The sequence below is a fragment of the Bufo gargarizans genome, chromosome 5, assembly GCF_014858855.1.
Source record: "Bufo gargarizans isolate SCDJY-AF-19 chromosome 5, ASM1485885v1, whole genome shotgun sequence".
Lineage (NCBI taxonomy): Eukaryota > Metazoa > Chordata > Amphibia > Anura > Bufonidae > Bufo > Bufo gargarizans.
In genome coordinates this window covers 158704987-158777075 of record NC_058084.1, presented here as the reverse complement: position 1 = coordinate 158777075, position 72089 = coordinate 158704987, and positions in this window count along the sequence as shown.

The window sequence follows — 72089 nt, the reverse complement described above, 5'->3', positions numbered from 1 at the left end:
ATTTCTGGGGTTTCTTCTCTCCGCTTCTGGTTTTCGCATGGACCCCGAGAAGGTCCGCGCTGTGCTTGAGTGGGAGCTTCCTGAGAATCAGAAGGCACTGATGCGTTTTTTTGGCTTTGCCAATTATTACAGGAAGTTTATTTTGAATTATTCCTCTATTGTTAAACCACTCACTGATATGACCAGAAAGGGGGTAGATTTTTCTTCCTGGTCGGTAGAGGATTGTAAGGCCTTTTCTAATATCAAGGAGAGTTTTGCTTCCGCTCCCATCTTGGTACAACCTGATATTTCTCTACCCTTCATAGTTGAGGTTGATGTTTCTGAGGTGGGTGCGATCTTATCTCAGGGTCCCTCTCCTGCCAAATGGCGACCTTGTGCCTTTTTCTCGAAGAAACTCTCCTCCGCAGAGAGAAATTACGATGTGGGAGATAGGGAATTGTAGGCCATCAAGTTGGCTTTTGAGGAATGGCGCCATTGGCTAGAGGGAGCCAGACACCCTATTACCGTGTTTACTGACCATAAAAATCTGGCCTACTTGGAGTCAGCCAAGCGTCTGAACCCGAGACAGGCCAGATGGTCTTTGTTCTTTTCAAGGTTTAATTTTGTTGTCACGTTCCGCCCTGGGGTTAAGAATGTTAAGGCAGATGCCCTGTCACGTTGTTTTCCTGGAGGTGGGAATTTTGAAGACCCGGGTCCCATTTTGGCTGAAGGTGTGGTCGTTTCTGCTCTTTTTCCTGAATTGGAGGCAGAGGTGCAGGCAGCCCAGTCAGAGGCTCCTGATCTTTGTCCTCCTGGGAGGTTGTTTGTGCCTCTCGCTTTAAGACACAAGATTTTTAAGGAACACCACGATACGGTCCTTGCTGGGCACCCGGGCGCAAGAGCCACAGTGGATCTCATCGCTCAGAGATTCTGGTGGCCTGCGCTTCGTAAGTCGGTTGAGGGTTTTGTGGCAGCCTGCGAGACTTGCGCTCATGCCAAAGTCCCTCATTCACGGCCATCAGGTCCTCTTCTTCCCGTCCTTGGACACATCTGTCCATGGACTTCATTACGGACCTGCCTCGTTCCTCGGGGAAGACTGTGATTCTGGTGGTGGTAGACCGTTTTAGCAAAATGGTTCATTTCATCCCTTTTCCTGGTTTGCCCAATGCTAAGACGCTGGCGCAGGCATTTATTGATCACATTGTCAAATTGCATGGTATTCCTTCAGACATTGTCTCTGATAGGGGCACGCAGTTTGTTTCCAGATTCTGGAAGGCTTTCTGTTCTCGCTTGGGGGTTCGGTTGTCATTCTCTTCTGCTTTCCACCCGCAGTCGAATGGCCAGACGGAACGCGTCAATCAGAATCTGGAGACATATCTGCGCTGTTTTGTGGCGGAGAATCAGGAGGATTGGTGTTCTTTTTTGTCCCTTGCCGAGTTTGCTTTAAATAACCGTGGTCAGGAGTCCTCTGATAAGTCCCCATTTTTTGCTGCATATGGGTTTCATCCACAGTTTGGGACATTCTCGGGAGAGGGGTCTTCTGGTTTACCTGATGAGGACAGATTCTCCTCATCTTTGTCATCGATTTGGCAAAAGATTCAGGATAATCTAAAGAGCATGAGTGAGAGATATAAGCGTGTGGCGGATAAGAGACGTGTGCCTGGTCCGGACCTGAATGTTGGTGATCTGGTGTGGTTGTCTACCAAAAATATCAAATTGAAGGTTCCCTCCTGGAAGTTGGGTCCTAAGTTTATCGGGCCTTACAAAATCCTGTCTGTCATCAATCCTGTTGCCTACCGTCTTGATCTTCCTCAGACTTGGAAGATCCATAATGTTTTTCATAAGTCTTTATTAAAACCTTATGTTCAACCCATTGTACCCTCGCCTTTGTCTCCTCCTCCGATTATGGTTGATGGGAATCTTGAATTTCAGGTCTCTAGGATTGTGGATTCTCATGTTGTCCGCGGTTCTCTCCAGTACCTCGTTCATTGGGAGGGTTATGGTCCTGAGGAGAGGATGTGGGTCCCAGTGACGGACATTAAGGCCACTCGTCTCATCAGGGCTTCCCATAGGTCCCATCTTGAGAAGGTGGGCTCTGAGTGTCCGGAGTCCACTCGTAGAGGGAGGGGTTCTGTCACAACCAGACATCTGAGAAGCTCTGACAGATGCCTTTCAGAACCTCCTCCTTGAGCTTTCTTTGTTTTGGTTTTCAGTTCCTCATCTCGTTAGCCTCTCTCAGCTGTCTTGTAGTTGGACTGATTGCATCCCTTTAAATTCCTCCCCATAATGCATTAGTGTGCGGTTTATACAACTTCCTGGAGTGTGTGTGCATGCTGATCCTATTTCCTAGTCTTCTACAAGATAAGTGTTGTACATTCATTTGTGATTTTATGTTTGCTGGATCCCAGGTGACCCTGACTCCCTCTGTGTCTAGTGTAGGGAGCCGGTGGTCGTGTCCTCTCACTATTGTAGGGTGTTCAGGTGTTATATAGTCGAGGTACGAGGATATGCGATCATCCACCATTGGGGTGTTCGCATAGGCTGAGCAGAGTCAGGGAGAGTGCCAGGTCTTATGCAGGGGTCTCCCTTTTGTTCCTTAGTTTTGGATCCAGTGAGTCATATATTCACTTAGCATTGTCTTGTTTCCTGTACACCTTCCGTGACACCCCTGCTCTACCTAGTAGACAGGTAAAAAAAAAAAAAAAAATAATTTGTCCCTTACATTTTCGGGTGAAATTCACCAATTTTTGGCTGTGAGATACACCTGCTCTACCTAGTAGACAGGTAAACAAATTTCACTAATTTGTCTGTTACATTTTTGGGTGAAATTCACCTATTTGTGGCTGTGATATACCCCAGCTCTACCTAGTAGACAGGGAAATAAGTTTCATTTATTTTTATTTTTTTATCAAATATCTGTTTTATTGATTTGTTGACGAATACCCATCAAAACATATGTAAAGTATAGGCAAGAAAACAACGAATACATCTTCGTTCATTGGATTATCTTTGGCAATAGGCCCAACCTTGCTCCGCTAAGTCGTTATGTTGGGGTATGTTGGGGTGAATTTCTTCTTTAAGGAGGCCGTTCCCGAGATGGCTCTTTATTTATTTCTTATTTTTATTTATTTATTTTTAAAACAAGTGAGGTGCATTGAATGAGTAGTGAGAGATATAGTATGTTTAAGTTTCATTTAATTGTCTGTTACATTCTCGGGTTAAATTCACAAATTTTTGGCTGTAATATACCACTGCTCTTCCTCTTACATAGGGATATACATTTCACTAGTTTGTCTATTACATTGTCGGGTGAAAATCCCACATTTTTGGCTGTGATATATCCCTGCTCTACATAGTGGAAAGAGAAATACATTTCACTAATTTGTCTGTTACATTGTTGGGTGACATTCACCAATTTTTGGCTGAGATATTCTCATGCTCTACATAGTGGACAAGGAAATATATTTCACTAATTGGTCTGTTACATTGTTGGGTGACAAATGCTCATCTTTTGCGCTAGAAATTACATTTGTGGCCTACACTGCATTTAGGACAGTACGAATCAGGTGAGGCCAGAACAAGTGCAGACTATAGTATATTGGGGGGGGGGGGGGGGGCTGACAGTGCCTACAGTTCATTCGCATTGTTTACCACTCAGTCCCCTGCTGAAAGATCAGAGTTGGCACCTACAGCCCATGGCCATCTGTCTTTCAACTCACCCCCTTGCAAATCAGGCAAGCAGTCTGAGCCCCTAGTTATGCAGCAGTCTGTTATGCTTTTTGATAACTCTGCTGGCAGTGTTTCCATGGGCCATACACATAGCCCTGCACCAAATGTGGAAGAGATTGAGTGCACTAATGCCCAACCACTGTTTCAGAATGAGGACATTGAAAGACACAGCAGCACGTCTCTACTGATGACAAAACACAGAAGCCAACAGCTGAGGATTTATGCAGTATGCAGACCGACAAGGAGGGCAGAGGTAAAGAGTGGGTGGAAGATGATGTGGAGGATAATGAGAAACTAGACCCCACATGGATTCAAAGTCATGTGACCTGTGTAGTTTGGAGGAAGAGGCAGTGGTCGCACAGAGGCGCCAGCACAGCAAAAGAGGGAGCAGGGTGCAAAAGCGTATGTTACATTATTGGGTGACATTTTACCATTTTTGCATTTTTACATTTTACCACCTATGCTGTGCATAGGTGACAGGGACATCAATTTTTTTAAATCGTCAGTTACACTGTCAGGTGACATTTTATCAATTTTGCCCTATACAAACCCCTGCTCTGCATAGGTGACAGGGACCTAAAATTTGTAAAAATCGTCTGTTCAATTGGTGGGTGACATGAACACAGTTTTGCTGTGAATAAATAAAATAAAAAAAATAAAAAAATCGACTGTTCCATTGGTGTGTGACATTAACCCATTTTTGGCAAAGAAAAACCCCTGCTCTGCATAGGTGACAGGAAATTATATTTCAAAAATTCGTCTTTAATTCATGCGCACCACCTCCTTTCAATCGATGCTTCAATTTTAACAACTTGTCCCACATTTCCCGCTCGATCACATTGGAGCCATTGACCTCCCTTGGATGTTGTATCTCTTTCTCTTGCTCGCTCTCCGGCATGAAACCCTGATGTGCCTCTAACTATGAGCCACATGGTAGGCACAGAAAAGAACATTGGAAGTTGATAGAGAAGATATCAAAATGGATTGTGGACATCACAGGAACGTGCAATCAGGCAGAAGTTATCTAGATTCAAAAAAGCGTTTCAAAATCCAAAATACCCCAGTGACATTCCCTATATTTTTTTTATTAATAATTCTAATAACAGGGCATCATAAGAGTCCTGTATTGTTATTTATCGTCACTACCTCCCCGAGTCGGAGTAGGTATTTGCCACGTGCCCCCTCCTTAACTTGGAAGCTTCTGCTTCAATACTTTGTCCCACATTTCCACTCGATTACATTTAATTTCATCCATTGACCTCCCTTGGATGTGGTATCCCTTTCTCAGGCTCCCTCTCCTGCCTGGAATCCTTAATTCCTGCTACCCGTGTTCACCATGGTAGGCACATAAAAGAAAAATTTGATAGAGAAGATTTCCAATTGGATCATGGACATCACGGGGACGTGCAATGGTGGAGCAGTATGTGTGCACACGCCTACAACATACTGACTGATGGGTCTGCCCCCTTCAACATCTGGGTCTCCAAATTGGGCATATGGCCTGAGCTGCCCTGCAGCCAGTGTATTGTAACATAGTAACATAGTACATAAGGCCGAAAAAAGACATTTGTCCATCCAGTTCGGCCTGTCACTCTGCAAGTTGATCCAGAGGAAGGCAAAAAAAAACTGTGAGGTAGAAGCCAATTTTCCTCACTTATGGGGAATAAAAATTCCTTCCCGACTCCAATCAGGCAATCAGAATAACTCCCTGGATCAACGACCCCTGTCTAGTAGCTATAGTCTGTAATATTATTACGCTCCAGAAATACATCCAGGCCCCTCTTGAATTCTTTATTGTACTCACCATCACCACCTCCTCAGGCAGAGAGTTCCATAGTCTACCTGCTTTTACTGTAAAGAATCCTCTTCTATGTTTGTGTACAAACCTTCTTTCCTCCAGACGCAGAGGATGTCCCCTCGTCACAGTCACCGTCCTGGGAATGAATAGATGATGGGATAGATCTCTGTACTGACCCCTGATATATTTATACATATTAATTAGATCTCCTCTCAGTCGTCTTTTTTTCTGAAGTGAATAACCCTAATTTTGATAATCTTTCAGGGTACTGTAGTTGCCCCATTCCAGTTATTACTTTAGTTGCCCTCCTCTGGACCCTCTCCAGCTCTGCTATGTCTGCTTTGTTCACTGGAGCCCAGAACTGTACACAGTACTCCATGTGTGGTCTGACTAATGATTTGTAAAGTGGTAGGACTATGTTCTCATCACAGGCATCTATGCCCCTTTTGATGCAACCCATTATCTTATTGGCCTTGGCAGCAGCTGCCTGACACTGTTTTTTGCAGCTTAGTTTGCTGTTTATTAAAATTCCTAGATCTTTTTCCATGTCAGTGTTACCGAGTGTTTTACCATTAAATAAGTACGGGTGACTTGCATTATTCCTTCCCATGTGCATAACTTTACATTTGTCAGTGTTAAACCTCATCTGCCACTTATCTGCCCAAGCCTCCAATCTATCCAGATCGCTCTGTAGTAGTATACTGTCCTCTTCAGTGTTAATTACTTTACACAGTTTAGTGTCATCTGCGAAAAAGATATATTTTTCTATGCAAGCCTTCTACAAGATCATTAATAAATATATTGAAGAGAATATTGCCCAATACTGACGCCTGAGGTACTCCACTAGTGACAGTGACCCAATCTGAGTATTTACCATTAATAACCACCCTCTGTTTTCTATCACTGAGCCAGTTACTTACCCACTTACAGACGTTTTCTCCCAGTCCGAGCATTCTCATTTTATATACTAACCTTTTATGTGGTACAGTGTCAAATACTTTGGAGAAGTCCAGATACACGACATCCATTGATTCGCCGCTGTCAAGTCTAGAACTTACCTCCTTATAGAAACTGATTAAATTTGTTTGACATGACCGATCCCTCACAAGCCATGCTGATATGGCGTTATTTGCTTATTTCCGTTAAGATGCTCTAACATAGCATCTCTCAGAAAACCTTCAAACAGTTTACCCACAACAGATGTTAAACTTACCGGCCTATAGTTTCCAGGCTCTGTTTTTGGACCCTTTTTGAATATAGGCACCACATTTGCCATGCGCCAATCCTGTGGGACATTCCCTGTCAATATAGAATCTGCAAATATCAGAAATAAGGGTCTGGCTATGACATTACTTAATTCTCTTAGGATACGGGGGTGTATGCCATCCGGTCCTGGCGATTTGTCTATTTTAATCTTTTTAAGTCGCTATTGCACTTCTTCCTGGGTCAGACAGGACACTTTTAATGGGGAATTTATTGCAACATTCGCCATGTCATCTGACAGTTTATTTTCCTCAGTGAACACATTGGAGAAAAAAATATTTAACAGCTTTGCTTTCTCCTCGTCGCTCTCTGCGACTCCACCCTCATTACTCTTTAACGGGCCGAAACCTTCAGATTTTTACTTTTTAACATTTATATAATTGAAGAACATTTTAGGGTTAGATTTACTCTCTTTGGCAATTAATCTCTCAGTCTCTAGTTTGGCCGCTTTTATTTGTTTTTTACATGTTCTCTTTTTTTCCTAATAGTTTTTCAGTGCTTCCGTGCTACCTTCCTGTTTTAGTGTTTTATATGCTTTCTTTTTGTCATTTATTGCTTTCTTTACAATTCTGTTTATCCACATTGGTTTCTTTTTGTTCCTTAACCTTTTATTCCCATACGGTATGTACCTCTCACAATGAGATTTTAGAATGCTTTTAAAGATATCCCATTTTGTGGCTGTATTTTTATTTGTGAGGACTTTATCCCATTTAGTTAGGCCTATGGCCTCTCTTAGTTGGCTAAATTTAGCTTTTTTGAAGTTTGGTATTTTTGTTCCTCCCTGTAGAAACGCTCTTTTGAATGATAATTGGAAGGTTATTACTTTGTGGTCACTATTTCCCAGGTGTCCCCCAATCTGCACGTCTGTTGTTCTGTCAGGCCTATTGGTTAATACTAAGTCCAGTATGGCCGTCCCTCTAGTCGGTTCCTGAACCTGTTGGGAGAGGTAATTGTCTTTGATTATTGCCAAGAACCTGTTTCCTTTATGAGATATACAAGTTTCAGTTTCCCAGTCTATATCTGGGTAGTTGAAGTCCCCCATAATAACCACCTCATTATGATTTGCCGCCTTGTCAATCTCATTTTCTGTGGATTCTGGTATATTAGGTGGTTTATAGCAAACTCCTATTAGTAATTTATTATTGTTTTTCGCGCCTTGTATCTCTACCCACAGTGACTCCACATGTTCATGTCCCTCACTTATATCTTCACGGAGTGTGGGCTTTAGACCGGACTTTACATAAAGGCAGACCCCTCCCCCTCTCCGGTTTTGACGATCCTTTCCAAACAGACTGTAACCCTGTACATTAACTGCCCAGTCATAGCTATCATCCAGCCATGTCTCAGTTATTCCCACTATGTCATAGTCCTCCTCACACATCACTAATTCCAGTTCACCAGTTTTATTAGTCAGGCTTCTGGCATTAGTATACATACATTTGAGCGGTTTATGTATATTTTTTACCCTATACCTTTCCTTCTGAACTGTTCTAGTCCCTCCTTCCATTCCTCCCCCAGTCCCATTACCTTGCCCCCGGTCTCTATCTGCACTATCTTCCCATCCTATAACATAATTACCCTCCCCCTAGTCCCTAGTTTAAACACTCCTCCAACCTTCTAGCCATTCTAGCCTTCTTCCCCAACTTCCTTCTGCCCCTTCCCCATTGAGGTGCAGCCCGTCCCTACGATAGAGCCTGTAGCCGATAGAGAAGTCGGCCCAGTTCTCCAGGAACCCAAACCCCTCCTTCCTACACCAGTTCTTGAGCCACTTGTTAATCTCCCTAATCTCCCGCTGCCTTTCTTGTGTGGCCCGTGGTACAGGTAGTATTTTGGAAAATACTACCTTTGAGGCCCTAAGCTTTTGACCTAAATCCCTGAAATAATTTTTAAGAACTCTCCACCTACCCCTAACTTTGTCATTGGTTCCGATATGGACCATGACCGCTGGATCTTCTCCAGCCCCTCCCAGTAATCTGTCAACCCGATCCGCAATGTGTCGAACTCTAGCGCCAGGAATACAGCACACTGTTCGGCGATCATGGTCTTTGTGACAGATTTCCCTATCTGTTCCCCTAATAATTGAGTCTCCCACTACCAGCACCTGTCTGGCCTGCCCTGCTCTTCTGGTCCCCTGCTTACCGGAGCTGACATTCCCCTGACTGGCAGAGGAAGTGTCTGGCTGCGGCAGTGCCATCCCTGGACTGACATCCCCCTCATCTGCCAAACGTGCAAACTTGTTGGGGTGTGTCAGATCAGGGCTAGCGTCCCTGGCACTCTTCCCTCTACCCCGCTTTCTAACTGTTACCCAGCTAGCTACCTCACTTTCCTCAGCCTCCTCTCTGTCACCCTCCCCCTCATCTACCCCAAAGAGTGCTTGCTCGGTGAGAAGCAAACTCTTTTGCAAATTGTCAATGCCTCTCAGTGTTGCAACTTGCCCATTTAGAGACTCGATTTGCGATTCCAAGCGGGTAATTTGCTCACATCTTAAACAAAGATATGCACCCTTGAACTCCTGTTCCAGGACTGCATACATCATGCAAGATGTGCACTGGAATGCGTTGTCAATTGTGCAACACATACTAAATGGGGATTACACCAGCAAAGCAAAAAATACAATATAATGTAGTACTAAGAAACTGGCTAATTACTGTCCCCCACTGAAGTCCCTGAATCTAAAGTCACTTAGTCTTAAGTCACACACTTACGCAACCACGCGTCGTGGTCAAACTCGCGTTATATATCTCCTTATATGAATAAATATAAATGCAGCTCACTACACCAGCCTGGTTTGTTTTCCCTCTGGATTCAAAAAGGCTGTGCTGCTCACACTGCTGAGTTTTTATAGTCTCCTAATTAGACAACCACACCCAAATTAGACAGTCACACCCTAATTACTCACCTGTGCAACCCCTGGAGAAGGAAAAAAAAGTGTTATCACAGCATACAATACAGTCAAATACAGCCACTCAATGTCTACAAATAATTTAGCTCTCAGATACACCCTCACTTAATCTTAAGTCACACACTTACGCAACCACACTTAATCAACCACGTGTCGCGGTCAAACTCGCGTTATATATCTCCTTACATAAATAAATTTAAATGCAGCTCACTACACCAGCCTGGTTTGTTTTCCCTCTGGATTCAAAAAGGTATGAACGTTTGTTTAGCATGGCTGGAGGGGGTTATCACAGGTTATATTTCCCAATGTTTTGGGGTGTACCCCAATTTAAAAAAAAAAAGTAAAACCAAAAAGCAGTGTAAGCTAACTCCTCCACCGCCGCTTCCACCTACACCACCACATCCACGGCTTCCTCAACCTCCTATTCCATATGGACCTCATCCTCCAAGATCAAGATTATTATTTTTTATTTTTACATATTTTATGTTATTTTAAGTCATTTTTATATCCAGTTTGTATCCCTATTGATTTCAATGGGTTTGTGCTCGGGGTCAAGCTTGGGTCACGAACCCGGATTTTTTGTGAAGTTCGGCCGAACCCGTCGAACCTGAACATCCAGGTGTCCACTCAACTCTAGTTAATGCTAAACAGGATGCTGATATTTAAATACAGTTCACAGTATAACAGATTTTAATCTGTAGCTTCTCCTGCTTTATAATTCTGTTCTCATGTAATCAATGTTATTTTCTTAAAACAATGTTATTGCATGTGTTTTTAATACTTTCCAGAAATATGAAAGAAATGCATTAAGCCTACCTGAAAAAATATGTATTTTTGCAATAATCCATCAAACAGACATAATTACTCTACTGTACTGATTTCTCTAAAACGGTCCTACAGTCCAATAAATTCTGTAGAATACTGAAGGTTGTGCAACACCACTTAAGCAATATATGTATGGTTCATTATTTCGAATTGAGTCCAGCAATATAACTTTATATTAAATTGTGTTAAAAATCAATCACATATGCTTATGAAAAAATCCTAAAGGGGATTAAATCAAAACATTGTATTGATCAAGTATATTTGAGAAAACAGAATATAGAGGATTAGAGAAAACTGTAAATGAAGCAATTCTTTCTGCCAGTGCTACAATTGTTATTGCATTAGTTATTTCAGAAGTATTATTTGATTGTATTATTGCATTTTTATTACAAAAAGTATTATGCATTGTACAAATTGTTTATCAGTACTTGAAGATACTAAAGGAACCTAAGTCTATGGGCGACTTGTCACCAATGAACACATGATTTCAGATGCAAAGTTGCTTAACCGAAACATTAGCTTGTGGTCATTTAGCTAGCTTGTTTGTAAGGCAACTTGAGTCTGAATTCTCGATTTTTTTCACTGCACAGTTCACATAGGTGGTATTGCACATCTAGGTAGTATCACCCTTTCTACTATATGCCACTTTGATGAGCAGGAGGAATATTGCAATCCGCAAGGAATAAAGGTGCAATTTTTTTTTTTGCAATTTCCCTCCCCAGGTTTGTTTTATGGTGGTAACCACATAGTTCCAGCACTTCACAGTGGTAGTCTGTGTTGGGCAGGCTTTCCTTTTCCCAGTAGGTCATTAAGTGTGATCTTGTGTCTGATTAGCTTGTTGTCCAAGATAAGTCCTCTTTCACAGTACCGTTTTCTTTCCGTTTTGCGGGCCGTTTTTTGCGTTCCGTATGTGGTCCGTATACGGAACCTTTCGTTTCAATGGTTCCGCATAAAAAACTGAATGTACTCCGTATGCATTCCGTTTTTCTGTTCCGTTGAAAGATAGAACATGTCCTATTATTGCCCGCAAATCACATTCCGTGGCTCCATTACAAGTCAATGGGTCCGCAAAAAAAAAAACGGAACACATACGGAAATGCATCTGTATGTCTTCAATATCCGTTCCGTTTTTGTTATGCCCAGTCCAATTTTTTCTATGTAATTACTGTATACTGTATATGCCATATATACCATATTCATGAAACAGATGGTCATGATGGATGCCATAAAGTGGCATCCATCACTATAGAGTTCTGTTGTAAAAAATATTATGTATACATTCATATATGGTTTTTACTGGACTCTGTATTATGGAAAAGCACAATGTACTATGCTTTTGCATATCCCCCCCAATCGTCGTATATATTAAATGTGGAGCAGAAATGTGATGTAAACCCAGCCTTAAATACACTAATCAGTTATTATTCAATCAAAAAGCTGCTCAGATAATCATGTCACTATAATGGCCCCCCTTCCCTTCTGGATCCCTGTGAAGAAGAACAGGATTCATGTACAGCAGATGTCCAGTCTTTAAAATAACGGGTGCTGAGCGGGTTCCATAAGCTCTGGGTGCCTGCTGTTTTACATAGCAGACACCCGGAGGTAAGGTCTGTGATCAACAATAATGTGGTTAACAGACTTTTAAAGGTGGCTTTACATGCTATGGATTTTGTTGCAACTGAAAATCACTTCCATTCACCTGAATGGGGCTTGCGGAAATCCATGTGCTTGCCAAATGAATGGAACTGATTTTCAGCGAACAAAATCCACAGAGTGTGAAGTCATCCTAATGCCTCAGATGTTGAAGTCAGTTGAAACCAAGGTATCTGAGAGGTTTTTTTGCATCATAAAAAAATATAGGCATTTACATGTCCCAAAATGCCTGTACAATCTCAGGTTATGTCAAGCTAAGAGAAAAAGGTAAGGAAAAACACACCTTTACATGCAAGATGCCATGAATGCTTTTATTGTACACTTGGATGGGAATGAGTTACAATACCTGATACAGTCCACAATTGAGGGCATATTAGTAGAGCAGATTTACAAATAATGTCTAATACTTTTAAAAATGTAAAATAATGGTGCTTCTATGTGGACAAATGTTATAGGCAATTATTGGGAATGAACTAAACATTCCTGAAAATCGCATGATCATCAGAAAAGGTGAGAGCTGCATTTATATGCAGAAATTATCTCCTCTGCATAGGGACTAGTAATTGCGAATGCAATAACTCGCCCCTATAAAGAGTGTTTGGCAGTCTGGGCAGGAAGATGTGCTACACAGAAATGATTTCTGGTACCAATGTAATACCCCAGAGTGATATCACCATTCTTACACCTTGCTACTATCTCTAATGGGCTAACCATAATGTCATCTGTGTACTTATTCCAGGTCCTCTTATGCTGTGCTTTTATTGTTTTGCTAGGTAAATGTTATTTGTTGTATTACATGTTATATGCCTGGTTCACCATAAGGTGGCAGTGTATATGGCAGAGAGATCTTTAGATAGAATGGAACTTACCATTCCATTCTCCCACTTTTGGGTAGAAGTGTGCCAGTCCCGTTTCCTACCAAGGCAGGGGCTGCAGGCAGTTTTCAGTCAGCATTAGTCTAGGCTGGAGTTGGAAGGAGATGAGAATCACCCTGACTCCTTGCAGATTAACTGACAGAGTGTTGCGAGGGGGTCAACAGCCAAAGGCACCACACTCCAAAGGTACCAGAACAGCCCTAAAGTCCAGCGACCAGACTTAAGCTGCGTTTATCACAGCAGAGAGATAAAGCAAAATATTTACGTTTGCCTGCCAGTTTATGCCAAAACCTGCTGAAACCAAGAGAAACGCCACTTCTTGTATGGATGCAAGCTAATTTAAGCAAAGCTCCGCCATTACTCTCCCCTTTATTGCTTCGGAGCCTAACCCTGGGGAGCTACGATATCAAGGTAGTAGCCCCGTGACACACACAGAAAACTATTGAGGCTGCACCACACCACTCGGCTGTAATGCTGCAGAACCCCAAGCAACCAGGCAAATATCTGAACAAACGTGGATTTATTGAAAACACAGCAGTAAAGTCCAAGCCAGAAATCATACAGAAATAACGTAGTCCAAATAATAGCCTCTGTGGGAAAACGTCAGAGAAAAGCCGGACCAGGCTAAAGTTCATACAGAATAGTCTGTGAAACCAAATACCTAAGGATGAGATGGTGAAGTATCCAAGGTTCGATCCGAGGCCACACACGGTGCAACTGTAGAGCAGAGACAAGGTTTCCAGAGGCATTCACTAAATGGAGGCACACAGAGTTCATGCATGGAACAAACTTAGTGAATCTGAACCAGCATACTCCCAGGTTGTAGAGACAACAGTGAGCACTGATCAGCCAGGGAGATCACCTTTTAAACACCTGCTGGCCAATCACAGAGTGCTGCTTGTCAGAACCTCATAGGTCATGCGATGATCCTACTCATTAGTACCTGTGCAGCAAATCCCTTTGAATTTGTGCACATATGCTTTACCTGCCAGTGGCCGACGTAGCGCATAAGATGCACACACACTCGGCCGTGCATTCCTTTGCGAATAACCCCTCGGGCGTGCATGCGGGCGCCCAACAGTCTCGGCACGGGATTGCGCCAGCATGGACGCCGGAACGGAGGCTGCAGGAGACACCGGAGGCAGGACTGACCGCGACGTATTGCCATCAACCCGGCAATTCTGCTTCATAGATCCCCGCGGCCCTCCCCTCCAGCGCCCATGCGGACGCCCCACCGTATATATGCCCGCAAGGGAACCAAAATCGCAGAGTCCCTTACATCGTCACTCCAATAAGGCCTCATGCACACGACTGTTGTGTGCATCCGTGGCCGTTGTTCTGTTTTCCGTGATTTTCTGCGGAACCATTGACTTTCAATGGGTCAGTTGAAAACTCGGAAAATGCACCGTTGTTCATCAGCGGCCGTGATCCGTGTTTCCTGTCCGTCAAAAAATAGGACCTGTCCGATTTTTTGGACAAACAACGGTTCACGGACCCATTCAAGTCAATGGGTCCGTGAAAGAACACGGATGCACACAAGATTGGCATCCGCGTCCGTGATCCGTGGCCGTAGGTTACTTTCATACAGACGGATCCGAAGATGGGGACGCTTCTAGTTAGAAGATACTATGAACTGTGTACATGACTGCCCCCCAATTAACCCCTCAGATACCGCACCTAAGGGGTTAATTATGCGTATCATAGCCCCCTGTAAGAGATCAGGGGCTGCCAGGCAGCAGGGGGCAGATCCCCCTCCCTCCCCAGTTGTAATTTAATTGGTGGCCAGTGCGGCCCCCCCTCCCTCTATTGTATTAACTCATCGGTGGCCAGTGTGCAGCCTCCCCCCGGCCCCCCTCCCTCTATTGTATTAACTCATTGGTGGCCAGTGTGCGGCCTCCCCCCGGACCCCCTCCCTCCCTATATTGTATTAACTCATTTGTGGCCAGTGTGCGCCCTCCCCCCGGCCCCCCTCCCTCCCTCTATTGTATTAACTCATTGGTGGCCAGTGCGGCCCCCCTCCCTCTATTGTATTAACTCATCTGTGGCCAGTGTGCAGCCTCCCCCCGGCCCCCCTCTCTCTATTGTATTAACTCATTGGTGGCCAGTGTGCGGCCTCCCCCCGGACCCCCTCCCTCCCTCTATTGTATTAACTCATTGGTGGCCAGTGTGCGGCCTCCCCCCACCCCCCCCCGATCATTGGTGGCAGCAGAGAGTTCCGATCGGAGTCCCAGTTTAATCGCTGGGGCTTCGATCGGTAACCATGGCAACCAGGACGCTACTGCAGTCCTGGTTGCCATGGTTACGTAGCAATATAAGAATGATCATCATACCTGCTGCGCTGTTTGTGACCGGCCGGGAGCTCCTCCTACTGGTAAGTGACAGATCATTAAGGAATGCACCGCACAGACCTGTCACTTACCAGTAGGAGGAGCTCCCGGACGGTCACAGACAGACTCCGATCGGAACTCTCCTCTGCCACCAATGATCGGGGGGGCCGGGGGGAGGCCGCACACTGGCCACCAATGAGTTAATACAATAGAGGGGGGCCGCACACTGGCCACCAATGAGTTAATACAATAGAGGGAGGGGGGCCGCATACTGGCCACCAATGAGTTAATACAATAGAGGGAGGGGGGGGCGGGGTGGGCCGCACACTGGCCACCAATGAGTTAATACAATAGAGGGAGGGAGGGGGCAGTCCCTGATCTCTTACAGGGGGCTATGACGCGCACAATTAACCCCTCAGGTGCGGCACCTGAGGGGTTAATTGTGCGGATCACAGCCCCCCGTAAGAGATTGGGTGCTGCCAGGCAGCAGGGGGCAGTCATGTACACAGTTCGTAGTATATTCTAACTTGAAGCGTCCCCATCACTATGGGAACGCCTCTGTGTTAGAATATACTGTCGGATATGAGTTTTCACGATGTAACTCAAATACAATGGTATATTCTAACATAGAGGCGTTTCCATGGTGATGGGGACGCTTCAAGTTAAAATATACCATCGGATTGGAGAAAACCTCGATCCGATGGTATAATAGGGACTCCTGACTTTACATTGAAAGTCAATGGGGGACGGATCAGTTTGCAATTGCACCATATTGTGTCAACGTCAAACGGATCCGTCCCCATTGACTTGTACGGCCAGGCGGACACCCACATTTTTTTTCTTTGTAGTATATATTGGAGGCGTGGCGATCTCCAAGCAGTCATGCACACCTGACCAGTTAGTATGCCCTAGAGGCTGGTTTTAAAGTCAGTATAAAACTGAGTCTGCTTATATAGCACCTACCAGTAGCCATTAGGCTCCAGGAGAAGTATATAGTGGGCTCAGCATGCATGTTGGTACTTGCATCCCTGGATCCGATGAAAGCTGTAATGGCATCGGACGGGGTTGAAAGCAGCGTGTGCTTGGCGTGCATGCTGTACCTGCGCTCCCTGGACTTTGTGTGGCTGTCATGGCCCATAAAAGGTAGTAACTAGTGTTAGGGACCACTCATTAAGGCGACCTTGACGTGGTGAGTGGCTTATTACGCCTTGGCCAAAATGTACACCAATGCCTTATTCAACATCCAGCATAAAGGCAGGGCAGAGTGCTGGTTGCAGTGTGTGAATGGATTTTGTATTTTTGCGTTTGTATCTGTATTTCACCATAGCAATCTGCACCTGCTAGGGGTTGTGCGGGCTGAATCCCCCAAATTTTTTCTTCATGTCCGTGGATCCTCCAAAAATCAAGGAAGACCCACGGAAGAAAATACAGACACGGATCACGGACCTACGGACCCTGGTTTTGCGGACCTTAAAAAAAAAAGGTCGTGTGCATGAGGCCTAAACCTGGGACCTGACCTGCCCTGGGGGGTGGCACATTGCACCAACAGTTAGCTCATTCATCAGTTAATTGGTGACACCTTTTCATGGACCAATAATTGGGAACAAGCATTTCTACAAATGTTCATCCCTAATTATAGACATAGGCCTATGTAAAAGAATAGACAGTCTAAAAATAGCCAGCTTGATGATAAATAGCACACATTTACACTACTTAATCTAACTCTATACCACTATAGCTAACTTACTTTACACCAGAATTGTGCATATCTTAAGCCATGCCCCTTTTATGACAGGCCACACTCATTTCCTTGCAGTCATGAGTTTTATATATATATATATATATATATATTTTTTTATAATACCCCCTAGGGTACTTGAACCTGTGGTCATTTGATCACTTTTACAATACACTGTAATACTTCTGTATTGCAGTGTCATTTTGGCAGACCTGGGGGTGCTCATAAAGCCTCTGACATAGGGAGCTCCATTTCTCTGCCTAAATACTCAGATGCTATGGTCACTATTGGTTAAATGTCCAGGATTTGAGTTATTTTTAATCCACCACATGGGTGCATTAGCTTTGTAACAGATACAGCACTCCGTGCACACTTACAATATATGTCATTGGGTGCAAAGGGGTGACATCTGCTGTACACGTATGGTGATGCTGACTGATGTTTTGATATGTCAGTTTTAATGCACAGAGAACAGTGTAAAAAAACAAAACAAAAGAAAAACAATGGTGGCATTACATTTATTTTGTCAGTTTCACCACAGAAAGATTTATTTCCCGTTTTCTTATACATAATTTGGTAATTTGAATGGTGCCATTAAAAATATAGCTCACAAAAAACAATCCACCATATGGCTATGTAAACGAAAAATAAACGTTTTAATTTTGGAAGACAAAGAGGGGAAAACAAAATGAAAAAAATGATATTTGTCTATGGCAGCAAGTGGTTAAAGGCAGACCTTCCAACAGTTTCTACAATGAGTGGAAGCTCTACCCTCAACTGCTACTGCCACGGTCCTTTTTATAGTATGATAACATGCTGTTTACCTGATGGTCAATGCTAGAGATCAGCAAAGTTCTCAAAAATTTAATTTGCCTGCTTTGCTTAATTTCACAAAATACTTTTATTTTGTAGTGAATTATTTCATCATAAAGCACATTTCTTTGTAAATAGAGGCTACAAAGACAGGGAACGGTGTTTGCACCGCCCCTCATCATTGAACCCCTCAGTGTTCATCTGGGCATCTGAGATTAATATTAAAGTATTTCATGGATTGATCAACAACAAAAAAAATTAAATTGTACTTGCCTCATCCATTGGAGTATGAAGAGGCAGCACGGCCATCTTGCTTGAAGATCCATAGTGAAATCTTGCGCTGCGCATGATGACGTCATCACATCGGCCGGCCCAGTGACGTCATGTGTCTCGTGGGATCTTCAAGCAAGATTGCCGCCACGGCCTCTTTGCACTCAAATGGATGAGATAAGTATGAGGTTTTTTAATTTTTACTGTCATTTTAGAAAAAAATAAATAGATTTGTCACCACGAAGCACAAGGACATTCGACTTTGCAGCTATTCAAATTTTTCCTGAAATTTGGTTCAAAGTCCACTTCGTTAGCTTTGAGCCGTTCAGCGCTAGTCACTGTGTATAGATTTATACAGAGTCCAATTATTTCAATAGAAATGATATTGATCTACATAGAGTGAGTTTTGTACAGTGCTAGCAGATTTCCAATATTTTACCATTTAACTTTAAAGTAATTTTTTTGCTGGTCAAAATTTAAATGTATCTAGCAATGTATTATGAGGTCTATAATGAAGTCTATCTATCTATCTATCTATCTATCTATCTATCTATCTATCTGCCTCTCTATCTAATTTCATTTTCTACAACTGTGTCTAATATCATAACATAGGCTTAGGAAACCCATAAACATTTGACAAATGAAGAAGCTAGAGCTTTGGTTAGAGACTTTCTAAAAAGCCTGTCAGCATCAATGATCAATTGAAATTGTAGGTAAGAGAGAAAATGTTGTAGCATAAGCACAACTCTATTAGTTTTATAAAGCAAAGGTATATATTTTGCTTTTATTGCTTTATGTTTGAAGGGTGGGTAAGTGGATACCACAAGTGGTTTGAGTCATTGTCATAGAAGTTATAGAAAGGTAGAGAGAGAATATATGAAACATTTCATATATTATTGATGGATGGCCATTCTCTTTCTCTGCCTTTTTTTATTTTAATGCAAGTGTACCTCTTCTGTTATCCAAGAGGAAAAAATAAACTATGGTACAAACTAAAAGGTCATATCAAGGTTATCAAAGAAGAGAGTGTATTGTGAGAAAATGCATTCATAGAAACATAATTATATATTTAAATAATACAGTATCTTCCTTTTGAAAAATGAATGAAATAAGAAAACTAAATGACTTCTTTTAAAGAATTATAAACTATATCTGCCATATATATAGAGGTGAGTAAATTAATTATAAACAAATCAAATTTGTTATGGAGTTCCCAAAAATTGAATGAAGCCGAAGTCAGTCAAAACATAGCTCACCGTTTTACACATCAAATTAAGTAAAGGGAAACAGGAAGGGGAGGATGAACGATCACTTGACCATGGGAGAGGTCCTGGCCAGCAGGCCAGACAGACACGGGATGAACTGGAATTCAGTAACACAAATAGGATTAGCAAATGCCTGTTCCCCATGTGGAGTTAGTCCATGCATGAACAGACAGACAGGTGTCTGTACCCCATGTGGAACAACACATGGCGGTTAACATACCCGGACAAGGTGACCTTGGTGTCTCACTAGGTGACCACACAGACATGGCAGATGGAATATCCCCAGGTCAGGTGCATAGCTCCTGCACCCAGCAAAGTTGGAGACAGACTGGCCCAAACACACAACACACATGATATTCCAGAAGGGTAATGAGGTAATCTGACCACCTAGCTAACACACTCAGAAAGTACAGGGAAAGTTAACCCCACCAGAACCGACACAACAGGTAGGGGAGCATGCAAGCACAAGGAACAGTTCACACATAGGTTTCCCCAACTACATGTAGATCATAGCAACCAGCCTACACAGAATCCACTGAAGCCAGTAGGCTAGAGAGCAACTAAAGCGAGTATGGCAACCCATGACACAGTGAACTACACTGTGACACTTATACGTAGAGATGAAATAATTTCTTGAAATTCTTTTCTGGTCTGATTTTAACGGCATATCGGATTCAGGTATAAATAAATTACATCCAAATTTAAAGTGCTCAGATTTAGCTGAATAGTCGTGTAGGACATTGAGATCAGCGAGGACTGTATCCAACCCCTTTCAAGCTATTTAACACTAATTAAAAAATAATACACTAACAGTAATACAGCATTTGTAGGGTCTAAGTCAGTGTTTCCCAACCAGTGTGCCTCCAGCTGTTGCAAAACTACAACTCCCAGCATGCCCACACAGCCAAAGGCTGTCCAGGAATGCTGGGAGTTGTAGTTTTGCAACAGCTGGAGGCACATTGTTTGGGAAACACTGGTCTAAGTGACAATAACATATATGGCTAAGGGTAAACATATGGTAGCTGCGGGTAAAAAAACAAAAAAGAAACAAAACAGCCTGTTTAAAACCACACTGCGCTGTCGGATTTTTCTTTTAAATTAAAACATGGTCCACAAATTTACCCGTTTGGTAGCAGATGATTTCTTCTCTGTCTTCTGACCATTAAAATTGTGGTTGCCATTTTAAGAGGTTCATCCAAATTGAATCAGAAAATATTCTGATTCATCTGGAATCAGAATTTTCTGAAAATTAAAGACAAACTCACTGTAAGGTTAAAGGGGCTGTGCTAAGTTAATAATGTTAGAAAATTGGGAAGAGCTTTAAACTTACACAGTAATTTTGCAATTACATATAGTTTCCAAAGCAGTTCCATTTTATTTCTTTGTCCCCCTGCACAAATTCTCTCCCCTTGCTGTTGCCTTACCATTTTCAATGCAAATGGACTCCTGTAGTTTTATGCCAGCATCAGGTTGAACATGTTTGCCTCTTCATGTCCTGGCTGTCCCCCCCTCCTCTGTGATCACATCAACCTGATAAGTATTCACTTCAGTGCAGTGAATACTAATGAAGCTGCTTGGCTTCTCAGGTCAATAATAGGTTGGGGGGAGGGTCCTTACATTTACCAAACAAATAGTTTTACAAGTTACAACAGAAACATTTAACTGTTACCATAAAATAAAAGATGGAAAGTGAAAGTACAATTTTTTTTTTAAGTATCCTTTAAAAATTGAACCCCAGACCTTCTGCTTGACAGACAGCAAATTTATCACAACACTATAGAATCTATAATAACAGGATTTTCAGGGCCTAAAACACTATTAAACAGTAATACTATTTAGTAGCTTTATAGGCACATGACACATTCATTTCATATCGTAAAGTGGTAAATTTGCTACTTGCTATGGAGGGCTGTGGTTGAATTGCCTACAGAGACTTATACAATATTTATTTTTAGGGCAATGGCTAGTGTGAAGTGAATCAAAACTTTTAAAGTGGAATTTGATCCAAAGTTTAGGAAAAAGTTGATTTGCAATGAATCCAAACTTAATTTCGCTTTGTTGTAACAAATATTATTATTTTTTCCTAAAAGGGCGGCTACGTGTGCTACATACAGTCAATCAGCAGCTAACCAGTCCCTGTGACGTCACAGCCCTTTAAAATCCTCATGATAAGTGTTCTCTGCCATTTGACTGTGAACTGAGCATAGGCACAGATATAAGAAGCGCTATGGACAGTGTTGGTAAAAGATTTTAAAGTAATTGTGGCATATTGTATAGGGAGAGTGCAGGGACAGGGCTAGGACAGTGTAGGGAGATCATAGGGAGAGTTCTTACACACTGTAGGGACAAAATAGGGAGAGCATATAGAGTCTGCAGGGACAGTGCAGGGACTGTAATCTGAAGCTGAAGGGATCCATGGGAGACAGCACAGTTTGCATCAATCCCTATGTAGGGCACAGATGTCACAACCAGACATCTGAGAAGCTCTGACAGATGCCTTTCAGAACCTCCTCCTTGAGCTTTCTTTGTGTTGGTTTTCAGTTCCTCATCTCGTTAGCCTCTCTCAGCTGTCTTGTAGTTGGACTGATTGCATCCCTTTAAATTCCTCCCCATAATGCATTATTATGAATATAAATAGTTTTATTTATATATTTTTCTAATTTCACTTCACCAACTTAGACTTTTGAGTTCTTATACAGCACATAAAATTCAGATTAACAAAACATTGAACTTAAGGCTGTAATGTAACAAAATACAAAAAAAGTCAAGGGGGTAAATACTTTTGCAAGGCACTGTATGGTGTAATGCTATAATCAGGAGCAAATGGGCAATACATTAGGGGATGTATTTTCTCCAGTTCCCCCTTGTGAAAGTGAAAAATTTAGGCCTAAAGTCAATTTTTCAGGAAAATAATTTTTCATAGCCAATTCCATGAATCACCTTTGAAGACAAAGTTTTCACTACACATCTTGAAATATTCCTTGAGGGCTGTAATTTTGGGGGGTGTCCACTCTAGGGGTATCTTGGGGTGTCTTCATATGCGACATAGCTCCCAATTACTATTCCAGCTAAATCCGCTCCCCAAAAGCCATATGGTGCTCCTTCCACTCTGAAACATGTGCCCATACATAAGTTTTTGAGAACTCATGGGGTGTTTCTGTAATTCAGATTCAGGGTAATAGATTTTGAGTTGTGTTTGGCTGTTAACCCTTGATGTGTGCAGAAAAATGGATTGAAATTTAAAATCTGCAAAAAAAAAGTGCAATTTTGAAATTTCATTCCCATTTTCCTTTTATTCTCATGAGGTACCTAAAGGGTTAACAATGTTTGTAAAATCTGTTTTGAATAGCTTGAGAGGTGTAGTTTCTAAAATGGGGTGATTTATGGATGCTTTCTAATATGTAAGCGCCAGAAAGTGACTTCATAACTGAACTGGTCCTGAAAAAATTGGGTTTTGGAAATGTTCTTAAAAATTTTAAGATTTTCTTCTAAACTTCTAAGCCTTCTAACGTCCCAAAAAAATAAAATGTAATTTTCAAAATTATCCAAACATGAAGTAGACAGATGGGGAATGCAAAGTAATAACTATTTTTGGAGGTATTACTATCTGTTATAAAAGTAGAGAAATTTAAATTTGCTAATTTTTCAAAATTTTGGGTAAATTTGGTATTTTTTTATAAATAAAAATGAATTTTTTTGACTCAATTTTATTATTGTCATGAAGTACAATATGTGATGAGAAAGCAATCTCAGAATGGCCTGGATAAGTAAAAAAAATGTTTAAAGTTATTACCACATAAAGTACCAGATTTTTGTCCCTATAGGGCCACCTGACCAAAAAACTCCTTTTGGGGATACTACTGTATGTAAGGCGGTGTGCGATTCAATTCATTGGTGGAGAGTAGCAGCACTCGGCTGATGTCACTCCTCCCGCCCACCTGCCAATCCTGGTGAAGCCCACAGGACGGGCTATACACGTCAATCGCAGTAACACAACTCGATTGGTGGAACCCATAGTTTTGGAGGGAATAGATAGTTTATTTAGGCAGGCAAAACAGAGCGTGTCACGCTATTACCCCAACTTTCCTGATGTAGCTGCATCGTGGCGAAACATGTCGGGTGGGGTAGTGACATTCTATAATTTTTAGACAGGTTGCAGTATAGGGCAAGATCCACAACCTGTAGGGTCGCAATCATTGTCCAGCTCAATAGATATAGTGCAAATTTTCGGAGCCAAACTGCCTGATCTCCCAGCGTGTGAGATGTGTGAATGAATTATGGATGTCTGTCGCATAGGGATATAGGAATACATCTCATCTATTTCCAATAGAAACTCCTATACTTAGGACCTATAGGGACACCAAACAATTCACCATTGAAAACACACCTGCTAACCTGCGGTGATACATGGCCACACAGTATCCATGAGGTTAACAACCTGTTAATTAGAATGTAGAGAGAGTGACAGATGCCCAAAAAAACACATAAATTAACTGAATTAGCCTGTAACTGCAACATGATATTTTTAAATTACTTTGTAGTATTGGTTTCTCTGAGTATTTTTGTTTTAACAGTAAATAATAAAGGTTAAGGGAGTTTTTGGTCAGGTGACCGTGGTTTGATTTTTACCACATAAAGTGACACATGTCAGATTTGCAAAAAATGGCCCAGGCAGGAAGGTGAAAACTGAACCGGGATTGAAAGGGTTAATAGATAAGCAATCCTATAACTCCTTGATTCTCAAATTGGGGCAAAAAGCTGTTTAATTTTACTGTTATTGGGGTGCCCCCTTGTTTAATAGATGAGCAATTCTACTAGGTCTTGATTCTAAAATTGGGGTAAATAAGCTGTCTAGTTCCACTGTTATTTGGGTGTCCACCTGCCTGTCACAGTAACTGTTTCACTACCAGAAAAGACTAGCTATGCATGTTGTTGCAATGCACTGTGATGTTCACTGAGAAACACTCTACTTGCAGGCCGTGGTATAGCTGTATTTTTGCTCTTCATGAAGAATTCATTCAGAATGAAGAGAATTTCTTGAAAAGATTCGGTGAAGCATCCTTATGGAATTTTCAAAAACGTCGCTCATCTCTAGTTATGGCAGTAAAATAGAATTTCTATCATAAAATAAAAGCTAGAAAGTGTTTCTCAATTTTTTTTTACTATAACCTTAAAAATATATAATTCACAGGTCTCTTTTGGGATTCAAACCACAGACCTTCTGCCTAGCAGATTGCAATTTTATCAACACTGTCATGTCAGTAGAATAGTACGGAGAAGGACAGTGAGGCCCTGGATGAAACCCCTTCACTACTTGCAGTACAAGCCATAGATGGTCTTACTTGAAATAAACTCTTTAATTTAGAACTTAGATAAATCTGTATCTTGGTTAAAAAAAGCCTTTAACCATCAAGCAAGTGTTGCAGTACAATAAGTTTAGGCGTAGTCCCAGCCTAAGACATACAGACTTCATAGAGGAGGTTCTCTGCTTGTCCTCCTCAATTAGGCAAAATTGAGAGCAGCTATATGAGCATTAGGTTAGGCAGGAAACATCAATGTGGCCTGCAGACAATGGTTGCGGTAATTGATTTGGAGACACTTTAAATTCCTTGTTCTGGCTTTCCAATCATTCAAATAAATGGAGCAACAAAGAAGGATTTGGGACCAGGGAACTGTTTAAAAACTGGGGAGTGGAGAGACTAGGAAGTTATTCATTAATTACATTTATTTCAAAGGGTTCTGTGTTTTCTTATTGTTAACACTATCTAGTTTATTTTCTATTGGATTCAACATCTAAATATCAATTCTATTCCTAACACGATGGTGATGGCTGAATTTTTAAAACTTGTAACTTTGGTACTGTATAAATCATTGTGAGACGGGACCACTCAAACAGTCTCTTTTCAGGGTTTATTAGGCACACAGCACAGTACAGGCTTGCTTTCTTCAAATAACAGAACAGTCCAAATGAAATAACAACACACAGTGATACAGGCTTCTCACCAGCTGCAGTTTTTCTCCCAGCAAATCCTCACTGCCAAGAGGTTTGGGTTCAGTAGTCTTCCTCTCAGACCACCATCCACACACTGCTCTCTGGCAGAGTGTCCTTTTTAAAATCACCATCACACCTGTGTGTGTGGCGGTAACACCCGAGATGGAGTATGGGAGTGACCTTCCCACCCAAGCTCTTCAGTCACTCCTAAATCCCGGACCCAAATTCCAGCTACCACCAACTCAGTGATCTACCATCACTGGTCACTACTTACCTCCGGGATTTACATCACTGAGTGTAGCAGCCTCAGTGACACATACCTACCATCTATGATGTCACCCACTGCATGCTTACATATCCCCCCCCTCTGCCTAAAGCCGGGGGGCTTGGCACCTTCCATAACCAAACAATGGACTCTTGACAGGGCATCTGCATTGATGTGCAATTTGCCTGGCCTGTGTTCCACCACATAGTCAAAATCCTGTAATGCCAGGAACCACCTTGTTACCCTAGCATTATTTCCCTTGTTTTGACTCATCCACTTCAGTGGGGCATGGTCTGAGACGAGTCTGAACTTTCTGCCTAGCAGGTAATACCTTAGGGACTCTAGGGCCCATTTTATTGCCAGACATTCCCGTTCCACAATCGAGTAATTCCTCTCACAGGGGTTCAGTTTCCTACTTAGATACATGACAGGATGCTCTTCTCTGTTAACCTCCTGGGACATAACAGCCCCTAGTCCCACCTGTGATGCATCTGTCTGTACTATAAATTCCTTGGCGAAATCTGGCGCTATTAGCACTGGTTGCCTACAAAGAACGGACTTTAGTTCTACAAACGCCTTTTCTGCCTCCGGGGACCACTGAACCATAACTGACTTTTTCCCTTTCGTGAGGTCAGACAAAGGAGCAGCAATACTGGCAAAGTTGGGGACAAATCGCCGGTAATACCCGACTATCCCTAAGAAGGCCTGCACTTGTTTTTTTGTAAGAGGCCGGGGCCAACTCTGTATGGCTTCTACCTTGTTGGCCTGGGGTTTAATCATGCCTCTTCCCACAACATAACCCAAGTATTTGGCCTGCTCCATACCTATTGCACACTTCTCTGGGTTGGCTGTAAACCCTGCTTCTCTGAGTGAGTCTAGAACGGCCTGGACTTTACTTAAATGGCTTTTCCAATCCAGGCTGTAGATAACAATGTCATCTAAGTAGGCTGCTGCATATTCCCTGTGGGGAAGCAAAATGTCATCCATTGCCCTTTGAAATGTAGCAGGGGCCCCTTTCAACCCAAATGGCATCCTCACATAGTGGAAACATCCCTCTGACGTAGAAAAGGCTGTTTTCTCTCGGGCCTCTTTTGCTAATGGTATTTGCCAATACCCTTTGGTGAGGTCTAACGTGGTTATATACCTGGCGGGACCCAACCTTTCAACTAGTTCATCCACCCTAGGCATAGGGTAAGCATCCATCTTGGAAACTTCATTAAGTTTCCGAAAGTCATTACAAAAGCGCCAGCTTCCATTTGGTTTTGGGACCAACACAATTGGGCTAGACCATTCACTTTTGGACCTTTCAATTACCCCTAATTGTAACATTCTCTGAACCTCCTCTGAGACTGCTTGTCTACGGGCTTCTGGGATGCGATACGGTTTTACTTTAACCCTTATGTGGGGTTCAGTGATGACATCATGTTCCACCACATTAATGCAACCTGGTAAGCTAGAGAATATGTCCGTATTACGTTGCAACAACTCTTTAGTTTCCTGTCTTTGGGGACGTGATAAGGAACTAGCAATTGTCACCTTTCCAAACTCAGGACCGGAAACAGTGGGAGATAAGAGCGTAGCTGACAAGGACTCCCGTTCTCTCCAGGGTTTCATTAAGTTTACATGATAGACCTGCACTGGTTTCCTTTTCCCTGGCTGATGGACTCTATAATTTACTTCCCCAACTTTTTCTATCACCTCAAAAGGTCCCTGCCATCTAGCCAATAACTTGCTCTCAACCGTAGGTACGAGAATTAATACCCGATCCCCTGGCTTGAACTCTCTAATTCTGGCAGAACGATTGTACACACTTCTCTGAGCTTCTTGGGCCCTTTGGAGATGTTCCTTCACTATGGGCATCACCTTGGCAATTCTCTCTTGCATTTGTACCACATGATCAATGACACTCCTGTATGGAGTAACTTCAGTCTCCCATGTCTCCTTAGCTACATCAAGCAAACCCCGAGGGTGTCTACCATAAAGCAACTCAAAAGGTGAGAACCCTGTAGAAGCTTGAGGAACTTCCCGGATTGAAAACAACAGATATGGCAACAAACAATCCCAATCCTTACCATCTTTCTCAATGGCCTTTTTCAACATGGCTTTCAAGGTTTTATTGAACCTTTCTACGAGGCCATCAGTTTGGGGATGGTACACTGAAGTTTTTAACTGTTTAATTTTCAGTAGTTTACACAGCTCGAGCATGACCCTGGACATAAATGGGGTCCCTTGGTCAGTCAAGATTTCTTTGGGGAGTCCCACTCTCGTGCATATATGAAACAACTCCCGAGCAATAGTTTTAGCGGAGGAGTTTCGTAACGGCACGGCCTCTGGATACCGGGTAGCATAATCCAGCACTACTAGAATATACTGGTGTCCCCTAGCTGATTTGTCTAACGGTCCCACTAAGTCCATGGCGATCCTTTCAAATGGTATCTCAATAATAGGAAGTGGCACCAACGGACTTTTAAAATGAGACCGCGGGGCCTTTAATTGGCATGTAGGGCAGGATTTGCAGTATTCGTCTATTTCTTTATAACACCCCGGCCAATAGAACCTCTGAAATATTCGTTCGCGGGTTTTATCTGTACCTAGGTGACCCCCTAACACATGAGTATGAGCCATTTCTAGGACCATTTTTCTATAGGGCCCGGGAACCACTAACTGTTCTATCACCTCATCGTGAGCTTTGGTAACCCGATATAAGAGGTCATTGTGCATTTCAAAATACGGATACCTGTGGTCAGCACCCGGCTCTTGGGGAACACCATTTAGAACAGTCACATTTGCTAAAGCCCCTTTTAGAGTGGTGTCTTGCGCCTGGGCCGTCCCAAAATTCCCTTGCGGGATATCCAGAACGGGTACGGACTGCTCGGATTCTACGGTCTCACTCTCGTCTCCCACTAAGACAGATAGCGGAAATCCCTCAACTACCTCAGCTGGTTCACTAGGCATAGCCTGGTTTGTGATTTCCTCAACATGAGACACATCATAAGCAGGTGCAAATTTTACTTGTTTGGGTGACATTTTACCCCACAGTTCCCAAAACAACGGAAGATCCCGCCCTATTATCATGGCATGCAATAAGTTCTTCACCATGCCCACCGTATGCAATACAGTCCCACATTCAGTGGCTATGGTGACCTGAGCAACTGGATAGTTCTTAACATCCCCATGCACACACATCACCCCCATGCCCTGTCCAGGTGCCGGCAATATGGGAACAAGATTTTCTCTAACAAGTGTAACCAGGCTTCCTGAGTCTAGTAGTGCAGTCACAGGGCTAGCATTGACAGTCACCTGGCACATATGAGGCCCGGTTGCCTGGTACTGGATGGCACTGCAGGCGGGATGGGCAAACAGGGAGCACCGTCGTGCCATGTCACAATCCATACGTTCATTTGTCATGGGACAGTGAGCTGCAATGTGCCCCAGGTTATGACACCTCCAACAAACAAGACGGCGGGGTGGAGGTCTAGAACCAGTTTCTGGTGATTCTTTTTTCGTTTCCACGGGCACTTGTCCCCGCTCTCCCCTGGGTTTAAACCCCCTCCTACTGGGTTCCGCATAAACCTTGGGGTTGCCGGGAATTATTTTTATTTTCTCAGCTCCTGCAAGGAGGTTCTCCGCTGCAGTGTACCTCTCAACCAGGTTTATCAGCTGGTCAGCATTCTGGGGATCTCCCTGGGCAACCCAGCGTTGTACTGGCGCAGGAAGGGAGTGCAGGTAACGATCCATTACCACTTTTTCCACCATCTGCTCTGGGGACGATGACTCTGGTTGCAACCACTTCCGTACCAAGTGGAACAGATCAAACATCTGTGACCTCGGTGGTTTGTCCTGGCAAAAGATCCACTGTTGTACCCGCTGGGCCTGGAGTGCAGGACTGACTCCCATGCGAGCCAGTATTTCCGCTTTTAACTTGCGGTAGTCTCTCGAATCCTGTAAGGTCAGGTCATAGTATGCTTTCTGCGGCTCCCCTGTCAAATATGGAGCCAGCACCTCAGCCCACTGATCTACAGGCAGTTTCTCTCTGTCTGCAATACGTTCAAAGACAGTTAAATAAGCCTCCACGTCGTCCTCATTTGTCATTCTCTGTAAAGCAGACTGCACAGTTTTCCGCACACCACCTGAAGCTTGCCCAGCCATATGCACCACTTGTGGTGCTGTCACAGCGTCTCTGAGGGCCGCAATTTGCTCAGTCAATAGACGGTTAGTCTCGTGTTGCTGTGCATTAGCCTGCCGTTGAGCCTGTAAAGCCTCTGCATGGGCTCTTTGCTGCTGCTCCAGTGCCTGCCGCTGCTGCAGATTGCTCTGCACCATCTGCTTGAGGAGCTCCTCCATTTCAACAGATTCTTGTTGCAAACCTGCTGCTGCCTTAACCCACGACATTCACCACTGACAGGTTTTCATGTCGTTGCTCCTAGCAACCAGTTGCCCGCATCCTCCACCATATGTGAGACGGGACCACTCAAACAGTCTCTTTTCAGGGTTTATTAGGCACACAGCACAGTACAGGCTTGCTTTCTTCAAATAACAGAACAGTCCAAATGAAATAACAACACACAGTGATACAGGCTTCTCACCAGCTGCAGTTTTTCTCCCAGCAAATCCTCACTGCCAAGAGGTTTGGGTTCAGTAGTCTTCCTCTCAGACCACCATCCACACACTGCTCTCTGGCAGAGTGTCCTTTTTAAAATCACCATCACACCTGTGTGTGTGGCGGTAACACCCGAGATGGAGTATGGGAGTGACCTTCCCACCCAAGCTCTTCAGTCACTCCTAAATCCCGGACCCAAATTCCAGCTACCACCAACTCAGTGATCTACCATCACTGGTCACTACTTACCTCCGGGATTTACATCACTGAGTGTAGCAGCCTCAGTGACACATACCTACCATCTATGATGTCACCCACTGCATGCTTACATCATGTAATTGCATAAATTATTCTTCCTTTATAAATGGAGGCAAACTAAATTGATGGGATGAGTCGATATATCTATAGGTTTTTCCTTGTAGAAGCCAGTGATTATTTTTCACTTAAACTCAAGCCATATAAAATATGTTACACGTATACATCCAAGAACATGTAGCCATTTCACTTTAAATGGTTTCTTGACTCTTAGACGGGTATAAATAATGTATTGTAGCTAATTCTGACAAATGGGTTTACTTGTAGGCTATATCCTAGATATTGATCAAAGTGACCTAAACCACAACATATCACTGCTAAAGTCAACTCACATGGGGAACTATAGAAAAATTTGTTTCCTAATAGCTGGATGTTTTACTAATGATCTATCAGTATCAATTTTAAGCAGTAGCTTTGGCAAGTCTTAAGATAGAAGGACAAGGGAATTTACATACATTAGGAAAAATAGATTAAATCATGGCTGATGATTAATGGCTCATTATGGAATCTATTGCCACATGACCTGTTCTAAAAGAATGTGTCCTCAGCATTATTCACAACTCTAACTTTTCACACCTCACATAGAGTCCATTGGAAGATATATTAGGAGAGGTTTGAATACCTGGCACTAATAGTTTCTAGTTTTACAGCAAAGTTTCTTACTCTCCCTGTTATTCCAAGCATTCGCTCAGCTGTGTTTGCAAATTACTTGATATAGGCTTTTTAGATTATTCACATATACTGTATGCTTCTAATGTGTAGGATCTGCTGTCTCTGGGTATGTATTTAATGAATACATGGGGATCATCAGTCCTCCATCAAAACATACCATTGTACACCTATGTATGCCTTCAGAGGCAATTTTTTTAATTATTGTATGTTACTCATTTTGGGCTAAAAATATTTTTTAGAATTGGTCTTATTAAAAATATTGAGCCGTTCTGCCACAAAAGATTAACTGTTTGTCTAGCTATGTGGATAGTACTTTGTACTTTCACTTTGTGCCGGTCATCTAATAACCTTTATCTCTAATTTACTAAGAGGTCATAAACACTTATTTAAGCCACATTCTTATCAGCAAGATAAGGATTGAGATATAAGGAGTGCATATAATGTCAAAGAGCAGAGATAAGGAACCCATCAGATAGCTGGCTGACGCCCTATATACACACGCTTCAGCATCTATCATTATCAACGATACCTTGTCCCCCTCCTTCGGCATCAGGAATGCCACCAGGCAGGGATGCCCATTGTCACCCTTATTATTTGTCTTGGTAATGGAGACACTCTTACAAGCTATTAGGCTGGAGAAGAGAATAGTAGGCATCAAGATAGACCAAAGAGAACACAAAGTAGCGGCCTTTGCTGATGATCTACTAATTATGATTACCAACCCAGCCAAAGCCCTTCCGGTAATTTATGAGATACTAGAGCAATTTAGCATATACTCTAATTTCAAAATTAAGGCTACTTTCACACTAGCGTTCGGGGCTCCGCTTGTGAGTTCCGTTTGAAGGCTCTCACAAGCGGCCCCGAACGGATCCGTACAGCCCCAATGCATTCTGAGTGGATGCGGATCCGCTCAGAATGCATCAGTTTGGCACCGTTTGGCCTCCGCTCCGCTCAGCAGGCGGACACCTGAACGCAGCTTGCAGCGTTTTCGTGTCCACCTGGCCGTGCGGAGCCAAACGGATCCGTCCAGACTTACAATGCAAGTCAATGGGGACGGATCCGTTTGACGTTGACACAATATGGTGCAATTTCAAACGGATCCGTCCCCCATTGACTTTCAATGCAAAGTCAGGAGTCCCCATCAGATCGGAGTTTTCTCCGATCCGATGGTATATTTTAACTTGAAGCGTCCCCATCACCATGGGAACGCCTCTATGTTAGAATATACCATCGGATTTGAGTTACATCGTAAACCTCAGATCCGACAGTATATTCTAACACAGAGGCGTTCCCATGGTGATGGGGACGCTTCATGTTAGAATATACTGAGAACTGTGTACATGACTGCCCCCTGCTGCCTGGCAGATGCTGCCAGGCAGCAGGGGGCAGACCCCCCCCCCCCCTCCTCCTGTAATTAACTTATTGGTGGCCAGTGCGGGCCCCCCTCACTCCCCAGTATTAAATATTACCAGTGCGGCGGCCTCCCCCTCCCTCCCTCCCCAGTATTAAATATGACCAGTGCGGCCTCCCCCTCCCTCCCCAGTATTAAATATTACCAGTGCGGCGGCCTCCCCCTCCCTCCCCAGTATTAAATATGACCAGTGCGGCCTCCCCCTCCCTCCCCAGTATTAAATATTACCAGTGCGGCGGCCTCCCCCTCCCTCCCCAGTATTAAATATGACCAGTGCGGCCCCCTCCCTCTATATTTATTGGTGGCCGGGCCAGTGCGGATTCCAAGTATTGTGAGCAGTGCGGCCTCCCCTCTCCCCCCCTAATTAAAATCACCCCCCCCCCATCATTGGTGGCAGCGGAGAGTACCGATCGGAGTCCCAGTTTAAATCGCTGGGGCTCCGATCGGTTACCATGGCAACCAAGACGCTATTGCAGTCTTGGCTGCCATGGTTACTTGGCAATAAATACAAGCATTATACTTACCTGAAGAGCTGTGATGTCTGACCGGCCGGGCGCTCCTCCTACTGGTAAGTGACAGGTCTTTAGCAATGCGCCGCACAGACCTTTCACTTACCAGTAGGAGGAGCTCCCGGCCGGTCAGACATCGCAGCTCTTCAGGTAAGTATAATGCTTGTATTTATTGCCAAGTAACCATGGCAGCCGAGACTGCAATAGCGTCTTGGTTGCCATGGTAACCGATCGGAGCCCCAGCGATTTAAACTGGGACTCCGATCGGTACTCTCCGCTGCCACCAATGATGGGGGGGGGGGTGATTTTAATTAGGGGGGGAGAGGGGAGGCCGCACTGCTCACAATACTTGGAATCCGCACTGGCCCGGCCACCAATAAATATAGAGGGAGGGGGCCGCACTGGTCATATTTAATACTGGGGAGGGAGGGAGGGGGAGGCCGCCGCACTGGTCATATTTAATACTGGGGAGGGAGGGAGGGGGAGGCCGCCGCACTGGTTATATTTAATACTGGGGAGGGAGGGGGGGCCGCACTGGCCACCAATAAGTTAAATACAGGAGGGGAGGGGGGGGGGTCTGCCCCCTGCTGCCTGGCAGCATCTGCCAGGCAGCCGGGGGCAGTCGTGTACACAGTTCTCAGTATATTCTAACATAAAGCGTCCCCATCACCATGGGAACGCTTCTGTGTTTAGAATATACTGTCGGATCTGAGTTTTCCGAAGTGAAAAATCAGATCTGAAATAAACAGTTATGCAAACGGATCCGTTCTGAACGGATGCAAGCGTTTGCATTATAGGAGCGGATCCGTCTGTGCAGACACCAGACGGATCCGCTCCTAACGCAAGTGTGAAAGTAGCCTAACATGGGCAAATCCCATATTATCAGCATTGACCTCCCTTCCTCGACTAGGAATACACTGAAAGCAAACTCCCCCTTTAATTGGGATACCCCATATATTACATACTTGGGAGTTAAAATTGGCCCTGATCCATCCTCACTGTTTAGACTTAATTATATCCCGCTTCTTCAATCGATTTCTGATCAGCTCGTTGGACTAAAATATCCGATGTTATCATGGTTCGGCAGAAAGAATATAGCTACCTCACTAGTTCTTCCGAGACTAACCTACCTACAACAAGTATTACCGATCCCAGTCCCAAAGACGTTTTATGCTAAAGTGAAAAGTCAAATTAGCTCATTTATTTGGGCCGGGAAAAGAGCTCGGTTAGCTCGCTCTATGCTATGTAGAACAAAGATGAATGGAGGTATAGGGTTGCCTGACCCAGAGTTATATGGGAGAGCAGTTTTGATGTCAAGATTGATAGACTGGTTCAAGCGCCCTAACCGGAAGCCCTGGATCTCCATGGAACAGAGTGAATTTGGTTCTTTTCCCTCAGGTCTACTGGTAGGGGTGAAGAATTTCCCATCCCAAGACAGGCCCATTAACCCGGTTGTTAAATCAACATTGGAAACATGGAAATGGTTCCAACAATCTCAACACGCAATCCCATTACCCTCGCCATTAATACAAGTGAAAGATGTCCTATCCTACGCCCCGCATAACCTCAGAGAGTGTCTCCCAAACCCGGTCAGGAACTCCGCATTGCTTATCAAATCCCTTTTCGATGAGAAGGGTGAGGTCTTGAAACAGGATTCTCTGTTAGAATTATTTCCAGACAGTAAGAAAATCCCTCATTTGCTGTCCTTTTTACACACTTTCATAGGAAAACATATCAGGCTGAAGGACTTGTCTCGACCTCTGACCTGGTTCGAGACCTTGTTATCAGACCAAACCAAACATACTAAACTAGTCTCGCAAATTTATAAGAAAATAATATCACCAGTCCCTTTGATCAAACCCGCATTCATAAGGTTGTGGGAGAGAGATATGGGAATTACCTTTTCACAGGAGGACCTACCAAAACTTCTACTTACCCCGCATAAGATTTCAAGATGCGTCCGCATACAAGAAAATGGGTACAAAATAATGACAAGGTGGTATAGGACCCCAGATGTGACCTGCCTCTATAATGCAGATAATTTAGATACATGCTGGCGGTGCAAAAATGACAGGGGTTCATACTTTCATATTTGGTGGGAATGCCCCCCTCTTCAGAAATGGTGGAAGGATATTTTCACCCACGCTAATAAGATTTGTGGAACAAATCTACCGACTTCTCCCCAGTCTGCTCTACTCAGTTTCGGCCCCGCTGTGACAAACAAATCTTCAACTAGGCTATTCCATATATTGCTAAGTGCTGCTCGCCTTTTAATACCCAAATTTTGGCTTTCCGAAGATTTACCCTCTATTTCTCAATGGCTAGGGAAAATAGATCAGCTATGCAGGTTTGAGGAGTTAGCAGCGTGGGAAAGTCGTAGGATACTCTCATATAGGACTCAATGGAAAGAATGGTTTTCGTATAGAAACATTAACGTCATATGCAATGATTTCCCAACTACATCTGAGAATAATAGTGGTGAATGAACTCTTACTGATATGTAAATTTCTAATATGATCTGTAGTTTCTGATGTATGGTACAACTCGGAATTTGCGTAAGATGGAACCTGTTCTACTGTTTGAGCATTGTTAATATACATATGTATTTAAATGGACATTAGTAGGCATTTCGTCATACTCTGTCATATGTAATACCTTTTATTTTCAATAAAGTCTATTGAAAAAAAAAAAAAAAAAAGATAGCTGGCTGACGGAAGAGAGTGAAAATTCAGATTCCTCTATTAAAGCATCTCAGCCCTGTACAGAAAAATGGATTCCATATATGTAATAAAGACCCATTTAAAGCATGTTTTTAAAAAATGACCCCAAAAGGTGTACATAGCGTTTAGCTTATTTAACATATATATTTTTTTATCTTATGAGCAAAAAAAATATTGCTTGTAAATTATATTTTACATTAAAAAACATCACACAATTACATGCATTACATCCGACTGTATTCTGGATGCAGACATTTTGAAGTTTAATTTCTGCTGTTACAGTTTTTTGGAACTTCTGTGTCAACCAACAGGCTACTCATAAGTAGTGATGGGCGTGAATATTCAAATTGCGAATTTTAATCGCGAATATCGCCACTTCAAGAATTTGCGAAGATTTAGAATATAGTGCTATATTTGCAAATATTCTAGTTTTTTTTCATTGGTAACCTCCCTTCTTGCTTGTGGGCCAATGAGAAGGCTGCAATATCTTTCTCAGAGCTTAGCAACATCCCTAGCAACCAATAGGAAGGTTGCCTACCCTTTACTATATAAGAACCTCCCCAGCCAGGGCCGTTTGTAGGAATTTGGGGGCCCCAAGCAAAATAGACATAGAGGCCCCCCCTCCACGCCCTCCCCACCCTCCCCACCTTACGCATGCAAAGCCTACAGGAACCACAGTATAGCCATACAGTTTAGATTCACCCACACTTTATATAAATACAAATGGAGGTTTACAGTGCAAATACTGCTGTTGCATTTAATGTGCATGAAATTTGAACATTTTCAACAAATTAACATTTGCAAAAAACACCACTGTACAATACAATCCAATATACATTAAAAAAGTGCACAATAACTAAATCCAACATACTTAAAACACACACATTAACATTTTTCAGTTCTTACAAACATGTGCAAATGATCTAAAACTGCTGTATGCGAACCTTGTTTTCTGCAAAGGCAATCACAATGTCCTCCATGTCCAAAGACTGGCGAACATCACGCTCAATTGATGTAAGTGCCAGTCCTGTGAGCCTTTCTTGGCCCATGGTGGACCTCATGTAATTTTTTATCAGCTTCAAAGCTGAAATGCTCCTCTCACTAGAGGCCACTGACACAGGGAGAGTCAGGAGTAGACACAAAACAATGCTTAAATTACTGTACAAATCCAGTAGCTTCTCACTGTATATGTAATTAAGCATGTCAAATGAGGAAGTGGCTACATGGTCTGGAAAAGTGTACAGAGATGAATTGATCTCAAGTGCCAAGTCATCAGCATCAATGTCATGGAGGGTTTGTCCTTCTTACTCCCTCTCCCCCTCTCTGTGTCCTTCTTATTCCCCTCCCCGTGTGCTTCTTACTCCCCCCTCCCTTCTTATTCCACTACCCCATGTCCTTCTTAGTCCCCCCTCCCCCCTCACTGTGTCCTTCTCTACCGAGCTCTCCTCCTCTACCTCCTGGCTGTCACTCAGTCCGGCTGGGAACCGCGTGGTACAGGTCAGGAGATTCAGTTTCCTGTTCCCGGCCGCGGCCGGACTAAAAGAAAGTGAGCACTCACTCAGTGTACACTTCCTGTCAGTCCGGCCGGGAACAGGAAACTGAATCCCCTGTTCCTGTACCGCGCGGTAACCGGCCGGACTGAGTGGCAGCCAGGAGGTAGGGGAGGAGAGCTCAGCCACGCTACAGAGCAGCAGTCAGCACAGCAGAGGAGGAACTCGGGAGGTAACCAGGAGTGCTGCAGCCGCCTGAGGCTCTCTATAGAGCGCTCAGGCTGCTGCAGCCTTAAATGAAGCAAAACAAGCATCGGCTCTGCTTGGGGCCCCGGGCCAGCTCGGGGCCCCAAGCAATTGCTTGTTTTGCCTGTCTGTTAGCGACGGGCCTGTCCCCAGCAGCCATTTGTTTGTAGTTTTGTGGAGTTCTGAGAGAGACAGCAGTGTCATTGCTGTGCTTTGTGCTTTACTGTTTAATTACATTAGCTAATTAGTTAGTTAGCATATATATATATATATATATATATATAATACAGATAGTTAGTTGGAGATAGTCAGTGTAGGCTATATCCTGATATAGTGTAGCTGATAGGTTCGGCTGTCCATACATACATGCTACAGACATAGTGCTGTGATGTCACAAGTTCACAACAATACTTAGTGCACCAATCAGTAATATGTTGTCAGACCTGCTAAAATGTGAAGTTGTGAAGTTGCACGTATTGCACAAAAATATATGCATCATTAATTGCTGATTTGCACAATTGCAAATATATTAGCACTTTATCTGCAGATACAACTATTGTAATGTTCTGCCATGCCAACCCTTTTCTCCAGTCTCAGGAAATTTCTAGCAGCTTGAAAAATGTGGCTATAGTGGCCCACGCCTGCATTGCACAAGCAATATGCACGTATTACATTGCTGATTTTCACAATCAAGAAAATAATCGCAAATTCTCGAAAATATGACAAATATTCGCCCAAATATTTGCGATATACCGCAAATTTGAATATTGACCCTGCCGCTCATCACTACTCCTAAGGGAATTATCCTAGAAGTCATCAGGTTTTCACCCCTTGTATATGCTTTATAGGCTGCTCTAGCAGCAACGTACCTTTAACTACTACCTGTATGAACTCTGCGACAGGACATGTTCTGGGGATTATTATTATTTTTTTTTTTCAATGTGCCAGTGGCTGCTCATGCCCGATGCATGAAGACTTCTGCGGCCATTTGATGAGATCACCAAACTGGTCAGTTGCAGCCAGGGCACCATCAGTGACATCATACCTTATGCATTCTTTCTGGAGCGTGCATTGTGTTGTGTCACTAATCAAGCCGTCGAGGAGCAGGAGCATGAAGATGAGGAAATCGCAATGCTGAATGAATTCCCTGGGGGGGGGGGGGGGGGCTACTCCATATGAGACAAGTCAGCAGGAGTCTGAAGAGTAGTCAGAGGAGGACGGTGCCTGGGAGGAGGAGGAGGAGGAGGAGCAAGAAGAGCAGGATTTAAACTTTTCTGGGATCCCTGGTAATCTCCGTGGATGGGGGGAGTAGATCGAGGACAACATTCTCCTGGGCGATGAGCAGGAGCCAGGCTACTCAAATTCTTCCAATTTAGTGCAAATTGGGGCCTTCATGCTCCAGTGTTTGAAGAGGGACCCCCATATAAAAAGCATAAAGGGCAAGGACCAGTACTGGGTGGCAAAGTACTTAGACCCCCGGTACAAACACAAAATGGCGGCCATGTTACCAGAATCACAGAGGGCTGTCAGAATGCAGCATTTCCAGGCTTTGCTTCGAGAGATGCTGCATTCTACTGTTGCGGGCGCTGGAGGAATTTCCACCCACAGAGAAACAGTTGCAAGCCCTACAGCACATTCAAGAAGAGGGTGGTTTGAAGATGTGTTGGTCACTTTGGATATGAGATCATTCTTGCAGCCAACCCATCGACAGCTGTCCTCCGGATCCAGCCTCAGAGAATGCCTAGACCTATAGGTGTCCGACTACATCGGGTTAATGGCCGATGTGGATGCTCTGAGAAGTGAGGAACCCCTACTGGGTGTACAGGCTTGACCTGTGGCCAGAGTTGGCACAATTTGCCATGGAACTCTTGGCTTGCCCCTCGTTGAGTGTCCTGTCCAAAAGGACATTCAGCGCAGCAGGAATGATTGTGACCGATAGGCGCACTCGCCTAGCTCACGACAGTGTGGAATACCTCACAATTCTAAAAATGAATCAGGCATTGTCACCACCAGACATCTGAGAAGCTCTGACAGATGCCTTTCAGAACCTCCTCCTTGAGCTTCCTTTTGTTTTGCTTTCATTTTCTCATCTCGTTAGCCTCTCTCAGCTGTCATGTAGTTGCACTGGTTGCATCCCTTTAAATCCCTTCCCAGACTGCTTCACTTTGCGGTTTATATTCCCTCCTGGAGTGTGTGCATGCTGATCCTACTTCTGAGTCTTCTACAGATAAGTTTTGTTCATTCATTTTTGTTTGCTGGATCCCAGGTGACCCTGACTCCCTCCGTCTCAAGTGTAGGGAGCCGGTGGCCGTGTCCCCTCACTATTATAGGGTGTTCAGGTGTTATACAGTCGAGGTACGAGGATATGCGATCATCTACCATTGGGATTTTTGCATAGGCTGAGCAGTCAGGGAGAGAGCCAGGTTCCTTAGTTTTGGATCCAGTGAGTCGGATATTAATTTTGTGTCTTCTAGTTTCCTGTACACCTTCCGTGACATTATAAACCGCTAAAACGGTCTCAAGCATGGATCCGGTTTCACTTTTGACTGAACGCATGCAGGGTCTTTCATTGGAGGTAGTAGATCTCCGTAAGACTCTTTCTCAGTTTCAGGTGACCGGTTCAGCTTGCGTTCATGGAGTTTGTTCTGAGCCTAAGATCTCGCTCCCGGATACGTTCTCCGGGGGTAGTGAGAATTTTGTTCGTTTTAGAGAGGCTTGCAAACTCCATTTTCGCCTACTTCCCCATTCCTCTGGTGATGAGGAATGGAGGGTGGGGATCATCATCTCACTGCTCAGGGATAACGCTCAGTCCTGGGTCTTTTCGCTGCCGGTGGGGGCACGGCCCCTCCGTTCAGTGGTTGAATTCTTTTTAGCCCTGGGTCAGATATATTATGATCTGGATCGTATTGCTCTGGCTGAGTCTAGACTACGTCTTTTATGTCAGGGTAAACAATCCACAGAGATATACTGCTCAGAATTTCGGAGATGGGCAGCTGATACTGTTTGGAATGATGCTGCACTCCGAAGTCAATTTTGCCATGGTCTTTCAGAGGGATTGAAAGATGCATTTGCCTTTCATGAGAGACCTACCTCCTTGGACTCTGCCATGTCTCGGGCCGTTCGTATTGACAGGTGTCTTAGAGAGAGAGGAGAGATCACTCCTTCCTGTCATGCTCAGTCCCAGGACAGTGCGGCGGTCTCATTCAGTGCACAGGGGTCTCAGTCGCTCTCAATCCCTTCTGAGCAGGAGCCCATGCAGCTCGGTTTGATTGCCTCTGACAGTGGAAGATTCAGTCCTCATAGGAAGGTTTGTTTCTGTTGTGGGGGTATAAATCATTTGGCAAATGTTTGTCCCTCTAGGAGATTCAGACAGTCTTTTGAGAGTAATAAAGAGACTAAAAGAAAAAAATCCTTTAATAATGTTCCATCTGTTACCATTGGCAAGGTTGATGCGGAAATTAAAGGTTTTCCGTTTGCTTGTAATTCCTGTTTTGTCCTGCCTGCCAGGGTGGTGCTAGAGAGCAATAACATGTTTTGTGAGATTTTTGTAGATAGTGGAGCAGCTGTCAATCTTATTGATAATCAATTTGCTCATGGTTTCCAGGTATGCACTTTGGGAAAGGATATACCTGTTTTTGCTATTGATTCCGCTCCACTTTCTCAGGAATCGTTAAAGGGCATAGTTCACAATATCCGTTTGATTGTGAGTGATGCTCATGTTGAGGATGTGTCATGTTTCGTCCTTAGCGGGTTGCCTACTCCTCTTGTGTTGGGGCTACCCTGGCTCACTAAACATAACCCCACCATTGATTGGCAAGCGAGGCAAATAAATGGTTGGAGTGACTTTTGCAGAGAGAATTGTCTCACAACATCTGTTTCTGAGGTTTCTACTAAGACTGTACCATCTTTTCTCTCAGAATTTCTGGTTGTTTTCTCTGAGAGTGGTGTTCAGGACTTGCCCCCGCACAGGGAGTACGATTGCCCTATTAATCTCACCCCAGGCACCAAGCTGCCTAAATCTCATTTATACAATCTCTCCCAACCAGAAAGGGTCGCTATGCATGCTTATATCTCTGAGAGTCTGAGAAAGGGACACATACGATCCTCGAAGTCACCTGTTGCCGCTGTTTTTTTCTTTGTTAAGAAAAAAGATGGTTCTTTAAGACCATGTCTGGATTTCAAGGAGCTGAACAGTATCACAATTCGTAACCCTTATCTGCTTCCTCTGATCCCGGACCTGTTTAACCAGATTGTTGGGGCTTAAGTTTTTTCCAAGTTGGATCTAAGAGGGGCATACAACCTGGTCAGGGTCAGAGAAGGAGACGAATGGAAGACGGCCTTCAATACCCCTGAGGGCCATTTTGAGAATTTGGTTATGCCTTTTGGTTTGATGAATGCTCCAGCCGTCTTTCAGCATTTTGTGAACAGCATTTTTTATCATTTAATGGGGAAATTTGTATTAGTGTATCTAGATGACATTTTGATTTTTTCTCCTGATTTCAAAACTCATAAGGAACACTTACGTCAGGTCTTGCTCATCCTGCGGGAGAATAAATTGTATGCTAAACTGGAAAAATGTGTGTTTGCGGTTCCAGAAATTCAATTTCTGGGGTTTCTTCTCTCCGCTTCTGGTTTTCGCATGGACCCCGAGAAGGTCCGCGCTGTGATTGAGTGGGAGCTTCCTGAGAATCAGAAGGCGCTGACGCGTTTTTTGGGCTTTGCCAATTACAGGAAGTTTATTTTGAATTATTCCTCTATTGTTAAACCACTCACTGATTGAACTAGAAAGGGGGTAGATTTTTCCTCCTGGTCGTAAGGCATTTTCTAATATCAAGGAGAGTTTTGCTTCCGCTCCCATCTTGGTACAACCTGATATTTCTCTGTCCTTAATAGTTGAGGTGGACGCTTCTGAGGTGGGTGTGGGTGTGGTCTTGTCTCAGGGTCCCTCTCCTGCCAAATGGCGACCGTGTGCCTTTTTCTCGAAGAAACTCTCCTCCGCAGAGAGAAATTACGATGTGGGAGATAGGGAGTTGTTAGCTTTTGAGGAATGGCGCCATTGGCTAGAGGGAGCCAGACACCCTATTACCGTGTTTACTGACCATAAGAATCTGGCCTACTTGGAGTCAGCCAAGCGTCTGAACCCGAGACAGGCCCGATGGTCTTTGTTCTTTTCCAGGTTTAATTTTGTTGTCACGTTCCGCCCTGGGGTTAAGAATGTGAAGGCGGATGCCCTGTCACGTTGTTTTCCGGGAGGTGGGAATTTTGAAGACCCGGGTCCCATTTTGGCTGAAGGTGTGGTGGTCTCTGCTCTTTATCCTGAATTGGAGGCAGAGGTTCAGGTAGCCCAGTCAGAGGCTCCTGATCTTTGTCCTCCTGGGAGGTTGTTTGTGCCTCTCGCTTTAAGACACAAGATTTTTAAGGAACACCACGATACTGTCCTTGCTGGGCACCCGGGGGCAAGAGCCACAGTGGATCTCATTGCTCGGAGATTCTGGTGGCCGGCGCTTTGAGGGTTTTGTGGCAGCCTGCGAGACCTGCGCTCGTGCCAAAGTTCCTCATTCACGGCCATCAGGTCCTCTCCTCCCCTTACCCATTCCTTCCCGTCCTTGGACACATCTGTCCATGGACTTCATTACGGACCTGCCTCGTTCCTCGGGGAAGACTGTGATTCTGGTGGTGGTGGACCGTTTTAGCAAAATGGTGCATTTCATCCCTTTTCCTGGCTTGCCCAATGCTAAGACGCTGGCGCAGGCATTTATTGATCACATTGTCAAATTGCATGGTATTCCTTCAGACATAGTCTCTGATAGGGGCACGCAGTTTGTTTCCAGATTCTGGAAGGCTTTCTGTTCTTGCTTGGGGGTTCGGTTGTCATTCTCTTCTGCTTTCCACCCGCAGTCGAATGGCCAGACAGAGCGCGTCAATCAGAATCTGGAGACATATCTGCGCTGTTTTGTGGCGGAGAATCAGGAGGATTGGTGATCTTTTTTGTCCCTTGCTGAGTTTTCTTTAAATAACCGTCGTCAGGAGTCCTCTGATAAGTCACCATTTTTTGGTGCATATGGGTTTCATCCGCAGTTTGGGACATTCTCTGGAGAGGGGTCTTTTGGTTTACCTGATGAGGACAGATTCTCTTTGTCGTTGTCATCTATTTGGCAAAAGATTCAGGATAATCTAAAGAGCATGAGTGAGAGATATAAGCGATTGGCGGATAAGAGACGTGTGCCTGGTCCGGACCTGAATGTTGGTGATCTGGTGTGGTTGTCTACTAAGAATATCAAATTAAAAGTTCCCTCCTGGAAGTTGGGTCCTAAGTTTATTGGTCCTTACAAAATCTTGTCCGTCATCAATCTTGTTGCCTACCGTCTTGATCTTCCTCAGACTTGGAAGATCCATAATGTTTTTCATAAGTCCTTATTAAAACCTTATGTCCAACCCATTGTACCCTCATCTTTCCCTCCTCCTCTGATTGTGGTTGATGGTAATCTTGAATTTCAGGTCTCTAGGATTGTGGATTCTCGTGTTGTCCGCGGTTCTCTCCAGTACCTCGTTCATTGGGAGGGTTATGGTCCTGAGGAGAGGATGTGGGTCCCAGTGACGGATATTAAGGCCACTCGTCTCATCAGGGCTTTCCATAGGTCCCATCCTTAGAAGGTGGGCTCTGAGTGTCCGGAGTCCACTCGTAGAAGGAGGGGTACTGTCACCACCAGACATCTGAGAAGCTCTGACAGATGCCTTTCAGAACCTCCTTCTTGAGCTTCCTTTTTGTTTTGCTTTCATTTTCTCATCTCGTTAGCCTCTCTCAGCTGTCATGTAGTTGCACTGATTGCATCCCTTTAAATCCCTTCCCAGACTGCTTCACTTTGCGGTTTATATTCCTTCCTGGAGTGTGTGCATGCTGATCCTACTTCTGAGTCTTCTACAGATAAGTTTTGTTCATTCATTTGTGTTTTTCTGTTTGCTGGATCCCAGGTGACCCTGACTCCCTCCGTATCAAGTGTAGGGAGCCGGTGGCCGTGTCCCCTCATTATTATAGGGTGTTCAGGTGTTATACAGTCGAGGTACGAGGATATGCGATCATCTACCATTGGGATTTTCGCATAGGCTGAGCACTCAGGGAGAGAGCCAGGTCTGATGCAGGGCTCTCCCTTTTGTTCCTTAGTTTTGGATCCAGTGAGTCGGATATTCATTTTGTGTCTTCTAGTTTCCTGTACACCTTCCGTGACAGGCATGGATCTCAGAGGAATTCAACACCTGTAACGACCACATTTAATTGAATTTCCTCATGCCAGCCCACACATATCCGCCACCACACAGAACAAATAATGGTCCCTTGATCTTTTATGTACGGTGAATGCATAATTTTTGGGGCCTGTAATCGAACTGTCCAACAGTAAAATTGTTATACGGTGGCCGACTAATGTACCTCCAGCCACATTATCAATTGTTCTTTTCTGTACGGTAAATAAATAATTTTTTATTGCCTGTAGTCCACTGGCCTGCAGTAAAATTGATATCCATTGACCACATAATCACTTGATCTTTTATGTATGGTGAATGCATAATTTTTGGGGCCTGTAATCTAACTTGCCAACAGTAAAATTGTTATACAGTGACCCCCTAATGTACCTCCAGCCACGTTATCAATTGTTCTATTCTGTCCGGTGAATGCCTAATGTTTGGGGCCTGTAGTCCACTGACCTGCAGTAAAATTGGTATCCAATTACCGTCTTATATACCTCCAGCCATATAATCACTTGATCTATTCTGTCCGGTGAATGCCTAATGTTTGTGGCCTGTACTCCCGTGGCCTAAAATAAAATTTTCAAAGCTTCATCAGGGCACATTTTTGAGAGTTTTCAAATATAACCTGAAGGTTATTTGGCTGCAAATATAACCTGAAGGTTTTTCAGGTTCACCTGCCATTAAAGTGAATGGGGTCCGCCGCAAACTCTCGGCTCACGAACATTTGATCATGTTCACGCGATCACGTTCGTGAACCATCCCAGCCGATGCTTATCCATCACTAATACTCGAGAGAAGATCAAGCAAAGGAGCCACCTGAGGAATCAGTAGTTTTGTCTAAGCTTCTATTTAAAAGTATAGCACAGACCTAATATTTTTATCAGTTTGAGATTTACCTGTGACATAACTAAGAATGTACTCCCATTTGTGGATATTTAGATAGCAAAGGGCCCGCTGGGTGAGATCAAGACCAAAACTTTCAGGAAACCAACCGCTACAAATTCTTTACTTAATTGGGAGAGCCATCATCCCTTGCCCTTGAAAAGGGCTATGCCGGTGGGGCAGTACCAAAGGATGAGAAGTAACTGTTCTACTTTTAGGGATTTAAAGCAACAGGTGGGGGATCTTCGAAAAAGTTCCCATGAGAAAGGTTACCCTGATTCCACTCTTAAGAAGGCATACCAGAGAGCTCGTCAGCGCAATCATACTGAACTCCTACACCCAAAAAAGATCGGGTTGGGTCAAATCAAATATGCCTAATAGCCACCTTTGATGGAGAAGTGAAGGAGGTGAGAGAGATGCTGTCTAAGCATTGGGGAATCCTTTAACTGGATCCAGACATTAAAAGTGTGGTTTCTGAGACCCCTCAAATAACCTTTTGCAGAGGTCGCAGTCTGCGGGACCGATTGGTCCACAGCCACTTCAACGAGGCCCCTGATAGGGTAAAATCGTTGCTTTGGCCAGTCGCGGGGTGCTTCCGCTGGAGCCGCTGTATAGCATGCGCATTTGTCACCCAGGGAGTTGAATTTAAGAGCAATGTCACCGGCAAAAATTATATCATCAAATATTTCATTAATTGCCATAAAAAAGGTGTTATCTACAAGGCTACATGTATGTGCGGTCTTGAATATGGCAAAATGACCCGAGAATTCAGGTGATGGACTGGTAAACACCTAGGTGACATGCAACATGAAAGGGACACCCCCGTGGCTAAGCATATTGAAATGAATCACGGTGGAGACTATTCTAAATTGAGGTTCCTGGGGATAGAAGCAGTTCTCCCATTAAAGAGAGGAGGAAATTTTGATAGGAAAATACTGCAGAGAGAGACCTGGTGAATATTTGAATTAAAAACGGTTCAACCAAGAGGTTTAAATGAGCAGTTGCTATAGTTAACCGGCTTATCCACCAGTTCTCTCTCTTACATATGTGTCTACTTTCACACTCGCGCTTTGGCTTTCTGTTTGTGAGATCCGTTTAGGGCTCTCACAAGCAGTCCAAAACGGATCAGTTTGCATTCTAATGCATTCTGAATGGAAAAAGATCCACTCAGAACGCATTCAGTTTGCATCAGTTCAGTGTCCATTCCGCTTTGGAGACGGACACCAAAACTTGAGCCAAACGGATCCGTCCTGACACACAATGTAAGTCAATGGGGACGGATCCGTCATAGAAAACGGTTTTCTATGACACAATCTGGCACAATAGGAAACGAATCCGTCCTCCATTGAATTTCAATGGTGTTCAAGACGGATTTGTCTTTGCTATGTTAAAGATAATACAAACGGATCCATTCTTAATGGATGCAGACGTCTCTATTATCTGTCCATGACGGATCCGCACAAAACGCAAGTGTGAAAGTAGCCCGTCCTACATATTTACGGGTGATGAGTGGCAGTGGCTATATTCAAATTTGCGATATTTCACAAATATTTGGGTGAAAATTTGTGACATATTCGCGAATTCGCAAATTCAAAATTATTTTCTTGATTTAAAAAATGTAATATTTGCACAATGTGCGTGAAATACACTTTTGCTACATTTTCCAAGTTGCTAGAAGTTTCCTGAGACTGGAGAAAATGCTTGGCACGGCAGAACATTAAAAATAGCTTTAAAAAGTGCTCCAATATATTTGCAATTGCGCTAATCGGCACTAATGATGCAAATATTTTAGCGCAATATGTTAAACCACAATTTAGCAGGTCTGCATATATGTATGGACAGCAGAACCTATCACACTACAGCCTACACTGACTATCTCCAACTAACTATCTGTATTATATATACATATATATATATATATATATATATATATATATATATATAAGCTAACTAACTAACTAACTAATTATCTAATGTAATTAAACAGAAGAGCACAGCAATGACACTGCTGTCTCTCTCAGAACTTTAAACAACTGTACAAAATAGCTGCTGGGGGTAGGCAACTTTCCTATTGGTTGCTAGGGATGTTGCTAAGCTCAGACAAAGATATTGCAGCCTTCTCACTGGCCCACAAGCAAGAAAGGAAAGGATCATGGGTAGAGTTGAGCGAACACCTGGATGTTCGGGTTCGAGAAGTTCGGCCGAACATCCCGGAAATGTTCGGGTTCGGGATCCGAACCCGAACCCCATTGAAGTCAATGGGGACCCGAACTTTTCGGCACTAAAAAGGCTGTAAAACAGCCCAGGAAAGAGCTAGAGGGCTGCAAAAGGCAGCAACATGTAGGTAAATCCCCTGCAAACAAATGTGGATAGGGAAATGAATTAAAATAAAAATTAAATAAATAAAAATTAACCAAAATCAATTGGAGAGAGGTTCCATAGCAGAGAATCTGGCTTCCCGTCACCCACCACTGGAACAATTCTAGTAAGAAGCAGGGCGGCAATACCAGAGGGTTAGACGGATCGTTAGTGATAGGGATATGTGTCAAACAAGATTAGACGATATGACCAATAAATTTAGAGAGCGAGGCTACCCCCCTGATCTATTGAAAATACAGCGTAATAAAGCTGAGATTACACCACCAGATAGAACTAAGAAAGAAACAAGGATCCCCTTAGTGATTAAATACCATCCCTGGTCCCAGCGCCTTAGGACTATTGTTAATCAACATTGGCACATATTATCTAAGTCCTATCCACGGATAGGAGAGTTCCAGAGGCCACCCATGATATGCTATAAACGGGCAGAAAATATTAGGGATAAAATAGTCCGGGCGGATGTGGGAAGTAATAAAATAGAAAGAGGACAGAGTACTTTATCTACACCTAGACGGGGCACTTTTCCTTGTTTAAACTGTGTCAATTGTTCCAGCGTTATAAAGGGTTCATGTTTCTCCCACCCTCACTCAGGTGAAAATATTCCAATAAGGGGCACGTTCACTTGTGATAGTAGATTTGTGGTTTACATTCTTAAATGTCCATGTGGATTACTATATGTGGGGGAAACCTCAATGAGAATGAAGGACAGACTAAGTAAACACAAATCTACTATCCGTAAACAGAATTTATTACTCCCAATACCCCTTCATTTTTATGATAAAAAACACAACATCTCGCAGTTGAGGTATCAGATTATTGAAGGTGTATCATTACCCCGTCGAGGGGGTGACAGAAATAAATTGTTATTGAAAAGGGAGGCTTACTGGATCCATCGTCTTCAGACAATGGAGCCCAGGGGCCTCAATCGTGAGTACAATGTGTCCTGCTTCCTATAAGGCATTCGGCCTTATGCAATCTGATAAATATATTTCTTTTTTTCTTCAGCGTGATTAATCACTGCAAGAATGGACTATGTGACTGAAAATCTTCGCCAGTATAGAGTGGATATGTTTTTTGCGAATTTTCAATTGCGAATTTTCAGTTGCGAATTTTTAGTTGCGAATTTTCAATTGCGAATTTTCAATTTTCAATTGCGAATTTTCAATTGCGAATTTTTCAATGCGAATTTTTCATTGCGATTATTTGATATGCGAATTTTATTTAATGAGGGAGGCGGAGCTTCTTTGATGATGTCAGTTCCTTTGTGTTTCATTTATGTATAAATAGCTGGAGTGTAAGATGTTTTATGCAGTCTGATGAAAGCACATCTGTGCTGAAACGCGTCACTATGCCATTTTGAATATGTGACTGAATAAATCTACATTGTGATCTACATCAGCGAAGTGCCGGTCCTTTCCTTTGAAACCACCACTGGAACAGTCCATTCTCAGATATTTAGGCCCCGGCACCCAGGCAGAGGAGAGAGGTCCCGTAACAGAGAATCTGTCTTCATGTCAGCAGAGAATTAGTCTGCATGTCATAGCAGAGAATGAGGCTTCACGTCAGCCACCACTGCAACAGTCCATTGGCATATATTTAGGCCCAGCACCCAGGCAGAGGAGGGAGGTCCCGTAACAGAGAATCTGTCTTCATGTCAGCAGAGAATTAGTCTGCATGTCATAGCAGAGAATGAGGCTTCACGTCAGCCACCACTGCAACAGTCCATTGGCATATATTTAGGCCCAGCACACACACAGGCAGAGGAGAGAGGTCCCGTAACAGAGAATCTGGCTTCATGTCAGCAGAGAATCAGTCTGCATGTCATAGCAGAGAATGAGGCTTCACGTCAGCCACCACTGCAACAGTCCATTGGCATATATTTAGGCCCAGCACACACACAGGCAGAGGAGAGAGGTCCCGTAACAGAGGATCTGGCTTCATGTCAGCAGAGAATCAGTCTGCATGTCATAGCAGAGAATCAGGCTTCACGTCAGCCACCACTGCAACAGTCCATTGTCATAAATTTAGGCCCAGCACCCAGGCAGAGGAGAGAGGTCCCGTAACAGACAATCTGTCTTCATGTCAGCAGAGAATTAGTCTGCATGTCATAGCAGAGAATGAGGCTTCACGTCAGCCACCACTGCAACAGTCCATTGGCATATATTTAGGCCCAGCACACACACAGGCAGAGGAGAGAGGTCCCGTAACAGAGAATCTGGCTTCATGTCAGCAGAGAATCAGTCTGCATGTCATAGCAGAGAATGAGGCTTCACGTCAGCCACCACTGCAACAGTCCATTGGCATATATTTAGGCCCAGCACACACACAGGCAGAGGAGAGAGGTCCCGTAACAGAGGATCTGGCTTCATGTCAGCAGAGAATCAGTCTGCATGTCATAGCAGAGAATCAGGCTTCACGTCAGCCACCACTGCAACAGTCCATTGTCATAAATTTAGGCCCAGCACCCAGGCAGAGGAGAGAGGTCCCGTAACAGACTATCTGGCTTCATGTCAGCAGAGAATTAGTCTGCATGTCATAGCAGAGAATGAGGCTTCACGTCAGCCACCACTGCAACAGTCCATTGGCATATATTTAGGCCTAGCACACAGGCAGAGGAGAGAGGTCCCGTAACAGACAATCTGGCTTCATGTCAGCAGAGAATCAGTCTGCATGTCATAGCAGAGAATGAGGCTTCACGTCACCCACCACTGCAACAGTCCATTGGCATATATTTAGGCCTAGCACACAGGCAGAGGAGAGGTTCATTCAACTTTGGGTAGCCTCGCAATATAATGGTAAAATGAAAATAAAAATAGGATTGAATGAGGAAGTGCCCTGGAGTCCAATAATATATGGTTATGGGGAGGTAGTTAATGTCTAATCTGGACAAGGGACGGACAGGTCCTGTGGGATCCATGCCTGGTTCATTTTTATGAACGTCAGCTTGTCCACATTGGCTGTAGACAGGCGGCTGCGTTTGTCTGTAATGACGCCCCCTGCCGTGCTGAATACACGTTCAGACAAAACGCTGGCTGCCGGGCAGGCCAGCACCTCCAAGGCATAAAAGGCTAGCTCTGGCCACGTGGACAATTTAGAGACCCAGAAGTTGAATGGGGCCGAACCATCAGTCAGTACGTGGAGGGGTGTGCACACGTACTGTTCCACCATGTTAGTGAAATGTTGCCTCCTGCTAACACGTTGCGTATCAGGTGGTGGTGCAGTTAGCTGTGGCGTGTTGACAAAAGTTTTCCACATCTCTGCCATGCTAACCCTGCCCTCAGAGGAGCTGGCCGTGACACAGCTGCCTTGGCGACCTCTTGCTCCTCCTCTGCCTTGGCCTTGGGCTTCCACTTGTTCCCCTGTGACATTTGGGAATGCTCTCAGTAGCGCGTCTACCAACGTGCGCTTGTACTCGCGCATCTTCCTATCACGCTCCAGTGCAGGAAGTAAGGTGGGCACATTGTCTTTGTAGCGTGGATCCAGCAGGGTGGCAACCCAGTAGTCCGCACAGGTTAAAATGTGGGCAACTCTGCTGTCGTTGCGCAGGCACTGCAGCATGTAGTCGCTCATGTGTGCCAGGCTGCCCAGGGGTAAGGACAAGCTGTCCTCTGTGGGAGGCGTATCGTCATCGTCCTGCCTTTCCCCCCAGCCACGCACCAGTGATGGACCCGAGCTGCGTTGGGTGCCACCCCGCTGTGACCATGCTTCATCCTCATCCTCCTCCACCTCCTCCTCATCCTCGTCCTCCTCGTCCTCCAGTAGTGGGCCCTGGCTGGCCACATTTGTACCTGGCCTCTGCTGTTGCCAAAAACCTCCCTCTGAGTCACTTCGAAGAGACTGGCCTGAAAGTGCTAAAAATGACCCCTCTTCCTCCTCCTCCTCCTCCTCCTCCTGGGCCACCTCCTCTTCCATCATCGCCCTAAGTGTTTTCTCAAGGAGACATAGAAGTGGTATTGTAACGCTGATAACGGTGTCATCGCCACTGGCCATGTTGGTGGAGTACTCGAAACAGCGCAACAGGGCACACAGGTCTCGCATGGAGGCCCAGTCATTGGTGGTGAAGTGGTGCTGTTCTGTAGTGCGACTGACCCGTGCGTGCTGCAGCTGAAACTCCACTATGGCCTGCTGCTGCTCGCACAGTCTGTCCAGCATGTGCAAGGTGGAGTTCCACCTGGTGGGCACGTCGCATATGAGGCGGTGAGCGGGAAGGCCGAAGTTACGCTGTAGCGCAGACAGGCGAGCAGCAGCAGGATGTGAACGCCGGAAGCGCGAACAGACGGCCCGCACTTTATGCAGCAGCTCTGACATGTCGGGGTAGTTGTGAATGAACTTCTGCACCACCAAATTCAGCACATGCGCCAAGCAAGGGATGTGCGTCAAATTGGCTAGTCCCAGAGCTGCAACGAGATTTCGCCCATTATCACACACCACCAGGCCGGGCTTGAGGCTCACCGGCAGCAACCACTCGTCGGTCTGTTGTTCAATACCCCGCCACAACTCCTGTGCGGTGTGGGGCCTGTCCCCCAAACATATGAGTTTCAGAATGGCCTGCTGACGTTTACCCCGGGCTGTGCTGAAGTTGGTGGTGAAGGTGTGTGGCTGACTGGATGAGCAGGTGGAAGAAGAGGAGGAGGAAGCCGAGAAGGAGGAGGTGGCAACAGGAGGCAAAGAATGTTGCCCTGCGATCCTTGGCGGCGGAAGGACGTGCGCCAAACAGCTCTCCGCCTGGGGCCCAGCTGCCACTACATTTACCCAGTGTGCAGTTAGGGAGATATAGCGTCCCTGGCCGTGCTTACTGGTCCACGTATCTGTGGTTAGGTGGACCTTGCTACAGATGGCGTTGCGCAGTGCACACTTGATTTTATGGGATACTTGGTTGTGCAGGGAAGGCACGGCTCTCTTGGAGAAGTAGTGCCGGCTGGGAACAACATACTGTGGGACAGCAAGCGACATGAGCTGTTTGAAGCTGTCTGTGTCCACCAGCCTAAATGACAGCATTTCATAGGCCAGTAGTTTAGAAATGCTGGCATTCAGGGCCAGGGATCGAGGGTGGCTAGGTGGGAATTTACGCTTTCTATCAAATGTTTGTGAGATGGAGAGCTGAACGCTGGCGTGTGACATGGTTGAGACGCTTGGTGACGGAGGTGGTGGTGGTGGTGTTGGTGGTACATCCCCTGTTTGCTGGGCGGCAGGTGCCAACGTTCCTCCAGAGGCGGAGGAAGAGGCCGAGGCGGCAGCAGCAGAATAGGCCGAGGCGGCAGCAGCAGAAGAGGTAGCAGGGGGAGCCTGAGTGACTTCCTTGGTTTTAAGGTGTTTACTCCACTGCAGTTCATGCTTTGCATGCAGGTGCCTGGTCATGCAGGTTGTGCTCAGGTTCAGAACGTTAATGCCTCGCTTCAGGCTCTGATGGCACAGCGTGCAAACCACTCGGGTCTTGTCGTCAGCACATTGTTTGAAGAAGTGCCATGCCAGGGAACTCCTTGAAGCTGCCTTTGGGGTGCTCGGTCCCAGATGGCGGCGGTCAGTAGCAGGCGGAGTCTCTTGGCGGCGGGTGTTCTGCTTTTGCCCACTGCTCCCTCTTTTGCTACGCTGTTGGCTCGGTCTCACCACTGCCTCTTCCTCCGAACTGTGAAAGTCAGTGGCACGACCTTCATTCCATGTGGGGTCTAGGACCTCATCGTCCCCTGCATCGTCTTCCACCCAGTCTTGATCCCTGACCTCCTGTTCAGTCTGCACACTGCAGAAAGACGCAGCAGTTGGCACCTGTGTTTCGTCATCATCAGAGACATGCTGAGGTGGTATTCCCATGTCCTCATCATCAGGAAACATAAGTGGTTGTGCGTCAGTGCATTCTATGTCTTTCACCGCTGGGGAAGGGCTAGGTGGATGCCCTTGGGAAACCCTGCCAGCGGAGTCTTCAAACAGCATAAGAGACTGCTGCATAACTTGAGGCTGAGACAGTTTCCCTGGTATGCATGGGGGTGATGTGACAGACTGATGGGGTTGGTTTTCAGGCGCCATCTGTGCGCTTTCTGCAGAAGACTGGGTGGGAGATAATGTGAACGTGCTGGATCCACTGTCGGCCACCCAATTGACTAATGCCTGTACCTGCTCAGGCCTTACCATCCTTAGAACGGCATTGGGCCCCACCATATATCGCTGTAAATTCTGGCGGCTACTGGGACCTGAGGTAGTTGGTACACTAGGACGTGTGGATGTGGCAGAACGGCCACGTCCTCTCCCAGCACCAGAGGGTCCACTAACACCACCACGACCATGTCCACGTCCGCGTCCCTTACTAGATGTTTTTCTCATTGTTATGGTTCACCACAACAACAAATATATTATTTGGCCCAATGTATTGTATTCAAATTCAGCGGGATATAAATTTGAGGCCTAGTATTTAGGCGCTGGGTGACCGGTATGGATTTAGTGACAGAATTAGACTTGGAAATGCACAGAAGCGTGTGTGTGTGAAGTTATTCTGAATGACCCAATGTGCACCTTGAATATTATATACCCTTTTAGGGATAGATTTCAAATAGCTCTGATATAGCAGAAACCACTAAATTATGAAATTGCTAAATTGGGAATTGTATTTCAACCCAGAACAAGAAATGTGCTTGAACGGACACTAAATAACTCGCCCAGCTACAGCACTAACGAGAGATTTAGCAGGATATAAATTTGAGGCCTAGTATTTAGGCGCTGGGTGACAGGTATGGGTTTAGTGACAGAATTAGACTTGGAAATACACAGTAGCGGGTGTGTGTGAAGTTATTCTGAATGACCCAATGTGCACCTTGAATATTATATACCCTTTTAGGGATAGATTTCAAATAGCTCTGATATAGCAGAAACCACTAAATTATGAAATTGCTAAATTGGGAATTGTATTTCAACCCAGAACAAGAAATGTGCTTGAACGGACACTAAATAACTCGCCCAGCTACAGCACTAAGGACAGATTTAGCTGGATATAAATTTGAGGCCTAGTATTTAGGCGCTGGGTGACAGGTATGGGTTTAGTGACAGAATTAGACTTGGAAATGCACAGTAGCGGGTGTGTGAAGTTATTCTGAATGTCCCTATGTGCACCTTCAATATGATCTACCCTTTTAGGGATAGATTTCAAATAGCTCTGATATAGCAGAAACCACTAAATTATGAAATTGCTAAATTGGGAATTGTATTTCAACCCAGAACAAGAAATGTGCTTGAACAGACACTAAATAACTCGCCCAGCTACAGCACTAACGAGAGATTTAGCAGGATATAAATTTGAGGCCTAGTATTTAGGCGCTGGGTGACAGGTATGGGTTTAGTGACAGAATTAGACTTGGAAATACACAGTAGCGGGTGTGTGTGAAGTTATTCTGAATGACCCAATGTGCACCTTGAATATTATATACCCTTTTAGGGATAGATTTCAAATAGCTCTGATATAGCAGAAACCACTAAATTATGAAATTGCTAAATTGGGAATTGTATTTCAACCCAGAACAAGAAATGTGCTTGAACGGACACTAAATAACTCGCCCAGCTACAGCACTAAGGACAGATTTAGCTGGATATAAATTTGAGGCCTAGTATTTAGGCGCTGGGTGACAGGTATGGGTTTAGTGACAGAATTAGACTTGGAAATGCACAGTAGCGGGTGTGTGAAGTTATTCTGAATGTCCCTATGTGCACCTTCAATATGATCTACCCTTTTAGGGATAGATTTCAAATAGCTCTGATATAGCAGAAACCACTAAATTATGAAATTGCTAAATTGGGAATTGTATTTCAACCCAGAACAAGAAATGTGCTTGAACGGACACTAAATAACTCGCCCAGCTACAGCACTAAGGACAGATTTAGCTGGATATAAATTTGAGGCCTAGTATTTAGGCGCTGGGTGACAGGTATGGGTTTAGTGACAGAATTAGACTTGGAAATGCACAGTAGCGGGTGTGTGAAGTTATTCTGAATGTCCCTATGTGCACCTTCAATATGATCTACCCTTTTAGGGATAGATTTCAAATAGCTCTGATATAGCAGAAACCACTAAATTATGAAATTGCTAAATTGGGAATTGTATTTCAACCCAGAACAAGAAATGTGCTTGAACGGACACTAAATAACTCGCCCAGCTACAGCACTAACGAGAGATTTAGCAGGATATAAATTTGAGGCCTAGTATTTAGGCGCTGGGTGACAGGTATGGGTTTAGTGACAGAATTAGACTTGGAAATACACAGTAGCGGGTGTGTGTGAAGTTATTCTGAATGACCCAATGTGCACCTTGAATATTATATACCCTTTTAGGGATAGATTTCAAATAGCTCTGATATAGCAGAAACCACTAAATTATGAAATTGCTAAATTGGGAATTGTATTTCAACCCAGAACAAGAAATGTGCTTGAACGGACACTAAATAACTCGCCCAGCTACAGCACTAAGGACAGATTTAGCTGGATATAAATTTGAGGCCTAGTATTTAGGCGCTGGGTGACAGGTATGGGTTTAGTGACAGAATTAGACTTGGAAATGCACAGTAGCGGGTGTGTGAAGTTATTCTGAATGTCCCTATGTGCACCTTCAATATGATCTACCCTTTTAGGGATAGATTTCAAATAGCTCTGATATAGCAGAAACCACTAAATTATGAAATTGCTAAATTGGGAATTGTATTTCAACCCAGAACAAGAAATGTGCTTGAACGGACACTAAATAACTCGCCCAGCTACAGCACTAACGAGAGATTTAGCAGGATATAAATTTGAGGCCTAGTATTTAGGCGCTGGGTGACAGGTATGGGTTTAGTGACAGAATTAGACTTGGAAATACACAGTAGCGGGTGTGTGTGAAGTTATTCTGAATGACCCAATGTGCACCTTGAATATTATATACCCTTTTAGGGATAGATTTCAAATAGCTCTGATATAGCAGAAACCACTAAATTATGAAATTGCTAAATTGGGAATTGTATTTCAACCCAGAACAAGAAATGTGCTTGAACGGACACTAAATAACTCGCCCAGCTACAGCACTAAGGACAGATTTAGCTGGATATAAATTTGAGGCCTAGTATTTAGGCGCTGGGTGACAGGTATGGGTTTAGTGACAGAATTAGACTTGCAAATGCACAGTAGCGGGTGTGTGAAGTTATTCTGAATGCCCCTATGTGCACCTTGAATATTATATACCCTTTTAGGGATAGATTTCAAATAGCTCTGATACAGCAGAAACCACTAAATTTTTAAATTGCTAAATTGGGAATTGTATTTCAACCCAGAACAAAAAATGTGCTTTGACGGACACTAAATAACTTTCCCAGCCACAACAGGACAGCGGTAACGAGAGATTTAGCGGGATATAAATTTGAGACCTAGTATTTAGGCGCTGGGTGACCGGTATGGATTTAGTGACAGAATTAGACTGGGATATGGCCAAAAAATAACCACACTATTGCTGGTTAAATGCACTTGGTGATGGGCGCAGCTTGCCCCTGATGTAGTATATGGCCAAAAAATGAACAGACTGTTGCTGGTTAAATGCACTTGGTGTCACAGCTTGACCAACCACACTACTGAGGGTTAAATGCACTTGGTGACGGGCGCAGCTTGCCCCTGATTTAGTATATGGCCAAAAAATGAACAGACTATTGCTGGTTAAATGCACTTGGTGTGATAGCTTGACCAACCACACTACTGAGGGTTAAATGCACTTGGTGTGACAGCTTCACCCTGATGTAGGCTTTAGCCAAAAAACAACCACACCATTGAGGGTTAAATGCACTTGGTCGCAGCTTGTGCTGGTGCACCACAAGACACAAAATGGCCGCCGATCACCCCAGAAAAATGTGACTGACAAACGGTCTGGGCAGCCTAAAAACAGTGAGCAATTGAGGATCAGCAGCTCAATGATCCACAGCTGCAGATCGATCAGTTAATCAAGTCCTTTGGAGGAGTTAATCTGCCTAATCTCGCCCTACTGTCGCAGCCGCAACCTCTCCCTACGCTAATCAGAGCAGAGTGACGGGCGGCACTATGTGACTCCAGCTTAAATAGAGGCTGGGTCACATGGTGCTCTGGCCAATCACAGCCATGCCAATAGTAGGCATGGCTGTGATGGCCTCTTGGGGCAAGTAGTATGACGCTTGTTGATTGGCTGCTTAGCAGCCTTTCAAAAAGCGCCAAGAAAGCGTCACAAAAGCGCGAAGAAAGCGACGAACACCGAACCCGAACCCGGACTTTTACGAAAATGTCCGGGTTCGGGTCCGTGTCACGGACACCCCAAAATTCGGTACGAACCCGAACTATACAGTTCGAGTTCGCTCATCCCTAATCATGGGTTCAGATGAAAATAAATCTTGAATATTTGAAAATACAAATATATATCACTATATTCTAAATATTTCAAATTCTTGAAGTGCCGATATTCGCGATTAATATTCGCTATTCGAACATTCGCGACCAACACTACCCTTAACCCCTATACAGAGATCTAGACTTCTCTGCATGGGAACCACAACCTCCTGGAGCAGTCTCTGTATGATTAACAGCTGAGCCACAGTGGTCAAGAGACACCAGTGCGGACCACCAAGGGATCAGATAAAATCATAGTCAGGGACAAGTCGAGGTCAAGGAAGGCAGGGGACAAGCTATAAGATAAACAATCAAAAATCAGGGTGATAAGTACAGGGTCAGTACAGAGATCAGGCACCGGTCAGCAAGCAGAGGTTCAGTATCCAGAAAATGGGCAGAAGTCAGTATATAGGCAGACAAATGAAACACAGCCCACCTAGGGGGATATTAGTCGACTAGGAGCCTATTGTTCAGGCACCTTCCCACAGGGCAAGGTGCCTTAAGCACCTCAAGATTGCCAGCCTTTGGCTGGTGAAGATTAGGGTGCATTATCTGGCCCTTTAAAGCTGGAGGGAGCATGCTCACCTGGACAGACAGACTGAGTCTGAGCAGGCAAGCAGGCTGCCATCTGCGTAGAGGGACAGACCTAGAGGAGGGGAAGAGGAGGAGAATCTGCACTGCCTGAACAGCTACTTTCTCAGAGACATAACTTTTTACTTTTTTGTTTAAATAGCTCTGGGGGGGTTTGCTTTTTGCATAATGTATTTAATTTGTAATAGCGCCTGTTAGGGTATGAGTCATTAATTAATGTTTATTGATTTTAGTGGAAAGGGGTTGTCTTTTTTTATTGATTGCTAAAATTGAATGATATAATGACAGGCACTCTATGCTGCACCTCTTGCATGGTTTTAGGCATAGCTATTTATACGTGAGGTCTTTCTTAGATTTCTAGTTGTCATTTTTATTTATTGACAACCACCTCCTCTGCTAAGACCGTCACTGCACTACAATAATATGGCAGATCACTAAAATGACCCGCTAACCTGACACACTATTCTGAAGCAGAGTAGAAAGGTTGTAAGGGTTGTAAGTTCATTTTTTCAATATCTTAAATATACTTTTTTTTTTTTCTGGAAAAACTTGTTAGCCATTCCATGAGCCATTCAGCTAAATGATACAGGGATGTGGGAGTTAGGAAGCAGGAGTTCTGGTTACCTCCCCTCTGTGCCCTTACTGAAGGCTAATAGCAATTCATTCATAACTTCTAGTGCAAATAATAAAGGAACAGCACAATATAGAGACATAAGAATAGATGCTCCAGAATTGTTATTACATGGGGATTGCATGAAGATATTAAAATAGGCATGTCAGGAGTGGTGGAAGGTCCTCTTTAATTATTATTGGCGCTTTCATCTGCAAAACTGTAGTTTAGCTACATATGTCCTTAATACTCATAGGTTTCCACATTTTCATGTCATTCATGTCATTTTCATGTCATTCATACTGATGATGCATCACGCCAACAGTACTGTGGTTAATCTTGTCCAGCCATAGTGACATGTCATTTCCTTGGCCAGGTGACATGCTGTTTGAATGGATGATAAGTCATCATGCACTTCAGCTAGAACAGGAAAAAAGGACAATTTATTTTTATAGAAAATTATCTACTAAAAAATAATTATTGCTACAATAAAGTTAATTCACCATTGAAAGAATGGTCTATGTTACAGAGGTCAATCTGTTGATATAAAAGTGTTCTGTACTGCATAATACTGATGCAGAATTCCTTTTCTGATTTTACTACATTGAAAGCCTTCTAGAGCTCCATTCTATGACTTGCACCTTTGCCTTCTGTGTGACGGGAAGCTCTTAGTAGCATAGCCAAATGGCTCCTACCTTGAGAATAGTAGCTGAGAAATGCAGCGTAATGGAAGCTTGTTCTTTGTAGTAGGCATCTCTTTAGTGCAGTCGGTTGCCTATGCTGTTCTTGTGCCTCCTTTAGTATGATAAAAGATGAAAGAAGCAGGGAGAAAGCAGTGTGTGACCTCACACCTACATATACTGTATATCAAATCCTGCATATGACATTGCTGAATTCCAAAAAATGACACATTGTGAACAATATTAGACAGCACAGCGTTTTAAAGAATGTTACTGATTAAGATAAAGTTAAAGCACCTAGAACTGTATAAGCATAAAATGAGAAGAATGAGACAAAACCCTTTTTGCAGACAATTCTATTTTATATGAATTGTTCACATCAATATGTACCGTAATTGCGATATTTGTACTCATGAACATTATTTTAAGATTTTTATTGGTAAACTGTTATGTCTTGCATCTTGCTGATAAAACTAGTATTAATACAGAGAAAATGTAGACAAACTGAGGTTACAGGTAGTTTGTATCTATTTATCTCCCTCAAGATAAAATAGCCTTAGGATTAGGGATGAGCGAACTCGAACTGTATAGTTCGGGTTCGTACCGAATTTTGGGGTGTCCGTGACACGGACCCGAACCCGGACATTTTCGTAAAAGTCCGGGTTCGGGTTCGGTGTTCGTCGCTTTCTTCGCGCTTTTGTGACGCTTTCTTGGCGCTTTTTGAAAGGCTGCAAAGCAGCCAATCAACAAGCGTCATACTACTTGCCCCAAGAGGCCATCACAGCCATGCCTACTATTGGCATGGCTGTGATTGGCCAGAGCACCATGTGACCCAGCCTCTATTTAAGCTGGAGTCACATAGCGCCGCCCGTCACTCTGCTCTGATTAGCGTAGGGAGAGGTTGCGGCTGCGACAGTAGGGCGAGATTAGGCAGATTAACTCCTCCAAAGGACTTGATTAACTGATCGATCTGCAGCTGTGGATCATTGAGCTGCTGATCCTCAATTGCTCACTGTTTTTAGGCTGCACAGACCGTTTGTCAGTCACATTTTTCTGGGGTGATCGGCGGCCATTTTGTGTCTTGTGGTGCGCCAGCACAAGCTGCGACCAAGTGCATTTAACCCTCAATGGTGTGGTTGTTTTTTGGCTAAAGCCTACATCAGGGTGAAGCTGTCACACCAAGTGCATTCAACCAGCAATAGTCTGTTCATTTTTTGGCCATATACAAAATCAGGGGCAAGCTGCGCCTGTCACCAAGTGCATTTAACCCTCAATGGTGTGGTTGTTTTTTGGCTAAAGCCTACATCAGGGTGAAGCTGTCACACCAAGTGCATTTAACCAGCAATAGTCTGTTCATTTTTTGGCCATATACTAAATCAGGGGCAAGCTGCGCCTGTCACCAAGTGCATTTAACCCTCAATGGTGTGGTTGTTTTTTGGCTAAAGCCTACATCAGGGTGAAGCTGTCACACCAAGTGCATTTAACCAGCAATAGTCTGTTTATTTTTTGGCCATATCCCAGTCTAATTCTGTCACTAAATCCATACCGGTCACCCAGCGCCTAAATACTAGGCCTCAAATTTATATCCCGCTAAATCTGTCCTTAGTGCTGTAGCTGGGCGAGTTATTTAGTGTCCGTTCAAGCACATTTCTTGTTCTGGGTTGAAATACAATTCCCAATTTAGCAATTTCATAATTTAGTGGTTTCTGCTATATCAGAGCTATTTGAAATCTATCCCTAAAAGGGTATATAATATTCAAGGTGCACATTGGGTCATTCAGAATAACTTCACACACACCCGCTACTGTGTATTTCCAAGTCTAATTCTGGCACTAAACCCATACCTGTCACCCAGCGCCTAAATACTAGGCCTCAAATTTATATCCCGCTAAATCTGTCCCTAGTGCTGTAGCTGGGCGAGTTATTTAGTGTCCGTTCAAGCACATTTCTTGTTCTGGGTTGAAATACAATTCCCAATTTAGCAATTTCATAATTTAGTGGTTTCTGCTATATCAGAGCTATTTGAAATCTATCCCTAAAAGGGTATATAATATTCAAGGTGCACATTGGGTCATTCAGAATAACTTCACACACACCCGCTACTGTGTATTTCCAAGTCTAATTCTGGCACTAAACCCATACCTGTCACCCAGCGCCTAAATACTAGGCCTCAAATTTATATCCCGCTAAATCTGTCCCTAGTGCTGTAGCTGGGCGAGTTATTTAGTGTCCGTTCAAGCACATTTCTTGTTCTGGGTTGAAATACAATTCCCAATTTAGCAATTTCATAATTTAGTGGTTTCTGCTATATCAGAGCTATTTGAAATCTATCCCTAAAAGGGTATATAATATTCAAGGTGCACATTGGGTCATTCAGAATAACTTCACACACACCCGCTACTGTGTATTTCCAAGTCTAATTCTGGCACTAAACCCATACCTGTCACCCAGCGCCTAAATACTAGGCCTCAAATTTATATCCCGCTAAATCTGTCCTTAGTGCTGTAGCTGGGCGAGTTATTTAGTGTCCGTTCAAGCACATTTCTTGTTCTGGGTTGAAATACAATTCCCAATTTAGCAATTTCATAATTTAGTGGTTTCTGCTATATCAGAGCTATTTGAAATCTATCCCTAAAAGGGTATATAATATTCAAGGTGCACATTGGGTCATTCAGAATAACTTCACACACACCCGCTACTGTGTATTTCCAAGTCTAATTCTGGCACTAAACCCATACCTGTCACCCAGCGCCTAAATACTAGGCCTCAAATTTATATCCCGCTAAATCTGTCCCTAGTGCTGTAGCTGGGCGAGTTATTTAGTGTCCGTTCAAGCACATTTCTTGTTCTGGGTTGAAATACAATTCCCAATTTAGCAATTTCATAATTTAGTGGTTTCTGCTATATCAGAGCTATTTGAAATCTATCCCTAAAAGGGTATATAATATTCAAGGTGCACATTGGGTCATTCAGAATAACTTCACACACACCCGCTACTGTGTATTTCCAAGTCTAATTCTGGCACTAAACCCATACCTGTCACCCAGCGCCTAAATACTAGGCCTCAAATTTATATCCCGCTAAATCTGTCCCTAGTGCTGTAGCTGGGCGAGTTATTTAGTGTCCGTTCAAGCACATTTCTTGTTCTGGGTTGAAATACAATTCCCAATTTAGCAATTTCATAATTTAGTGGTTTCTGCTATATCAGAGCTATTTGAAATCTATCCCTAAAAGGGTATATAATATTCAAGGTGCACATTGGGTCATTCAGAATAACTTCACACACACCCGCTACTGTGTATTTCCAAGTCTAATTCTGGCACTAAACCCATACCTGTCACCCAGCGCCTAAATACTAGGCCTCAAATTTATATCCCGCTAAATCTGTCCCTAGTGCTATAGCTGGGCGAGTTATTTAGTGTCCGTTCAATCACATTTCTTGTTCTGGGTTGAAATACAATGCCCAATTTAGCAATTTCATAATTTAGTGGTTTCTGCTATATCAGAGCTATTTGAAATCTATCCCTAAAAGGGTATATAATATTCAAGGTGCACATTGGGTCATTCAGAATAACTTCACACACACCCGCTACTGTGTATTTCCAAGTCTAATTCTGGCACTAAACCCATACCTGTCACCCAGCGCCTAAATACTAGGCCTCAAATTTATATCCCGCTAAATCTGTCCTTAGTGCTGTAGCTGGGCGAGTTATTTAGTGTCCGTTCAAGCACATTTCTTGTTCTGGGTTGAAATACAATTCCCAATTTAGCAATTTCATAATTTAGTGGTTTCTGCTATATCAGAGCTATTTGAAATCTATCCCTAAAAGGGTATATAATATTCAAGGTGCACATTGGGTCATTCAGAATAACTTCACACACCCCCGCTACTGTGTATTTCCAAGTCTAATTCTGGCACTAAACCCATACCTGTCACCCAGCGCCTAAATACTAGGCCTCAAATTTATATCCCGCTAAATCTGTCCCTAGTGCTGTAGCTGGGCGAGTTATTTAGTGTCCGTTCAAGCACATTTCTTGTTCTGGGTTGAAATACAATTCCCAATTTAGCAATTTCATAATTTAGTGGTTTCTGCTATATCAGAGCTATTTGAAATCTATCCCTAAAAGGGTATATAATATTCAAGGTGCACATTGGGTCATTCAGAATAACTTCACACACACCCGCTACTGTGTATTTCCAAGTCTAATTCTGGCACTAAACCCATACCTGTCACCCAGCGCCTAAATACTAGGCCTCAAATTTATATCCCGCTAAATCTGTCCCTAGTGCTGTAGCTGGGCGAGTTATTTAGTGTCCGTTCAAGCACATTTCTTGTTCTGGGTTGAAATACAATTCCCAATTTAGCAATTTCATAATTTAGTGGTTTCTGCTATATCAGAGCTATTTGAAATCTATCCCTAAAAGGGTATATAATATTCAAGGTGCACATTGGGTCATTCAGAATAACTTCACACACACCCGCTACTGTGTATTTCCAAGTCTAATTCTGGCACTAAACCCATACCTGTCACCCAGCGCCTAAATACTAGGCCTCAAATTTATATCCCGCTAAATCTGTCCTTAGTGCTGTAGCTGGGCGAGTTATTTAGTGTCCGTTCCAGCACATTTCTTGTTCTGGGTTGAAATACAATTCCCAATTTAGCAATTTCATAATTTAGTGGTTTCTGCTATATCAGAGCTATTTGAAATCTATCCCTAAAAGGGTATATAATATTCAAGGTGCACATTGGGTCATTCAGAATAACTTCACACACACCCGCTACTGTGTATTTCCAAGTCTAATTCTGGCACTAAACCCATACCTGTCACCCAGCGCCTAAATACTAGGCCTCAAATTTATATCCTGCTAAATCTCTCGTTACCGCTGTCCTGTTGTGGCTGGGAAAGTTATTTAGTGTCCGTCAAAGCACATTTTTTGTTCTGGGTTGAAATACAATTCCCAATTTAGCAATTTCATAATTTAGTGGTTTCTGCTATATCAGAGCTATTTGAAATCTATCCCTAAAAGGGTATATAATATTCAAGGTGCACATTGGGTCATTCAGAATAACTTCACACACACACGCTTCTGTGCATTTCCAAGTCTAATTCTGTCACTAAATCCATACCGGTCACCCAGCGCCTAAATACTAGGCCTCAAATTTATATCCCGCTGAATTTGAATACAATACATTGGGCCAAATAATATATTTGTTGTTGTGGTGAACCATAACAATGAGAAAAACATCTAGTAAGGGACGCGGACGTGGACATGGTCGTGGACATGGTCGGACATGGTGGGTGACGTGAAGCCTCATTCTCTGCTATGACATGCAGACTGATTCTCTGCTGTCATGAAGCCAGATTGTCTGTTACGGGACCTCTCTGCTCTGCCTGTGTGCTAGGCCTAAATATATGCCAATGGACTGTTGCAGTGGTGGCTGACGTGAAGCCTCATTCTCTGCTATGACATGCAGACTGATTCTCTGCTGACATGAAGCCAGATCGTCTGTTACGGGACCTCTCTGCTCTGCCTGTGTGCTAGGCCTAAATATATGCCAATGGACTGTTGCAGTGGTGGGTGACGTGAAGCCTCATTCTCTGCTATGACATGCAGACTGATTCTCTGCTGTCATGAAGCCAGATTGTCTGTTACGGGACCTCTCTGCTCTGCCTGTGTGCTAGGCCTAAATATATGCCAATGGACTGTTGCAGTGGTGGGTGACGTGAAGCCTCATTCTCTGCTATGACATGCAGACTGATTCTCTGCTGTCATGAAGCCAGATTGTCTGTTACGGGACCTCTCTGCTCTGCCTGTGTGCTAGGCCTAAATATATGCCAATGGACTGTTGCAGTGGTGGGTGACGTGAAGCCTCATTCTCTGCTATGACATGCAGACTGATTCTCTGCTGACATGAAGCCAGATTGTCTGTTACGGGACCTCTCTCCTCTGCCTGTGTGCTAGGCCTAAATATATGCCAATGGACTGTTGCAGTGGTGGCTGACGTGAAGCCTCATTCTCTGCTATGACATGCAGACTAATTCTCTGCTGACATGAAGCCAGATTGTCTGTTACGGGACCTCTCTCCTCTGCCTGGGTGCTGGGCCTAAATTTATGACAATGGACTGTTGCAGTGGTGGCTGACGTGAAGCCTGATTCTCTGCTATGACATGCAGACTGATTCTCTGCTGACATGAAGCCAGATCCTCTGTTACGGGACCTCTCTCCTCTGCCTGTGTGTGTGCTGGGCCTAAATATATGCCAATGGACTGTTGCAGTGGTGGCTGACGTGAAGCCTCATTCTCTGCTATGACATGCAGACTGATTCTCTGCTGACATGAAGCCAGATTCTCTGTTACGGGACCTCTCTCCTCTGCCTGTGTGTGTGCTGGGCCTAAATATATGCCAATGGACTGTTGCAGTGGTGGCTGACGTGAAGCCTCATTCTCTGCTATGACATGCAGACTAATTCTCTGCTGACATGAAGACAGATTCTCTGTTACGGGACCTCCCTCCTCTGCCTGGGTGCTGGGCCTAAATATATGCCAATGGACTGTTGCAGTGGTGGCTGACGTGAAGCCTCATTCTCTGCTATGACATGCAGACTAATTCTCTGCTGACATGAAGACAGATTCTCTGTTACGGGACCTCTCTCCTCTGCCTGGGTGCCGGGGCCTAAATATCTGAGAATGGACTGTTCCAGTGGTGGGTGACGGGAAGCCAGATTCTCTGCTATGGAACCTCTCTCCAATTGATTTTGGTTAATTTTTATTTATTTAATTTTTATTTTAATTCATTTCCCTATCCACATTTGTTTGCAGGGGATTTACCTACATGTTGCTGCCTTTTGCAGCCCTCTAGCTCTTTCCTGGGCTGTTTTACAGCCTTTTTAGTGCCGAAAAGTTCGGGTCCCCATTGACTTCAATGGGGTTCGGGTTCGGGACGAAGTTCGGATCGGGTTCGGATCCCGAACCCGAACATTTCCGGGATGTTCGGCCGAACTTCTCGAACCCGAACATCCAGGTGTTCGCTCAACTCTACTTAGGATACAATATTTTCAACATATAATGGTAATTCTCGGGACATTGTAAGTTGAAACTAGATTCAACATACAACGTCTCAGACTCAGATCTAACCAATCAGTATGCCCATTTCTCTGGTAAATCACCTGTATTGAGGAGCTGCTCTTTACTGTACAGAGCAGTAGTACATGTACTTTACTGCCTCTGTGTATGCAACGATGAGCTGCTCCTTTACATGTCAGGTGAGGGCGACTCCACTTTATTTTTTTGGGAACGCTGTGTGCTATCCAGGACCCTGAAGAAGTTCCTGTCATCATCATAGAAAATAATGTACAGCTCCCAGCAGACTTTTCTGTTATACAACATGTATAACATGTATAAGAACTTTATCTGCTGTTTTTTTAATCTTCATTTTCTCTTATCCTGGGATGATATTGTCACAACCTTTGGTCATGGTCGTGACTTCTTGTGACCGCATGCAGTTGCCTGTGGTCTAGGTGTGGTTGCCGCTGGCAACATTGGATATGTGGCAGCAGCGCTGCCTGAGCGGTGTTAGGCAGCTTGCTGCGGTCGGCATGCGGTTGCACCTGGCAACCTCTCCTTTAGGTGTGCCTTTTATTGGTGGGCACAGTGTGTTTGTTGTGTGTGAACACTGTTCCTTTTAGTTGCTGTCTTCCCTTCCCTTCTGTGGTGTTGGAAGGGTTAATTCCCTTCCCAGTGTGTCTGTGAGTCACTGGGTGTGTCTGACCGGTGGGTGGGGCCACTTGGCCTATAAAACCTCTGTTGGGAATTTCTATGTTTCACGGTGTTATTTAGGTGTGTGTGGGGTTATATGTTAGTGCAGCTTGTGGTCCTGGGTTCCTGTGGGATGTCTGGTGTGTGCTGTGTTCGTTGGTGTCTGAACTGCAGCACCGGCACATGGGATCCAGGGTTTGTTGTCTGTGGCAGGTGAGTGATGTGTTGGTCCCATTTGCCTGTCACTGCCATAAGTCTGTTATTGTATTCCCCTGTGTTGCTTGGCCGTTGAGACTCCTGCTCCCCCGTGCCTAGGAGGAGCAGGTCGTCTCACTCTGTCCCCTAGTACAGGGCCGACTTGAGGGCTCGTAGGGACTTTAAGGTTCTGGCGTATGAGTCCTCCTACCACCAAGGTCGGCTCATACAGATAGGAGACAGGGTCAGCGTTAGGGACGCAATAGGAGGTGACCTGCTCCCTAACTCTGTGGTCCCGGCCAAGGGGTAACCCTACCATCTCCTGGCACCGCACGGCTGGGGGTTTCCCCCACCGCCAGCCGTGACAGATATTTTGGGTCTTCAGAACCACTTGTTTTTCCATAAAGTTACAATGGTTTCAACATATAATTGTGATCCTGGAACCAATATATAGTGTAACTTGAGGGGCCGCTGTATTTATACAGTGGATATAAAAAGTCAACACACCCCTGTTAAAATGTCGGGTTTCTGTGCTGTAAAAAAATTAGACCAAGAAAAATCATTTCAGAACTTTTTCCACTTTTAAACACTCCAAATCTGTTAGATTGTGAGGGCATCTCCTGTGCTCAGCCCTCTTCAGATCACCCCACAGATTTTCAATCGGATTCAGGTCTGGGCTCTGGCTGGGCCATTCCAAAACTTTAATCTTCTTCTGGTGAAGCCATTTTTTGTTGATTTGGATGTATTCTTTAGGTTGTTGTCATGCTGAAAGATGAAGTTCCTCTTTATGTTCAGCTTTCTAGCAGAAGCCTGAAGGTTTTGTGCCAATATTGACTGGTATTTGGAACTGTTCATTATTCCCTCTAGCTTAACTAAGGCCCCAGTTCCAGCTGAAGAAAAACAGCCCCAAAGCATGATGCTGCCACCACCATGCTTCACTGTGGGGATGGTGTTCTTTTGGCGATGTGCAGTGATGTTTTTGCGCCAAACATATCTTTTGGAATTATGGCCAAAAAGTTCAACCTTGGTTTCATCAGACCATAACACCTTTTCCCACATGCTTTTTGGAGACTTCAGATGTGTTTTTGCAAAATGTAGCCTGGCTTGGATGTTTTTCTTTGTTAAAAAAGGTGTTTGTCTTGCCACTCTACCCCATAGCCCAGACATATGAAGAATACGGGAGATTGTCACATGTACCACACAGCCAGTACTTGCCAGATATTCCTGCAGCTCCTTTACTGTTGCTGTAGGCCTCTTGGTAGCCTCCCAGACCAGTTTTCTTCTCGTCTTTTTTATCAATTTTGGAGGGATGTCCAGTTCTTGGTAATGTCACTGTTGTGCCATATTTTCTCCACTTGATGATGACTGTCTTCACTGTGTTCCATGGTATAGCTAATCCCTCTTTTGTACGATTCTCCTGACTGATACCTTTTAACAATGAGATCCCTCTGATGCTTTGGAAGCTCTCTGTGGACCATGGCTTTTGCTATGGGAATGCGACTAAGAAACTTTCAGGAAAGACCAACTAGAGCAGCTGAACTTTATTTGGTGTTAGTCAGAAGCACTTTAAATGATTACAGGTGTATGCTGACTCCTATTTAATGTGATTTTGAATACAGCTAGATCCCCAGTTATAAGAGGATGTGCACACTTATGCAACCACATTATTTTACTTTTGTTTTTGTTTTTTCCCTCCACCTAAAAGATTTGTTTTTTAATTGAGTGGTACAGTTTATAGGTCACATTAAAGATGGAAAAAGTTCTGGATTTATTTTTCTTTATCTCATTTTTTTACAGCACAGAAACCTGACATTTTAACAGGGATGTGTAGCCTTTTTATATCCACTGTATCTGTATTAAAGGGAACCTGTCATCAGCTTTATGCTGAACTCACTGAGGACAGCATAAATTAGTGACAGAAATGCTGATTTCAGCGGTGTGTCACTCATGAGCTAAAAGTAAGTGGCTGCTGAGAACCAGCAACATAATCATTGCAGCACAGGCCTTGAAAAGAGTAAAATCTACCTGAAAAGAGTCATGGTTATTCATAATCTCCTGCTCTCCCCGCCATCTGCTGATGATTGTCAGTCCTCTGCAAAAGAGAAAGGGAGAAAACAAAGTAGAAGCCTGTCAATCATCAGCAGGTGGGCAGGGAAAGCAGGAATTCATGAATAACCAGGACTCTTCTCAGATGGCCGTGACTCTTTTCCAGGCCTAGCCTGCAATGATTGTGATGTTGGTTCTCGGCAACCACTTACTTTTAACTTATAAATGACAGACCGCTGAAATCAACTCACCTGTCTCTACTTTATTCTGCCTTTAGTATGGGCAGCATAAAGTTAATGACAGGTTCCCTTTAAGTGTATTGACTTTTTCAAGCTCCATATTATGTCACTGTATGGATACTAATGTTGATCGAGCACCAAAGTGCTCGGGTGCTTGGGCTGAACACCTCGGGATGCTTGGGTGCTATAACCGAGCTACCGAGCACAATGGAACTCTATGGGAGAACCCGAGCATTAAACAAGGCACCCTCTGCTCTGAAGAGGGAAAGGTGTCTGGTTCATGGTAAAAGTTTAGAAATTGATAGATAAACCACTGAAATAGTTCGGTAACAGCATGGGAGGATGTCTGGATGCATCTTGGACTCCCAGGTTGCTGCTGGGAATGTCCGAGTAGTACGCCACTTCTACAGACTGACAATAATATGCACCAAACCAAAGATAAAATCAATTTTAGAGGAAACATTGTTAGGAAACATTCTTTCCTATATATTTACTTGTATATAAGGTGCAAGTGCTGCCAAAAATTACAAGGAAGAGGCACTCCGATACAACCTGTATATCACATAAAGCAGGTCCTCATTCACATTGTGGTACAATTGTTCAGGTAGTGGTACTCCTACACTCATAAAGCCTATGCACTAAGTGAAAGGACTGCCAAAAATTACAAGAAACCGGCACTCCAATACACACTTTATTACACATAAAGGAGGGCATCATACACCCTTGAAAAAATATGATTGATGGCCTGCTGGTGAGCTGGCCCTGTAAAAGATTATAGGTAAGGGCCCACAGGTGAGCTGACCCCGTAAAAGATTATAGGTGAGGGCCTATAGGTGAGCTGACCCTGTAAAAGATTGTAGGAGAGGGACTGCTGGTGAGCTGACTCTCTAAAAAATTATATGCGAGGGCCTACAGGTGAGCTGACCCTGTAAAACATTATATGCAAGGGCCTGTAGGTGATTTGACCCTGTAAAACATTATATGCAAGGGCCTACAGGTGAGATGACCCTGTAAAATATTGTAGGTGAGGAACAGCAGGTAAGCTGACCCTGTAAAAGATTGTAGGTGAGTGCCTGCTGGTGAGCTGACCATCTAAAAAATTATATGCAAGGGCCTGCAGGTGAGCTGACCCTGTAAAACATTATATGCGAGGGCCTGCAGGTGAGCTGACCTGTAAACGATTGTAGGTGAGGGCCTGAAGTTGAGCTGACCCTGTAAAAAATTATATGTGAGGGCCTGCAGGTGAGCTGACCTTATAAAACATTATATGCTAGGGTATATATGTGACAAATAAGCATATTAATATGATGGAAGAGGAGAAGGAGGATGAGAAAATGAAGATTCAACCATATACCCTTTTTTGTGGTGGAAGGGGTGCATGGGAATGCAGTTTATTCAGAACACTGAAAACAACACATTTAAAGTGCCTTCATGTTCATCAGCTTTCATCTGG